Source organism: Nipponia nippon, unplaced genomic scaffold (assembly GCF_047370975.1).
Source record: "Nipponia nippon isolate SJK-2023a ecotype South Korea unplaced genomic scaffold, ASM4737097v1 scaffold_56, whole genome shotgun sequence".
NCBI lineage: Eukaryota > Metazoa > Chordata > Aves > Pelecaniformes > Threskiornithidae > Nipponia > Nipponia nippon.
The window spans coordinates 9,758-79,564 of NW_028262376.1; the positions used below are offsets into that span (position 1 = coordinate 9,758).

At 52.7% G+C, this 69,807-nt stretch overlaps 3 protein-coding genes and 2 pseudogenes across 4 annotated transcripts; 3 read left to right on the forward strand and 2 right to left on the reverse strand.

Moving 5' to 3' along the window:
• Positions 1-16,619: 16,619 nt before the first annotated feature.
• Positions 16,620-28,235, forward strand: LOC148051694 (olfactory receptor 14C36-like). Of its 2 annotated transcripts, XM_087735422.1 has the most exons (2): positions 16,620-17,536; positions 28,217-28,235. In XM_087735422.1, exons 1-2 carry the CDS (start codon positions 16,620-16,622, stop codon positions 28,233-28,235), a joined length of 936 nt encoding a protein of 311 aa, XP_087591548.1. The 2 variants fall into 2 exon arrangements, with proteins under 2 accessions (XP_087591548.1, XP_087591549.1); XM_087735423.1 differs by lacking the exon at positions 28,217-28,235 and having other exon boundaries at positions 16,620-17,549.
• A 3,562-nt stretch (positions 28,236-31,797) lies between these two features.
• LOC148051695 (olfactory receptor 14A16-like) lies at positions 31,798-32,845 on the reverse strand (annotated as a pseudogene).
• A 12,073-nt stretch (positions 32,846-44,918) lies between these two features.
• On the forward strand, positions 44,919-45,962 carry LOC148051696 (olfactory receptor 14C36-like). The gene has a single exon (XM_087735429.1). The coding sequence runs from the start codon at positions 44,919-44,921 to the stop codon at positions 45,960-45,962; it is 1,044 nt and encodes a 347-aa protein (XP_087591555.1).
• A 7,664-nt stretch (positions 45,963-53,626) lies between these two features.
• LOC148051697 (olfactory receptor 14J1-like) lies at positions 53,627-54,644 on the forward strand (annotated as a pseudogene).
• A 3,157-nt stretch (positions 54,645-57,801) lies between these two features.
• On the reverse strand, positions 57,802-58,701 carry LOC148051698 (olfactory receptor 14A16-like). The gene has a single exon (XM_087735403.1). The coding sequence runs from the start codon at positions 58,699-58,701 to the stop codon at positions 57,802-57,804; it is 900 nt and encodes a 299-aa protein (XP_087591529.1).
• Positions 58,702-69,807: the final 11,106 nt, after the last annotated feature.

Sequence of the window (69,807 nt, forward strand, 5' to 3'; positions counted from 1 at the left end):
CACAAGATCAGTGTGTGACTCTGCAGCTAAAAATTCCCATCCCCGGAGAGTCTGGCAGCAAGAAGATAACAATAGCAATAACACAGACCAGTGGAGAAACAAGGCAAAACACAGTGAGGGTGTGGCTGAGAGAGGCCAGGGCAGAGGCATTGGGGCACTCAGACAGCGTTCCCCTTCCCCAGCTGTGCACGCCACCTCCCAGACACCACCATTGCCGGGCAGCTGCTCTCAGCCCCTGTGCTCTGCAGAGGGAACTGGGCCCGTGGCTGCAGAGCTGCACCACGGCTCTGCTGGAGCTCTGGCTGCAGAGGAGGTGGTTCACGCCTTGGAGCCCCCAGCCCTGAGGGCAGAGGCTTTGGTGGGTGGGAGAGGAGGCAAGGGGGCTTGCTCAGAGGAAGGCATCTGCATTGGAGGGGATCATACGGAGATTTCTGAATTCTCTCTCCCACAACATTTCTGGGTTTACTTTCCTCTCATTCCCTCATCATCTCCCTGCTGCCTGGTGATTCTCACCATGGGAGGTGTTTCCCTGTCCCATGGCTTTTCCCTGTTCAGCCATCACAGACCCCATCCCAACCTCTGTGCACTCACCTTGGCCCTCCAGAAACCTGCCTGTTTGCAGGGCAGCGGCTGGGTGCATGTTCCTGTTTGCAGGTGGAAAAGGGCAGGTCAGAAGAACCCTGATGGGTCCAGCAGAGGTGATGCTGGTGCTGTCCTTTGGCAGAGCAGTGGCTGAGGGTAATTTAGGAGGCTCCTATCAGGAGTTACTGATCACTCAGTCAGGAGCCTCTGTGACTTTTTTAAAGTTGACCGGTCCTTTTCCATTTATCCCTTTTCCACGATCCTCCTCACTCCATGTAGGAAATTGAAAACACAAATTCAGGAACTCTTCATTGTCTTTATGGCAATCCCTGCCAGGACCTTCTCCTTGAAACATCCCTGAGGAAATATTCTGGGGGAACTGGAGCTGTGAGCAGCCCTGACCCATGCAGCACCCTCTCGAGAGCAGAAGGACCCTGCCCTACCAGGGGTCCCTTCTTCCACCCACAGATTCTCCCCACAGCGCTGCTGGGAGCTCCCCGGGCAGGCTGAGCACTGACCATGGCACACAGACCGCTGGGGCACAGGGACCCTGCTCTGAAGGACAGCCCTGGGCATCCCTGGCTGTGCACCCGGCTTAACAGCCTTGCAGTCATCCGCAGAGGAAGGCAGCCATCATGCCCTGTCCCTCTGATAGTGCAGCAGGGAAAACCTGCTCTGGAACATGTCTTCCTACTCTACATTTGAGAAGCCATAAGATTCATCCTTAAAGATCCCACAGGCTATGGGATGTAGCAGCTTTTGGAGATCCCTCCCGCAGCTGCAGCTTCACTGCCCTGCTTCCAGGGGCTTACCGTGTCAAGGGCTTTTTAGATTTTCCCACAATGGGCTCTCAGTGTCCTCGCACCACAGACTGCCTTCAACCTCTCTCTGCCTTGCTACTCTCCCCTCTGTGCCTGTAGACAGTGCCCTCAGCCCTGCTGCCCTTTGCAGAGGAGCTGCTCCTGGGCAGAGCTGTCTTTCTGCAGCACTGCCCACTTGCCAGCAGCTCCCTCCATGCCAGGAGCCCAGCCCAGCTCAGCAGCAGAGGCCCAGCCCACGGCACCACTTTCTCTGCCCCTCTGGGCTCCCTCCAGGTGTCCCTGGGGCTCCAGGGGAACCTGCTGGGAAACAGGCTGAAGAAAACACTTCTTTTCCATCCCTCAGCTGGGGAGACACAATTATTCCCAGCAGTGTCATTTCTCCTATCAGGAAAACATTTGGGCATGAGAATCACCTTTCCTTGTCCCATCATGAGACAGGACAAGCAGACAGGGACTAGGAGGGATCTGCGTTACCCCTGCTGAGGGAAGGGATGCAGATGAGTCAATAGATGCTTCTCATTTGTGGTTTTGCAGTCCTGGGGCTAGAAGGGGACTTAGCTCCCTCCCATGCACAACACAAACCAACAGGACGTGGGATTCCTCTTGCACCAGGTGTGCAGGTGGGCACAGAATAGGCACTTGCATGGGAGCTCCTTGTCACAGTTCCCATGCCTGTTAATGGGGATGGAGGGCAGGACTGGGCAGTTCAGACACAAAGCCTGGTGATATTGAAGGTGTCAGGAGTGGTCAAAGACCTGTGGAGGTAACTGCAAGCTCTAATGGAGCCATTCGTAGAGACAGGCCAACATCTGGGGGAATCCTCTTAGAGGCTGCTGGGCATTTTCTTTGGCCAACTGAAATGACAGCTGATGCTCCAATGAGGGCACCTGAACCTGCCCCCACTCATTATGTTCAGGACAGCCTTGAGAGTTATTCATCTGAACCACTGGAGCCGTGTGCCACAGGGAGAGCTCAGGCTCTCTCTTTCTCTTCTCCATCGGCTGTATTTACTAGGTCTCCACTCACTCTACTGGCAGTTGCCTCATGTTCATCCCCACAGTGCCTTACAGAGATCCGGGTGTCTACTCAATTTAATTTTTATATCCAGGCCCACAGAGCTCCATGAGATACCAAGGCTTGCAGAGACAGCCCAGGACCAGTGACGAGTGGCGTTCCTCAGGGGTCAGTCTTGGGACTGGGCTGTTTAACACCTTTGTCGGTGACTTGGACAGTGGGATTGGGTGCACCCTCAGCAAGTTTGCCGAAGACAGCAAGCTGTGGGGTGCAGTCGACACGCTGGTGCGAAGGGATGCCATCCAGAGGGACCTTGACAGGCTGGAGAGTTGGGCCCATGCGAACGTCATGAAGTTCAACAAGGCCAAGTGCAAGGTCCTGTACGTGGGTCGGGGCAATCCCAAGCACAAATACAGGCTGTGCAGAGAATGGATTGAGAGCAGCCCTGAGGAGAAGGACTTGCGGGTGTTGGTTAATCAGAAACTCAACATGACCTGGCAATGTGCGCTTGCAGCCCAGAAGGACAGCCGTATCCTGGGCTGCATCAAAAGAAGCATGACCAGCAGGTCGAGGGAGGGGATTCTGCCCCTCTACTTCACTCTCATGAGACCCCACCCGGAGTGCGGCGTTCAGGTCTGGAGCTCCCAATAGAAGACGGACATGGACCTGTTGGAGTGAGTCCAGAGGAGGGCCATGAAGGTGATCAGAGGGCTGGAGCAGCTCTCCTATGAAGACAGGCTGAGAGAGTTGGGGTTGTTCAGCTTGGAGAAGAGAAGGCCGCACGGAGACTTTCCAGTACCTGAAGGGGGCCTGGAAGAAAGCTGGAGAGGGACTTTTTATAAGGGTATGTAGTGATAGGACAAGGGGTAATGGCTTTAAACTGAAAGAGGGTAGGTTTGGATTAGATACAAGGAAGAAATTCTTTTGTATGAGGGTGCTGAGGCACTGGAAGAGGTTGCCCAGGGAAGCTGTGGATGCCCCCTCCCTGGCAGTGTTCAAGGACAGCTTGGATGGGGCTTTGAGCAACATGGTCTAGTGGAAGGGGTCCCTGCCCATGGCAGGGGGGTTGGAACCAGATCATCTTTAAGTGATTTCCAACTCAAACCATTCTTGTATTCTATGATGGTTCTATTTACTAACAGGAAAGCAATTCCCACTCAGGGTGGGTGTGTGACAGACACCCCAGAAGGCATTGCAAGCAGTGCGATTTCGTGCCTGTGTGCCATCAGTCAGAGGCATCAGTCATCAGATGCCATCAGAGAGGCAAGGTCCCTTCTCTTCCCAAGGGCTGCAGGCATTGCCGGAACACAAAGCACATCACACTGGGGTCTTTAATCACTCCCTTGATGATACAGCCAAGGAACAGACGAACCATTTTCACCGTGTGCCTGGAGACATCTTGTCTTCAAAGAAAGTATCCCCCAAGCACAGCAATGGGTCCTAACAAAACGCAACTGAAACTGAAAAGGGCATGCAAGGGCGCCCAGATGAGCTGTTTCTACTTCAGGAACAGCTACAGAAGAATCAGAAATACTGTGGGAACACTGCTAAAGGTAGTAAGAGTAGGTGTAGGTAGACTGAGATACTCTACGTCCTCTTTGTCTCAGTTGCTACCAGCAAGGTCTCCCAGACCTTTGTGCTCTGAGGCAGAACTCTGGAGAAGAGCAACCAGCAGTGGATGAGGATCAAGGCAGGGGTTACTTGAGCAAACTACACCCTTACCAGTCTATGGGACCGGAGGGGCTGCACCCAAGGGTGCTGAGAGAGTGTTTTTCACCAGGAGGCACTGGTGAAATTCCATTCTAATTCCAGTAAGAAAGGCACTCGGACGCTGTGAGGGATCTTGTAAAATGCTGTTCATTAGCATTAACGCTGTAAGGAGAGTGTACAGTGCCCCTGTATTCAGCACTGGTGAGGCCGCACCTTGAGTACTGTGCTCAGCTTTGGGCCCCTCACTACAAGAAGGACATCGAGCTGCTGGAGTGTGTCCAAAGAAAGGCAACAAAGCTGGTGAAGGGTCTGGAGCACAAGTCTTATGAGGAGCGGCTGAGGGAGCTAGGGTTGTTTAGTTTGGAGAAGAGGAGACTGAGAGGAGGCCTTATTGCTCTCTACAACTACCTGAAAGGAGGTTGTAGCGAGGTGGGGGTCAGTCTCTTCTCCCAAGTAACAAGTGATAGGATGAGAAAAAATGGCCTCAAGCTGCGGCAGGGGAAGTTTAGGTTGGATATTAGGAAAAACTTCTTCACTGAAAGAGTAGTCAGGCACTGGAACAGGCTGCCCAGGGAAGTGGTTCAGTCTCCATCCCTGGAGGTACTTAAATGATGGGTAGACGTGGTGCTTGAGGACATGGTTTAGTGGTTGACTTGGCAGTCATAGGTTAATGGTTGGATTCAATGACCTTAAGGGTCTTTTCCAACCTCAACGATTCTATGATTCTATGAGAGAATCATGCAGATCATCTTAGGTGCCTTTAGATGGTGGGAACCCCAAGTGGTGTAGCATTGAAGAGGCCTCTGACCCCCACACAGCATGCCATGCAGACCCCGCCCATAGAAGACAGTCTCCTGGTTTGGTCATCCAAGCTCCTCGTAGATTTTCTTACATGAAACCACCTCTTTTCCTCATCTCTACAGTCAAAGAGAAAGGATGTTCTCATGAGAACTCCTTGCTGCACTGTTAGGTACAGACAAGGCCACGCAGGAGGCGTAAGGGCTGGTACTGAGTGGGAGCTGCCTGCAGGCCCCTTGGGACATGAGCTGCTGAGGTTGTCCTGCGGCCAAGGGATCTGTGCAGCACAGCACAGGCGTGAAGGCCAGGCTGTACGTGCAGCGCAGCACCGCTGGCTGTACCGTGGTCTTCTGGTCAGGATCACTGCTCAGGTTTCCCTGGGAGAAGTCTGCGCTCCACCCTGGTGCCACAGCTGAGCAGCTGCGGCCAAACCGTGCACAGCCAGGAGGAGGTGGGTCGCAGGCAGGAGGAGCTGGACCCCCGTGGCTTGTCACACAGCTGTGATGGTTTGGGATGAAATGAGATGTGGTGGGACAGCTTGCTCACATGGGGTTCTGCAATGGAAAAAACCAGGCTCTACTGTAGAGACAGGCAGAGAGGATGAGTCTGGGGGATGCCCCCTGTGTTGAGGGGATGTCCCCTGTGTTGAGGGGATGCCCCTGGTGTTCTCCTCCTGTGGAGGATGACAACCAGCAGTGGATGGGGATTGACTCAAGGACTCCTTGAGCAAACTCAAGCACCATTACAGAAATGGAGAGGGGTCATTTGAGCAGATCCCTGAACACAAGTATTGGTATGCCCTGACCCCTGAGATTCCACTTTTTGGTCCAGAGGAATATGATGCCCCTTGAGAAATCCTGGAATATCTCCTGACCCATGTGGTGGTTTAGCCTCTGAGGAGAATCCAAACAGCACCTCTGACTGGAGTAATTTCACCTTCAATGCTGATGTACAGGGCAGATGGAGGGACATCAGACCTTCCAGGCACTCTGTGGAAGGGTTAGGTCTTCAGAGATGCAAAATGGAGGTAATGGTGTTGTGTCAGTGTCCATCACATAAAAATGTGGCCCGCCTTGTGCTTTTCACCAGTTTAGGATCTGTCCCGTGACAATTTTTTGTAAAACAATGAACTCCTCGCACAGACACACACACACACTTGAAATAAGAATGAAAGGTAGATAGCAGAAATGAATTAGGGGCAACATTGTCTGAGAGATGGTACTGTGAAATGGTAAGAAAGGGTTAGCAATGAGAGAAAAAGCACAGTTCTAAAAACTTCATGCCAAAATCTAAATACTCTTATGTTACAACTGTCTTGTCAATTAAGAAGGAATGAGAGGAATAAATTTAAAGAAATTAAATATATAATCAAGAAGAAGAAGAAATTTTAGAGCAAGGTACTGTTACTGCTTTTAATTTAAAGAGAAATAAGTCCATAACATGGCTGCTAAGACCCCACCCAGGCGCTTGCTCACTCTCCTCTCCTGAGGGATGGGGAGAGAATCAGAATGGCAAAGTGAGGAACTCATGGATCAAGAAGAGGACACCTGAATAGGTAAAACCAAAGCAAAATCAGGAATACGTTCGCTGCTTCCCATTGGCAGGCAGGTGTTTAGTCCTTTCCAGCCAAGCAGGGCTCCATCATGAGTAAGGATTACTTGGGAAGAGGAATGCCATAGTCCCAAATGTCTTCCTCCTTCCTCCCCCAGCTTTTATTGCTGAGCATGATGTTGTATGAGATATCCCTTTGGTCAGTTGGGGTCAGCTGTCCCGGCTGATTCCCCTCCCAGCTTCTTGCCCACACTCAGCCTGCTCGTTGGTTGGGCAGCAGGAGAAACAGCAAAAGCCTTCGCACTGTGCAGCTGCTGTTCAGCAACAGCTAAAACATCAGTGTTTTATCAACACTGGTCTGGTCACAACCCCAAAACATAGCACCGTAGGGGCTGCTATGGAGAAAATTAACTCCACTCCAGCCCCACCCAGGACACCAAGTGTCCCCTCCCACGGCAGTCCTGACACCAGTTCTGTTCCATTCCTGGTCCGTTGCAGACCAGCCATCTGCAATACAAATGTGGGCACCAGATACACTCCTCCCGAGGCCTTGCACAAGCATTTAGACCTCAGAGAGTACAGGGAGGCCTCAGGGAGGCCCTCCTCTCACACATCTTGGTGTGCTTCCTCAACGGATGTTTGAAGGATCCATGAATGGTGACTGGAGAAACACGGCCATCCCCAGAGAACGAGATGGAAAGCCTTGAGAGCTTCTTAACTTTCCAGTTGGCAATTAGGCAGTGACTGGCAGTGTGTAGGGATGGGAGGGAGGGTGGAGGGATGTCAGTGAGAAGCAAGGTGATGGTTCAGGGCTTTAGCAAATCCTTCCAACCATGTCTGAGCCCAGAAATGGAAAGCCATTGATGTCTGCGGGTGGAAGAGGAGTGGATTTGCCCTGGAAGTGTGACTGAAGGTCCCTGCACAAAGCAGGGCTTATATGAGGACTTTCCATCATGGGAGCATGCCTCAACCTGGCAGATGGGGAGTGCTCGTTGCTGGGGGTAGATGAACACTGCTCATCATGCCCCACGAGCCGACTTTTCTGTCTTCCGCTCCTTCACTACCCAAACTTGCCTGGAATTCAGGAAACATCCATGAGCCTGGAGAATGCATGAACCTCCTGGAGTGAGGTCCCATTACTGCAGGGGAGGTGGGAAGCCTTTGTGAGAGAAATGGGACTGGAGGGAGAGAGTGGTGTGTGCATAGAAGAAAGTGTGTTATGGGCCAGAAGAAGAGCTGAAAGAGCAAGGGGAAGTCATGCTAAAGTGGAATCATTCAGTGTTTGATTTGAGGCTAGGAGAATAAGGAGGTTGTGCAGTACAGTGCTGGGATTGAGGAGGCAAGCAAGTCTGGGACAGGGACAGCTTAGGTGATTGAGGGCCATTAGCAGGCCTATGAAGCCAGATGGTTTTTGTGGAATTCACATGCGTTGGCACATCCCCAGAAAACCACACCTTTGTCATTAAAGGAACAGAATCTAACACCAATCTAACACCAACCTGCCTCCTGCCTCCTGCCCCAGACACAGCCCCCCACTCACACTGACCCTAGGCAGAGTCCTGAGCAAGGCATGAAGGACCTCCTTTATCAGGTCCTGGGGCAGGGCTTGGCCACTCTGATAATAAACACCAAGGGCTTACATGGCATCAGAGCCACCAGCACACGGCCTTTGCCACCTGCAACCAGTGGCTCCCAGTTTTTGCCTGATGAGCCCCCAGGGACCGACACGTTGACTGCTCATTGCCTTCATGGCCTTGTCAGCGCTGGCCCTCAGTGGGGCCCCCAACGCCCTCAGAAACTTGGTGCTTGCTTGTGCCTTGCACTTCTTTAGAGGCTTGTTCATTCTTTCAGTCTTTGCAGTTCAGGAACTTGGCACCAGAGAGCTCATTAACATGCAAAACACCCTAACAAGCCATGTCTCTCTGCATCATTTTCCCGAATTCTTCGTGTCTTCTGTGGCTACTTTGAAAACTTTCAGGAGAGTAGCCAAGGAGAGAAGATTTAAATAAGAAGGAACAATAAATCAGTTTTTCTTCTTTTTTCCAGTTTTCTTTATTTTTCTGTTTACACAACAAGTAAGACCAGCCTTCTCCAATTCAGATTGACCCAGAGCATCTCCTGATGAAGCCTGCAGATGTAGGAAAGTTAAGATCATTTCTGTCAGACACTGTACAGCCCATCTTTGTCCTGTGTCCCATCGTCATCCTTGGTCCCCCTGCCCCCTCCCCCACCGGTCATTTCTCTCAGTGGCCGCCTGGGACTTGCATCAGGGTTTCTCAACTCTAAGCTCTTTCCACTAAAGACTGTAGCTCAATGCTTCAGCTCATTTGCACACATTCTCACCTGCTTTCTTTGGAGAATCAGCTGTACACAGTCACAGAATAATGTTTCTTACCTCCCAATTTAAAAAAAAAAAAAAAGAAGAAGAAAAGAAAAAAGAAAAAGAAAAGAATAGCTCAGTAAAAAATAATAGATGTAGTCCAAGTTTCCTCCACTGAAGTCCACTTCCCACTGTCGGTAACCTTAGCAGAACACTTTCAGTGAGATACATGGGAAAACAGGTAGAAACACAAGTGAGGACATGGCTCAAGGGACCATCAGGCAGCCTGCTGAAAGACAAGGCAAGCTTCAAACTGCCTGAAGCTCAGGGCAGCACCTGAGGAGCTGAGAGGTGTGGGAATGGGTAGAGAGCAATGGGAGGAGGAAAGCTGGATGGACACTGGGAAATGCGTACGCCCAGGCAGCCTGCTGAAAAGATGCCTTGAGAAGTGGTCAGTTCAAGCAGGGCGTGTGGAAAGATGTGAAAGAGTGCTGAGAGTCAATACACAGTGCACTGGGCAGAGCAGGGTCAGGGGTGTAACAGGGGAGATGAGTGTTTCTTCTCCCAGGCATAGTTGTGGTTTAACCCCAGCCAGCAACTAGGAACCACACAGCCGCTCACTCACTCCCCCCCATTGGGGTGGGGGAGAGAATTGGAAGGGTGAAAGTCAGACAACTCCTGGTTGAGATAAGAACAGTTTAATAACTGAAGTAAAATAAAATAGAATTATAGTAGTAGTAGTAATAATAATAATAATATAATACAATAATAATGTACAAAGCAAGTGATACACGACACAATTGCTCACCACCCCCTGACTGATGCCCAGCCTGTTCCCGAGCAGCAATCCCTTCCCCCCCGGCCAACTCGCCCCAGTTATATACTGAGCATGACGTCATACGGTGTGGAATAGCCCTGTGGCCAGTCTGGGTCAGCCCCCTGGCTGTGCCCCCTCCCAGCTTCTTGTGCACCAGGCAGAGCATGGGAAGCTGAAAAGTCCTTGACTGGTGTAAGCACTACTTAGCAACAACTAAAACATCAGTGTGTTATCAACATTATTCGCATACTAAATCCAAAACACAGCACTATACCAGCTACTAAGAAGAAAATTAACTCTATCCCAGCTGAAACCAGGATAGTGGGCTGGAAACGTCCATGTTGGCATCACGGGAAAGCATTGTCTATGGGTGAAAACTGTTCAAGGCATTTCAGCTGAAGCAAAATGTGCTCATAGTTTCTTCAAATGTTGATGATCATTCCTCATCTGTCTAGGCAGTGGTGCTCAGAGGGTGCTCTGCAATAGAAATATCGGCACCAAAGGAGCTCCACCTCGAGCCTTGCACAAGCCCATGGACCTCAAGGACAGATGTGCCTCAGGGAGGTCTTCCTCTCAACAAAATGCGCTTTCCCAACTGGTAGGTAGGGGTCCATGAATGTTGGAGGGACATGGTCATTTCTGGAAGGGGAAATGGAAAGCCCTGCTGAGAAACCTGGCTGCTGTGTGGTGCAGGTCCAGAGAATCAGCTGCCAGGGAAAATGTCTGAACTTGGTTCCTTACCCGCAGAGCATGGGGTAGCTTTCACCCAGACCCAGCCTTCCTTTTGGCTCTTTCCAGCAAGCTCTTGATTCAAAACTTTGGCTTTCCTCATTGCTCTCCAGTACTGTTTAATTTTCTTCATTGACAGCACCAGCCAGCCCTCCAGATGCTTCATTTAGGTGGCCTTACTCATCCTGTGTCGTGTGGATCTATGACATCCATAGCAGCATGCAGGTGCCTCAGTCTCCTTATGTTGATTTGAAGGTTTGCACTCCTTAGTTAATAATCTTCATAAGTAAAATTAACCTCTGCTCCACAGATGTCTGTAGGACAGCTGTTTATGTTGGATGATGCCTTTCTAGACTCTCTGTCCCTTAAGACAAGCACACAGTATCTGAACACTTTCAAAAAATCCTGCTTGGTAGCAACGTTAACCTGAACTAAACTTTTGATTGATAGTAGGACAAAATTCAGCTGTGTGTGTGGACTGCAAAGGCAGTGAGGAACCCTTTCTTCCTTTCTCCCCATCACTTGCTCAGGTCTTGGAAGGAGAAGAAATTAAGAAAGGTGACATTCCTGGCTGCCAGTGATGGAATTCTGCTCCCATGAGTGCCTGACATCGAGACCCTCAGCTTCAGCTGAATCTCTTCTCTTTGGGAACACTGCAAGGCAGTGGCTCCGATGTCATGCTATGTGTGCAGATGCCCGACACTCTGACAAGATAACACCGCGAGCAATTGCAGGACACTACAGGTAATGTAAGGGGTGACCTGTTTCATGGATCTGCTGCCCAAGGTAGAAAGTGGCACAGCAACCATCTCAGAAACACCACAGGAGGATGTAAAAGAAGACAAGCATGGCCAATGTGGAAAGGATTAACAAGTGTGGTGGGTTGACCCCAGCCAGTAACTAATGAGCCATCCAGTCACTTGCTCACTGCCCCACCAGCAGCCTGGGGAAGAGAATTGGAAAGGTAAAAGTGAGAAAAGCTCTTGGGTTGGAATTAAGAATGGTTCATAAGTGAAGCAAAGCTGCATTCACAAGCAAAGTGAAAACAAATTCTTTCCCTCCATGCCATTGGCAGGGAAATGTTCATCCATTTCCAGGCAAGCTTCCAGGCCTTCATCACGACTAACAGTGACTTGGGAAGGCAAATGTCATAACCACAAATGTCCCCCCTTCCTGTTCCTTTTCCTGGGCATTTATTCCTGAGCGTGATACCCTCTGGAATGGAATATCCCTTTGGTCATTTGGGGTCAGCTGTCCTGGCTGCATCCCATCCCAACTTCTTGCCCAACACCAGGCCACTCATTGGAAGGGCAGTGTGAGAGACAGAGAAGGCTTTCCTGTTGTTTAAGCACTCTTCAGCAATAGCTAAAAGAGTTTTGGTCAGAAATCCAAAACATGGAACCCTACGGGCTGCTATGAAGACAATGCACTCCACCCCAGCCAGCCAGGGCAGGCTGGCCTTTTTGGAAGGTGTGAGAATGTGAACAGTGAAGAATTTGAGAGGGGGAAAAGGGAAGCAGTAAATTAAAGATGAGGCCAGGGATGGCATTGGGACTGTTTGGGGTGGCTGTGCTGCTGCCTTCTACCTGATGTGAATTATTTCCACAGTCAGAGGGAACCTGAGGGCTTTCCCTCATGTTGAGGACACGGAGAGGTGAGGAATGAGAGTGTCATTCAGGCTGGAAGGGACCTGGCTAGATATCTGTAGAAAACATCCTGCTCAAAGCAGGGTCACACAAGGTTGCTCATGGGTTTATCCAGATGAGTGTGAGAAACTTCCAGGGATGGAGAGAGCACAGTCTCTGGGAAATGGATTCCCATGTCTGGCTGTCCTCATGTTGCAAAAGTTTCTTCCTATATTGAGCCTGACCCCCTCGTGTTCCAGCTCATAGCCTCCTGTGCTCCTGCCTTGCACCACAGTGTCTTCTTGGGAACCTCACCGTAGGCAATGCAAGTCTCTTCCATCCTCCCCGCAAAGCCCTCCAATCTCCAGGGTGAATAAGCCCAGCTCCCTCAGCCTCTCCTAACAGGACCAGTGCTCCAACCTGGGCCATCTCTGTGGCCCTCCACTGAAATTTGCGGATCCTCCAGCTTGCCAATGTCTCTCTGGCATTGCGGGGAACCAAAACCTGGGCAAGTATTCTGGATGTGGTGTCACAAGTGCTGAGCAGAGGGAGAGAATCACTTGCGCTGGCTGTGCTCCTGCTCACACAGCCCAGGCTGTTGTTGGCCATCTTTGCTGGTGGCTCCTCTTTTGCCTAATGGAACCCAAAGACCAGCAGACCCTTTCCTGCAGAGCTGCTACCCGCCTAGGCAGTCCCTGTCATAGGACATTTCAGAGCCATCATCCACTTTAAGAGCAGGACTTTGGTGGAATCTTTACTGGATATCATGAGGTTTCTATGTCCTTTGGGATGGCAGACCTGCCCTCCAGCCCTGCCCTGCTCTCCTCAATGGGATATCTTCTACAAAGGTATATGAAAAAGTACTGTCTCCTATCCTCCAGGTCATTGAAAAGATGTGAAACAGGGCAGGTTGCAAGCTAGACCCCTGCAGGACCCTACTAGCTAGATGCCTCCAGACAGAGCACCACGCATGTACCACACTCCTCGAAGCCCAACTGCTTTCCAGCAGGTTTTTTACTCAACGACTTATCCACCCGTGCAGCCCATACTGTCCTAATATGGACACAAGAAATTTTTGGAGGGATGATGCTGAAAGCCTTGATGACTTCCAGGTAAAAGACCATCTCTGCTCTCTCTGCATCCAGCAATCCTGTCCTTTCATCACAGAAAGCAAAGAAGATGGCCAGGAACAAGCTCCCCTGGGTAAACCTAGTTGCCTTCTCTTTCAGACACCCAGAAATGGGATTCAAGTGGACACGCTCTGGGGCACAGCCTTTCATTCCCCTGCTCATCATTGGGGCATTCTGGAAAGGTGTATGCATTGTAGAGGTGCTGCCAGTGATCAGCTAGTCCCCAGAGTCTCCGTGACGTTTGAAAGATGATGGAGAGTGGCCTTGCTGTGCCATTGGCCTGCTCACTCAGCTCCCTGGGATGCTGCCCCTCCTGTCCCAGAGACTGGTAAAAGATGGTTTGCTCAAGTGATCCCTGACTTGGTCCCCATCCACCGCTGGCTTTTTACCTCCAGAGTCCCACCTTGAGGCACAAAGGCCTGGGAGACCTTGCTGGGGAAGTTTGAGGCAAAGAGGACACACACAATCTCTCATCTATCTACACCTGCTCTTACTTCAGCAGTGGCCACACAGGATCTTTGTTTCTTCTTTAACTGTTCCTGAAGCAGTAAACTCTCCTTATGGTGCCCTTCAACTGCCTTTCAAGTTTAGACTGAGTTTCAATCAAGTTTCCCCCTTGCGGAGCTTGGAGGATGCTGTCCTTGAAGAGCAGCTGTCCTGAGCTCTGCCACCATGGCACAGCTCTGTCTGCTCAGGAACAGCTCCAGCTCCTCCTGCCTGTGCCCCTGGCTGAGGGCACTGCTGCACGTTTGGGCTGAAGCACTGGAGCTGTGCAACCAGGCAAGCTCTGACTTGCTGTAAGGTACCCTGGTACCAAGGGTCCAAGACCCCGTGGGTGCAAATGCAGAGACATAGTATGGGCAAAAGGGAGCTACGTGTCTTCCTAGGCCCAGGTCTAAAGACCCAGCATGAAATGCCTATTTCATTGAACTGAGGATAAGTCCCCATCTTGAAGAAATTAGATCTTTCTTTGTCACCTTCCTGGGTGTCCTGCCTAATGATGGGACCAAAAAAGGGGATTCTCATGCCCAAGTCCTTTCCTGATAGGAGAAATGACATTGCTGGAAGTAAGTGTCTCTCTCCCCAGGTGAGGGAGGGAACATCAGTGATGCCTTCAGCCTGTTTCACAGCAGGTTCCCCTGGCGCCCCAGGGACACCTGGAGGGAGCCCAGAGGGGCAGAGAAAGTGGTGCCTTGGGCTGGGCCTCTGCTGCTGAGCTGGGCTGGGCTCCTAGCATGGAGGGAGCTGCTGGCAAGTGGGCAGCACTGCAGAGAGACAGCTCTGCCCAGGAGCAGCTCCTCTGCAAAGGGCAGCAGGGCTGAGGGCACTGCCTGCAAGTGCTGAGAGGAGAGGAGTGAGGCAGAGAGACTGTGAAGGCAGTGTGGAGTGGGAGGATGCTGAGAGCTCACTGCATGGGACAGATCTTCACAGCCCTCCACATGGTAAGTCCCTGGTTGCAGGACAATGTAACTGGTGTTCCTGGAGGGATATACAAAAGCTGCTACATCCCACAGCCTATGGGATTTTCAGGAGGACTTTCACAGTTTCTGTAATGTAGAGTAGGAGGATGTGCTGCAGAGGAGGACTTCCCTGCTGCACGTTCAGAAGGAAAAGGCAATACAGCTGCCACCTTCTGGGGTTTTGAAGATCGGTGTGCACCTGTGGGTGCCCAGGGCTGTCCTTCAGAGCTGGGTCACTGCACCTCAGTGGGCTGTGCACCAGGGCATGGAGTTTGCCGTCTGCCCGGGTCAGCACTCAGCCTGCCTAGGGAGCACCCTTCAAAGCTGTGGGGAGAACCTGTGGGTGGACGCAGGGCAGGATCCCTCTGCTGTCCAGAGGGTGCAGCGTGGGTCAGGGCTGCTCAGACTTCTACATCACCTGGAGGACATTTGCAGAGGGTCGTTTTAAAGATAGATGTCAAGGTAGGGGATTACCTGAAAACACAGAGATCTGTGCTTTGAGTTTTTCCACTCTTGGTTGGCTGAGTGGGCAGTGGGAGATGGGCATTTATTTCTCTGCTCTGGAGTAGGCAATGAGACCCCAGTTCTCATCAGGACTTGCCTGAGCTGCTCCTTAGCCCCTGCACACCCAGAGATGTCCCTGGGCAGTGTCCTGCTGCCAGGAGGTGTCTGCAGGGCAGAGCTGAGCACGCAGCAGGTGGGATGGGCTCTGTGAGCATGGAGAGGGCAGAGATGTGGGGATCAGGCATCTTCCTGCCATCCCCTGCAGGGCAGATACTTTCCCGGGAGCAACCCCTGGTCTCCTTACTACTCACAAAGCAGAGTCTCAGCCCTTAATGGCATGGAGACTTGGCCATGAGTTGCCTTCCCAAGCACCCTGACCACCAAAGAGAGTTAAAACTCAAGGGTCTGTCTCTGTCTCCCTCTCCTGCCTCCCTTGGCAGGGCTCCTTTGGCGTGTTCTCCTCTTCTCCCTACTGCCCTTCTTCTCACTGTTACACTCACTGGTATGGGGGGTGAGGATTTAAGTACAGCTCAGACACCAACGCTGCGTGTGCTGTCACGCACATATGGCCATGGAGGAAAAGCATCCAGCTCGCACCCTGTTCACCTGTGGGGCTCTGGGTACTGCAGTGTGTGCGGCTGGCACTGATCTCACCCTCCCTTCAGGACATAACAAATGCAGGACAGTTGACTCTGTCCTTGGGAGGTCCTGCTGGGCTGCAGGCTGCCCTCCCGTAGGGCACAGCTCTCCCAGGGCATCTCTGTGTTTTGCAGGAGCCCCATGGAGAAGACACCTTGGTGCTAAGGCCATTGAAATGCTGCTGGGTGGCTGCATGTGGGCAGCTGTCATGAGCCCTCTGTGTCCCTGGCTGGGAGGGCAGAGCTGAGATCCTCCTCAGGTGCGATGAGATGGGGTGAGGGGTTTGGAGATCTGCACTGGGAAACTGGATTCCTCTGCTCCCAGCACTGGCCTCTTTCTTTTGGGGGGAACACCCGAGTGCGATAGTCCTCCAGCTGGAAGAGCTGCCAGCCCAGGGCAGCTGAGAGCAGGGCTGATGGACAGAGCGGCTGTCCTCACTCTGCACTAAGGGGCAGTCGCTGTGCCCAAGCTCAGCACCCACAAGGTTTCCCTTGCAGTGCAGCAGAAAAGCCAGGCATTGCTGCATTCCAACCACTGCTCAGCTGTGCTGGGGCAACTAGAGCAGAAGGCACAACCCAAACTGCCCACAGCTCTGCTCTGCAGTCAGGTGAATTGGGAGTGACAATGCTGAAAAGCTCTTTGATATCACGACTGGATTTAATCTGAGATCACCCCGAGTTCCTAATTACCTACTTGTGTAGGGCAGGACAGAGTCCTGCAGAGCCCCCAGCAGAGCCTGCTGCTCCCTGGGGCACCCTCAGCCAGCACCAAGCAGAGCTCACCAAAGCTCTTCCCGAAAAGTGAAAGGCTCTTTGGGGGCTTCATATAAGAATGTGAATAGATTTTTCTCAAAGCAGTCAGCCCTAACTTCTCCCTTCCTTTACCTCCTTGAACAGATCCCTATTCTCAGAGGGACACAATGTCCAACAGCAGCTCCATCACTCACTTCCTCCTCCTGGCCTTTGCAGACACACGGGAGCTGCAGCTCTTGCGCTTCTGGCTCTTCCTGGCCATCTACCTGGCTGCCCTCCTGGGCAACGGCCTCATCATTACCGCCGTAGCCTGCGACTACCGCCTCCACACTCCCATGTACTTCTTCCTCCTCAACCTCTCCCTCCTCGACCTGGGATCCGTCTCCACCACTCTCCCCAAATCCATGGACAATTCCCTCCGGGACACCAGGGACATCTCCTACATGGGATGTGCTGTCCAGATCTTTCTGGTTGTCTTTTTAATTTCAGCAGAGTATTGGCTTCTCACCATCATGGCCTATGACAGCTACGTTGCCATCTGCAAACCCCTGCACTACGGGACCCTCCTGGGCAGCAGAGCTTGTGTCCACATGGCAGCAGCTGCCTGGGGCACTGGGTTCCTCTATGCTCTCCTGCACACTGCCAATACATTTTCACTGCCCCTCTGCCAAGGCAATGCTGTGGACCAGTTCTTCTGTGAAATCCCCCACATCCTCAAGCTCTCCTGTTCACAATACTACCTCTGGGAGGTTGGGCTTATTGTGGTTGGTGTCTTTGCGGACTTCGGGTGTTTTGTTTTCATTGTGCTGTCCTATGTGCAGATCTTCAGGGCCGTGCTGAGGATCCCCTCCGAGCAGGGACGGCACAAGGCCTTTTCCACGTGCCTCCCTCACCTGGCCGTGGTTTCCCTTTTTCTCAGCACTGCCATGTTTGCCTACCTAAAGCCCCCCTCCATCTCCTCCCCATCCCTGGACCTGGTGGTGGCAGTGCTGTACTCGGTGGTGCCTCCAGCAGTGAACCCCCTCATCTACAGCATGAGGAACCAGGAAATCAAGGATGCCTTGTGGAAAGTGATCCAATGGGTGCTGTTTCACTGAGAATAACCCTCCTCCCCTCCTCTGCATGTTTCCCAGAGTTTATCTTATGCCACAATTCTGCTTTTTTCTCTCGTGATAATTCTACTTAGAGATAATTTGCTGGGTTTATATTCCTGCTGTGGGGGTTTGATCCTGTTGTGTCTGACCCTTGCACAACACTGTGTTACATGTGTCCCATCACATTTTAGCTCTTCAATAAAAGGGAGCCTTCTGGCTGCAGTGCCTGAAGGCTGGGCTCTTCTTCCAAAGTTCCTTCCAGGAAAACGTCCAAGGAATTGGTCTTCTGAAGTTTCCCGTCTCCTTGTGTTCTGAGTGGTTTTGGGGTTAAGCGCATGGTAACCTTGGGTTCCACTGGACCAAGTGTTCTGGTTTTAAAGGCTCTCTTCTTGGTGTCTAATGGCCGTGGAGATGGTCTATCAGCTCCCCATTCTTTCTCCAGGTTGCTTCTTGTATGATAGGATGCATGGCATGTACCAGACTCTCTAGAAAATACTTTGGAGAAGTCAGGAGAGCAGAGGATGGGGACTCCCCACATGCCCTGGGGTTGGAATGAATGGAGACTCAGAAGGTGAAACACCCTCAAAGGTGAAGTCCCCCAGAAGTAAAGGCTAAATTGTGATATCTATGAAAAAGGCCTCTGCAATGCCATGGGAGTCAGTGGAAACCCAGAAGGCACAGGGAAGGGAGAGTGGAGAGCTGCAGGAGCTGCCTGAGGACCCCCAGGGCCAGGACTCTGGTGCTGTCCTGGGGAGTGGGGCTGGTGGCAGCAGAGGATGGGGAAAATTCAGTCAGGGTTGGGGCTCACCTACATTATGGATTCAGGAGAGGCAGAGAGTGCCTAGCCTCTGTTTCCTCATGGCCTTGTGTCCAGCACCAGCCGTGGGGCTGATGGGGAGCCTGAACCCCGCTGTCTGCCCCCCAGCAGCTGCTGTGGCCTTCAGAGGGGCTGGGGCTGTGGGGTGAGTGCCCAGAGCTCTGCAGCAGCCTGCGCTGGGCAGTGCCATGGAGCCAGCCCAGGCTGGGCTGCTCTGCTGGGCTGGGGAGAGGGCAGGGGAGGTGGGGAGAGGTGGGGAGGGTCTGGGCTGGGCTGGAAAGAGCCCGGGAGAGAAAACCACCAGTGCAGAGCTAAGGTGTGTGAGTGTGCAGGGTAGGGGCAGCCAGCACTCCCAGTGCAGAGCCAGGTGTCGTGGTGAAGGAAGCAAGGCATCCAAGGTGCAGAAGAGAGGGTCATGGTCTGTGCCATGTTTCCAGGACACCCTGGGAAAACTGCCCCAGGAAATATGTCCCAGACCAGTCCCACCCACTGGCCATACACCCCAGGCCTGAGGAGGATACTTTGCTGCATGGTCACCCCCATCCTCCTCTGGGGCTCAGTGACACCCAACTCCACTGCCATTAGTAATCAAAAGGGAACCAGTTTCCTACTGGCAGCCATTACACACCAAATCCCACAGCTCTTGCCACAGCTGGACTCTCAGCCAAGCCTCTTCTCAGACATCTCCAGCTCAGTCAGGTGCTTGTCTCGACAAATTCTGAAAATCTCCATTGACTGAGATCTCCCCTGCTGGCCTGGGTCCTTGCTCTGGTGTTTGGCTCTGAGGGACTTCTTATAAACCCAGCTCTCTCAGCCTCTCCTTGTCCATTATCTGCTCCAGGCCCCAACCATCCTTCTGACCTCTGCAGGACTTGCTTCAGTCTGTCAGGATCTTCCTTGTGCTGCTGAGCCCCAGGCTGCACACAGCAGTCCTGCTGTGGTGGTCCTGTAGTGGGTTCGCCTTGGCCAGCAGCCAGACACCCACCCAGCTGCTCACTCGCACCGTCAGCTCAAAAGGACAAAGGAAGAAAATAAGGTGGACTAGCTCATGCGTCAAGATAAAGACAGGGAGATCACCTACTCATTACTGTTATGGGCAAAGAAGAGTTGACTTGGGGAAGATCAAGTGAATTTATTGCCAATTAGAAAAGATTCGGATAGAGAGAAATCATAGCAAAAATATTCAGGACCATTTCCCCACCCCACTCCTTCTTCCCAGGCTCAAATTACTCCATTGCTCCCAATTCTTCTACCCACCCCAACCCCAAGAGGAGCTGCGGGTATGGTGAATGGGGCTTACGGTCAGCACAGACCATCTCTGCCACTCCTTCCTCCTCACACTGCTCCCCTGCTCCAGCGTGGGCCCTCCCCACAGGATCCCACTGTGTTTGCCATCAAGGCTGTGTGTTGTTCATTTCTTTCTGTCTTACTTTTCTCCTTCACACTCACAGAACGACAGAGATGTTGAGATTGGAAGGGACCTCTGGAGTTCATCAAGTGCAACTCCCCAGCTGAGACACGGTCAGCTAGAGCAGGTTGCTCAGGACCTTGTTTAGGTGGGTCTGGAATACCTCCATGGATGGAGGCTCCTCAGCCTCTCTGGGCAAGCTGTTCCAGTGTTTGACCACCCTGACAGTGAAAAAGTGTTTTGTTGGGTTCAGAGGGAATGTCATGTGTTTTTATCTGTGTCCATCACCCTTTGTCTTGTCAGTGGGAACTACTGAGAAGACTTTGGCTCCCTTGTCTTCATTCCTTCCCTTCAGGTATTTATGCACATTCATAATATCCCCCAAGCAATGTTTTCTCCTGGGAAATTAGTGAAAAAAGTATACTTTTCCTAATTTTTCTCTGGAGTACTCCATACAGGAAAGACATGGACCTGTTGGAGCTGGTCTAGGGAAGGCCACAAAAGTGATCAGAGGGATGGAACCCCTCTGCTGTGAGTAAAGGCTGAGAGATTTGGGGTTGCTCAGCCTGGGCAAGAGAGGCTCTGGGAAGGCCTTCTTGGTGCCTTTCAGTAATTAAAGGGGCCTTAGAAGCAAGATGGGGACAAACTTTTTAGCAGGGCCTGTAGTGATAGGACAAGGTAATGGTTTCAAACTAAAGGAGGGGAGATTGAGACTAGATATAAGGAAGAACTTTTTTACGATGAGGGCAGTGAAACACCGGCATAGGTTGCCCAGAGAGGTGGTAGATGCCCCATCCCTGAAACCATTCAAGGTCAGGTTGGACAGGGCTCTGAGCAACCTGATCTAATTGAAGATGGCCCTGCTCACTGCAGGAGGCTTGGACTAGATAACCTTTAACAGTCCCGTCCAACTCAAATCTTTCTATGATTCTTTCTATGATTCTATGATAACTAAGTACGGTGCTGGGATATCTTAGGTGACTGAGGAGCATTAGCTTTGAAAGCAGCTGGATGAGTTGCTTGGGGATTCACAGCTTTGGCAAATCCCTGCAAAACCACAGCTTTGTGCTAGAAGCAAAAGGCAGGGAGGACAAAAAGACATTTGTAAAGCCTAGGTACACAGTGAGGTGGGGAATCTGGGGGGTGGCCAAAGTCTGCAGGAGAACTGCTGCAGGCATGGGACAGCATGGGAGAGCCCGTGGTGGAGATGACTGAGGGCCTTGGTGGGGCTGGGACTTCCCCAACACAACCAAGATCTCTCTCCTCTCAGCTATCAATATTGTCACTGCCACCAAGAGCCATGAGGGGACACCATTTCCTTACAGCCCCATGGCCTTCTTCCGTCCTCATCCCCCCACAGAGTCCAGGCGTTCCTAGGGTTGTCCTGCACTCGTCATCACCCACCCCCACATCACACTGCTCCATCAAGAGCCCTGAGCAACGCATGAGGAAAAGGATCTCCCTTCCCAGGTGCCAGGGATCAGAGCTTGCCCGTCCTTCTGGATGAAACCCATCAAGGGCTGACGTGGCAGCAGAGCCACCTGCCCATTGCCTTTGTCACCTGGAAGCAGTGCTGACCTCTTGCCAGTTTAAGGCAGCCCCCAGGGAGGGGTACCTCCACCCGTGCTTCCCTTCATGGCTTCAGCTGTGATGGCCCTCAGGGGGCCCACTGACACCCTCAGAGTCCTGGAGATTTTAATCAGATTTTGAAGGCTTCTTCAGCGGCTTGTTCAATCTCCTTTCGGTAGCTGCAGTTCAGGAACTTAGCAGCAGAGGGCTCATGGAAATGCAGATACCCTAACATGCCATGGCGCTCTGCAGCTTTCTTTAATGCCTCCCTTCTTGTGTGGTTCATTAGGGAGAGTTCAGGAGTAGAGTCTAAATGAGAAGATGTCAAAAAGAAATAACATTTTAAAAAGATTTGTGCATTTTCATTATTTTTCTGCTTACAGAATAAACAATATAGACAATCTCCAAGTCATATAGATCCAGAAGGTCTCATGATGAAGTATGAACATGTGGGAAAAGCCAGACCCTTTCTGTCAGACACTCTAGAGACACTCTTCATCCCACCCACCCCACCCCAACCTGCCATTTCTCTCACCGGTCACCTGAAACTCACATCACTCATGTTAAAATCAAAGCTTTTCCCACTCAGGCTGGAGCTGAATGTCTCAGCATCAGTTTTCCTCTGCTTTCCTTGGAGAAGTGGCTGCACAGAGACACAGCATTTCTCTTAGTTAACAAGAACAAAAACAAAAAAAGGAAGAGTGGTTCAGTGAAGAATAAAAACCATTCGTCAGGTGTCCATGAAGTCCAAGTTGCCTCCACTAAATCCCATTTGTTCTTTGGAGGGGAAAATGTGCAGTGAGATTAGTAGGAAAGGACAGAGAGAAAGGCAATGAAGGAGTTGGCTACAGAGACAGTCAGGAGACAGGAGCAGCAAGCTTTCAACTGCCTGAAGCTCCAAGCAGCACCTGGGTACTTGGGAGGGGTCTGAGGGAATGGAGAGTAATGGGAGGAGGAAAACCAGATGGACACTCAAAAAGGCATCTGTGCAGACAGTCTACTGGAGAAGATGACTTGAGAAAGGGTCAGTTGAATCAGGACATGTGGGAATAGCTAGAAGATTAGTGAGATTCAGTACACTCCATACTGGACAGAGCAGTGGTCAAGCAAGTGCCAGGGAGATCAAGGTTTCTTGTCCTGAGAGCAGTACACATCCTGGAGAGTTTCATGATGGCAGCACAGGAAAACATTCTCTCTCTATGAAAAGTATTCAAACATTTCAGCTGATGAAAATGTTCCCGTACTACATAAATGTTGAGAAAGTTGCCTCATCTTTGCAGGCCAAACTCAGTTCCTGACCAGAAGCCTCCAGTGCCACTTCAGGAGGTCCTGGTGTGCCTGATACACTCACCTGGGACTGGGAGTGACCACAAGGGGCCATGGGAAACCTGGACCCTCCAATGGAAACTGCAGATGAAGGGTGACACAAGGCATCTGTGCTCCTGTAACTCAACCCACCCTGGTTTCCAAAATTGTTCTTAAAAAAAAAAAAAAAAAAAAAGCCACTCCTATTTCTAAATTCCTCCTTCTGAAGTGAGTCTCTGCACCCTCCTCCTCTCTGCTTCCATTACCTGTTGAGTTTCCTCATGAGTTCCCTCTTCACCCAAGCTGGTCTTGTCAGCTGTGTACTCACTGCTGCTCTTTGTGGGTGATTCTCTCGTTAAAGACAAGCTGTACAGAGTTGTGCTGCCCTTTACTGCTTCCCACGGGATCCCCACTAAAAGCCCCCTGAACAGGCCAAAGTCTTCCCCTCTGAGGTCTGACTCCTGCCCTCTGCTCCTCTCCCTCCTCAGGCTGCTCAAGAGCTGCACCCCCTTTTTCATGGTCACTACAGTCAAGGATGACCCTGGTTTTCAGGTCCCTGACAACTCTTCATGGTTTGCAAGGACCTGATCCAGGTGAGCATCATCTCTGTTGGTCCAGCTGGTGGCTTTGCAAAGAAATTGCTCCAACACCCTCCAGAAACCTATTGGTCTGTTTTCACAGTGCTGTGTTCTCCTCCAATGAATGTCAGGGTCATTAAGGTCCCCAGAAAGAGCCCCATGTCACTGACCTGGAGACCTCCTGGAGTTGCTTAAGTAAGTGCCTGTCCACCTCCTCCCCTTGATCACCAGTTCTTTATCTCCCATCACGATGTTGCCCTAACTGACCTCTCCTCCAATCCTCACCCACAAGGGCTCACCCAACCTGTTGACTTTCCCAGCAAGGAGCTCCATACATCCAAGCAACTCCTTCACACAGAAAGTATTCCTCTTCTGATGCTCCCAGCCTGTGCCTCGTGAAGAACCTTTATCCATCCATTGCAGCACACCAGCTGTGGGAGGTGTCCCACTGTGCCTCAGAAGTCACAGCTTGTGACAGACCTCGGGGCTCCAGCTCCTCCTGCCTGTTCCCAGTCAGAGGAGAGTGTTGCACATCTGGGCTGCAGCCGCGGAGTTGTGGCTCCAGGCCAACCTCAGCCTTGTCATGGTGAACAGGGACACCAAGCACCCAAGAGCCCATGTACACAAAAGCTTTGCTGTATGGCAGAGACATGCTGGAGCGGATGGCAGACAGCATTGTAAGAAAGACTTGAGGTGCCCTAAAAGAGAGCAATGCCTGCTGTCCCCAAGGTCCGAGAGAAACAGGGCTGGGCTGGGCAGCCCTGGCAGGAGAGGGCATTGCTGTCTGCGGTGTCTCTGCAGCCCTGCAGGGCCTTTGGTGGAGAGAGGCACTGATCTCCTGGAAGGACAAGGTGCTGCTGAAAGCGTCCTTGGGTGTGGACTTCCTGTGGTCTATGCCTACTCGAAATTCACTGGGCTCTTTGAAGACTGTATCGTCAAGAGGGTGAGTAAAGGATGGGGCAGAGGAGAACTAGAAGAAGCTGAGAACATAGGCCCACAAGTGGAGAGCGCAGTGCAATGTGCTGCTTATTCATGCGGTGCCTTGCATCTGCTGGACAGAGATGGGACAGGGCTGGCCTCACTGCAGGGGTGGCAATCAGTCACTTGCACACAAGCACCGAAGGAATCTGAGATGGCACCTGGGGTGTCTGTCACGCACCCGCTCGGAGGGGACACGGCTTTCCTGCAGGTCCTGTGCTGTCCCTGCCAGCCACAGGCAGTTTTGGTGGAGAGCCTTGGCGTCTCACAGAGCCCTACAGGCCTGTGTTTGGCCATTCAATGAGCAGCTGCCCTGAATTAGGTTAGGCTCCGTGGGGCTGTGTAAGACAACTCTTGTTACAGGCAACGGACAGCTAGTCAATACAGCTAAAGGAGGGGAGAAAGAGAAAGACTTCCCTCTCCCTCTGGCACAGAACAACATTTGGTCAGCTGGACACCTCTCTAGGCGGCCCTGAACAGCGTGAGTAGGGACAGGGGGTGATGTCCTAAATGTGGGCATCTGGCGTCATTTCAGCTGGCATCCTCACCAGGCTGCAGGATGATGCCCCCAGATGTTTCCTAATCTCTCAGTACTGCTCCATTATCGTGGACAACATCTGGCACCTCAGACGTCACCAGGTGTTTGTGTGTGAACTCCTGGTCTCCATCTCCATCAGTGACAATGGGAATACAGACCCTATTTGTAGCAGACACCATGACTGAAGCAAGAGGAATCTCATGTCCTGTGGGTTTGTGGCAGGCATGGGAGGGAGCTGAGGTCCCTTCCACCGCAGGACTACAACTCCAGGAGGAGATGCCTCCACTGACTCAGCTGATTGCCTTCTCTCAGCATGGGTAAAGGAGATGCCTCCCACCAGTGTCCAGGTGTCCTGTCTCACGATGGGCCAAGGAAGGGGGATTCTCAGACCTAACTGTGTCTCGGAGAGGAGAAAGGGCACTGCTGCAAAGAAACGTCTCTGCGGAGGTGAGACAGGCAACATTGGTGATTCCTTCAGTCTCTTCCCAAGGAGGTTCCTGGAGAGCCCCAGGGACACCTGGAGGGAGCACAGAGTGGGGTGGGGGGCAGAGCAAGTGACGTCTTGGGCAGGTCCTCTCCTCCGGGGCTGAGAGAGGCTCCTGGGATGGAGGGAGCTCCTGGGAAGCAGGCAGCAGTGCAGAGAGACAGCTCGGCCAGGGAGCAACTCCTCTGCCAAGCGCAGCAGGGCTCTGGGAAAAGGAGTAGGGCAGAGAGAGATTAAAGGCAGCCTGGAGTGGGGGGAGAGAGGCGAGCTGCAAGGGAAGAAACCTTTCCAGCCCTTGTCACGGTAAGTCTCTTGGTGCAGGGCAATGCAGCTGCTGTTCCTGGAAGGATCTCCTAAAGCTATCATAGCCTACAGCCTACGGGCTCTGTCAGGAGGCCTCCCAGCCCAGGGGCTCATGTTAGACAGATATGAAGGGGTGAAGGCAGGGTGTGCAGCCAGAGCTGCCCAGGGCATTTCAGAGGGGACTTTTGCAGAGGAAGAGCAAGGCAGGGGATCCCCTGAAGGTAAAGACCTTTCCTGAGACTGTGCTTTCCGTTTCCTGCTGTTTCTGGAAAAAGGGGAAAGACGCTGCTGCATTTGGAGAGGGAGACTGAGAGTCCTGAGCCGCTACACTGAGAGATCAGGAGGTCTGGTGGGAAGCAAGTCAACTGCTTCCATCCCCTCCTCTACCTCCAGAGCAAGACCCCTGCTCTCGTCTCCCACCCAGCACAGCCTCTGCCCTCAAGGCTGTGTGGTCCAGGGCAGGAGGTGCCTCCTCTGCAGCCAGAGCTCTGGCACAGCAGAGGGGCATCTCCCCTGACATGGGGCCGCTTCCCTCTGCAGGGCAAAGGGGCTGAGAGCGACTGCCCTGGGCTTTTGCTAACCGGGAGGTGCTGTGCCCTGCTGGGTGAGGAGAAGGCTTTCCTGAGTGCCCGGCCGCCTCTCCTCTCCTTGCTTCCCTTAGGAGGAGAGTCACAGCGTTCTTCTTTGTTCCTCCACCTGCTTGTGCTGCTCTTCTTCCTGCTCTTGGGCTCCCTGGCAGTAACAGTGGTGGTGTGGGGCAAGGGGTGGGGGTGCTGAGTGCCTGCTCTGGCCCTGACCTGGAGGGCGCTGCCCTGGAGGTGTTTCCATGGGACCAAGGTGCCCAAGCCCTCTCTTCATTTTCCAGGCTTGAGACACTGCAGTGAGTGCTTGGGCAATGAGACACTGCTTCCCTTAGCAGACATCACCTTCAGACACCTGATCAGGCTGGACAGGGCGTCCTGCGGGGCTGTGAGCATCACTCCAGAAGGGCACAGCTCTCCTGTAGGACATTGGTGATGTCTGAGAGTGCCTGATCTGCCCACGCCACTCAGCATCCTTGTCCTGTCCTCTCCATCATACTCTGCAGAGCTGTGCTGGAAAGGAGAGGTGTTTTGAAATCTGCACCTTCAACAGGACCCCTCTGCTCCCAGGGCAGTCCAGTGGCTTTTTCAGAGCAACTTCTGTGTGCAGCCCTCCTCCAGCTGGGAGCAGTGCAAGCACAGAGCAGCTGGGCACCAGGCTGATGGACAGAGCAGCCCTCCTGGATGGGAGCACTGACGCAGGTTTACACTGAGAGCAAGGGGGCAACGGGGGAATTTTACCCTTTCCAGAGTATTTCCCAAGTGGGATGGGGGTGTCTGAATACTAAAACACAGTGTAATGAGACACATTTGCTGCACCTCATCTCCCACCTTCCTCTGTGGAAGAAAGCGTCCTTCGGAGCTTGCACCCTGCGCTCTAGTGCAGCACAGGGAACTCCTCCCCAGGAACCCTCCCTCCAAACACCCTGGGCTGTTGCTGCCTTCATGGGTCATTGCTGTAAAGCAGGGCTGACCCTCAAGGAGCCCCTGGGGAGAGGGCACAGCTCAGCACAGCACACTCAGCCAGCACAAACCAGAGCTGAAGCCTCGGAGCTGCATAACGGTACCCCCGGAAAGAAAAGCTCCCTTAAGTATTTCACAATGAAGGAATCAAATCTTGCTCTAAGAAGTTTCTCTGAATTTTTCTGGTTTATCTCCTTTGGCAGTTTCCATGCCCAGAAGCAGCAGATGTCCAATGGCAGCTCCATGAACGAGTTCCTTCTCCTAGCATTCACAGACACATGGGAGCTGGAGCTCTTGCACTTCTGGCTCTTCCTGGGCATCTACCTGGCTGCCCTCTTGGGAAACGGCCTCATCATCACCGCCGTAGCCTGCGACCACTGCCTCCACACCCCCATGTACTTCTTCCTCCTCATCCTCTCTGTTCTTGACCTGGGCTGCATCTCAACCACTGTCCCCAAAGCCATGGCCAATTCCCTCTGGGACACCAGGGCCATCTCCTATGCAGGATGTGCTGCCCAGGTCTTCTTTGTATTCTTCTTGTTTGGTGCAGAGTATTCTCGTCTCACCATCATGGCCTATGACCGTTTTGCTGCCATCTGCAAACCCCTGCACTACGGGACCCTCCTGGGCAGCAGAGCTTGTGTCCACATGGCAGCAGCTGCCTGGGGCACTGGGTTTCTCAATTCTCTCCTACACACGGCCAATACATTTTCACTCCCCCTCTGCCAAGGCAATGCTGTGGACCAGTTCTTCTGTGAAATCCCCCACATCCTCAAGCTTTCTTGCTCTGATGCCTACCTCAGGGAAATTTGGGCTTCTTGTGGTTAGTGTCTTTGTGGGCTTTTTCGCTTGTTTTGTTTTAATTGTGCTGTCCTATGTGCAGATCTTTAGGACCATGCTAAGCATCCCCTCTGAGCAGGGACGCCACAAAGCCTTTTCCACGTGCCTCCCTCACCTGGCCGTGGTCTCCCTGTTTGTCAGCACTGGCATGCTTGCCTACCTGAAGTCCTCCTCCATCTCCTCCCCATCCCTGGATCTGGTGGTGTCAGTTCTGTACTCAGTGGTGCCTCCAGCAGTGAACCCCCTCATCTACAGCATGAGGAACACAGACATCAAAGAGGCACTGAGGAAACTGTTTGAACACAGACTACTGCAGCATCAGTAAGGTGCCCATCATCCTCTGGAAAAGCTCACATGCTCTTTTGATCATATGTGTCTTGGTTTTCTCTTTGTTTATTTTACGTCATATATTACTTCCACTTAAATAGTATTGTTATTATTCCCCTGCCAGTGTTTTCTGACGCAAAACTCCTCACACAGATATGGAGCCAGGCTCCCTGTCTAGGGAAACACAATGAAGAATCCAGCAGAAAATTCTTTGACTCTGCTCCCATCTCATACAACTCCACTGGAGCTGGGAGTGCAGCCCCAGCATACAGGAGGGGTCAAGGAGCCACAGGCCCAGCTGCCGCATGGAGAAGCAGGCACTCGTGGACCTCGGGGCTGTCCCTCACTGCCTCAGTGGGCAGATCCTTTCTGCCACCTTCATGTTGGGGCTGCTGCTTCCCTGGAGCCATGGCTGTGGACACCAGCAGGACCTGGTCTCTTCAGAGCAGTACTGCCAGCTCAGGGGCCTGTGGAGAGCACGGGGTGAACCAAGACAAGTGGGCCAGGGGAAAGGAGTGGCCAGGTAAAAGAGCAAGGGAGCATTTCTGTGCCTGCAGGGAGGAATCCATCAGAAAGAGAAACAGCTGAGCTGTGTGACCAGTACGTGGAGAACTGTCTCCCATGGGTGGGACCCCGCGCTGGAGCAGGGGAAGAGTGTGAGGAGTCCTCCCCCTGAGGACGAAGGAGCAGCAGAGACAATGTGTGATGAACTGACCACAACCCCCATTCCCTGTCCCCCTGTGCTGCTCGCAGGGGAGGAGGTAGAGAAAATTGGGAGGGAAACTGAGCCCAGGAAGAAGGAAGGGGTGGGGGGAAGGTGTTTCAAGATTGTTCTTATGTCTCATTACTCTGACTTTTGATTGGCAATAAATGAAATTAATTTCCTCAAGTTGAGTCTGTTTTGCCCATGACAGGAATTGATGCTGATCTCCCTGTCCTTATCTCGGCCCACGAGGCTTTTGTCATATTTTTCTCCCCCTGTCCCCTGGGGGAGTGATAGAGTGGCTTGGTGGGCACCTGGCATCCAACCAGCATCAACGCACCACAGAAGTAGAACATTTCCTTCCCTTTAAATTGTTTCCTTAATTTCTTCGTTGCTTCTTTTTATTTTTTGACATTTTCTGAATTGTTCTGTCGTAATCAGGCCTATAACATTAAAAACAGTATGGTTGTGTCTCACATGGAGTTCAGTGCCCTAAAACACTCCCTGCCCAGGTCTGTCCTTGCCACTGCTTGCCCTTTCACACAGCCGGTCACACTCTGAGGGGCTGAGCTCTCTCAACCGTTCCAGAGAAGAAGGGTGACCGTCTTCAGGGAAACGCTCTGTTTCTGCATGGCCAACATCTTTGTGTTACCAGCACTTCTGGAAGGAGTCCCTAAATCAGCAAGACACACTCTCTTCACATTCCCTCCGCGGTGCATGAGTTGTCATTCTATTTTAGGTGCAGAAAGGGACAAGATTGTCCTGACCCAGCACCAAACTCCTCAACGCAGCTGTCTACCTCTAATCGAGTTGTCTAGGCTTCCCTTTGCAGTAAATGGAGAGACAGAAGATGTCTCAACCGAGATGCCTGGAGGTTTCCAGGTGACCAACTAATGCTCCAGAAGGGAGCCCTGGGTCACATTTCCAAGCACCTTATGGGTACATCCGTAACCCCAGGGCAGCTCAGACAGCAACAGCCTCTGCATGTGGGCAAATGAATCCAGACCTGAATGTAGGTCTTAGTCTTGAGTTGAAACCTACTTAAAACTGATTCTAGGCAACAACTCAAAACAATCTTCATTTGCAGAATCTCAGGTATTTTGGCTGAGTGCTAATACTGTTTTCCTCTTTTTATTTTTGTATTTGGGAGGAACACACGAGCACAGTACATTACTTCCCCTCTGCCAACATATTTATATGCAGCTGTTCATCAAAATACATTTCCTACCAGTGCTCTCAGTGGAGAAATTTTCTTCTGAAAAACTACTCTATCTATAGTGACCTATTTCCCAGCTCTTCTTCAGCCTCTCTGCCCTTTCTCCTTCCTCTACCTAGTTTGTCTTTACAGAGAACTCCAGCTAAAGATTGATTGAGTAATTCAATGGGGGAGATATTTCTGGGCATCGTCCAGTTCCCCTCCCTGCCCCCGACTCAATGGAGGGCTCCCCCCAGTTATGTGTCGTCCACAAACACGTCGAGGGTGAACTCTGTCCCATTGTCCAGGCCACCACTACAGATGTCAGACAGCATTGGCCCCAGCACTTCTCCAGGAGGGACGCCTCTAGAAACTGGCCATCGGTTGGACTTTCTAACAAGGACCCTTATGTTCCCCCCAGCTGCCATGACATTTCAAAGCCAAAGGGCAGCAGCCTTGCAATGACAGCAGCCATTTCCCTCAGCCCCCTTGGGTGCATCCCCTCTGCTCCCAGGCACTTGCCTGTGTCCAGCTGGCACTAGTGCTCCCCAGCTGCAGCTTGCTTTCACATGGCTGAAGCTTTGCTACCCCAGAGGCTGCTGGGGGACTCAAGGACCAGGGAGACTTGGGGGCAGACCTTACCAGGCAAGGGGTGGGGAAATGAGGCAATGAGATCCTCAGCCTCTTCCATGCCTGTGCAAGGCCTTTTTGGACAGCACTGGAGGTCAAAGTAATTGAATCTTGCTGGGATTTATCTGTCCCTCACTGTCAGGAGAGTACCTCAGGCCAAATTAGCCTCAGATCCACATTTGGGACTTCATCTTGGAGGGGTTTCACTTGGGAAGAAGAGCCCAGGAGTGAGGAGCTCAGTCTCATGGTGAAAAAAAATTTCCTTATCTCCAGGCTGAATGCTCATTGTTTTTTCCTCCCAACCATCACTAAGAACACAATCATTAAGAGCCTGGCTCTGTATTCTCCATGACCTCCTCGTAGGGACTGGCAGGCTGGGATGACGTCCCCCTCAGCCTTCCCTTCTCAAGGCTGGACAAGCCCAGCTCCCTCAGCGTCTCCTCACTGGCAAAGTGCTCCAGTCCCTAGCTGTCCTGAGGGGCCTTTGCTAAACCCAATCCAGCTTGCCAATATCGTCCCAGAATTAGGTATCTGAAGTCTGGATGGAATATTCCAGAGAATTCCTTCCCTCCGTCTCCTGGCCATGCTCCTGGTTGTACAGCCCAGGATGCTGGTGGCCTGCCTTGCTGCCAGGGCACACGGCTGCCTCCTGTCCAGCTCGCTGACCACCAAGACCAGTCCCATTCCCAAACACATTGCCCCATGCCCTCCTCCCCTCAGCCCATGGAGAACACCAGCACAGCAGCACGGCCTTGTGGGGGGACAACATCTTCAGCCTGTTCCTGACCTCAGCTTTGGAAGAAGAGCCCGACCTCCAGACACCGGCACTGGGGAAATCCCCTTTTATTACAGAGACGTGACATGGGAGGCCAGCTGCACCATTGGGCCAGGCACATGTGCAAAGACCTTTGGGTCAGACAGACTGGGTTCATGCCTCTGGAGAAGCAAACTGCATGTAGACATTCCTGGAGAAACACAGTGATCACAGATTAAATGCCCAAAGCACAGGAGATTCCCCAGATACATTGGAAATCACTTGTGAAGAGACATGGGCAGCTTATTGCTGCTGAAAGACTGCTGATTGAATGAGCTTCTTCAGTGCGTCTTTGAGCTCCTGGTTCCTCATGCTGTAGATGAGGGGGTTCACTGCTGGAGGCACCACCGAGTACAGCACTGCCACCACCAGGTCCAGGGATGGGGAGGAGATGGAGGGGGGCTTCAGGTAGGCAAACATGCCAGTGCTGACTAACAGGGAGACCACGGCCAGGTGAGGGAGGCACGTGGAAAAGGCTTTGTGGCGTCCCTGCTCAGAGGGGATCCTCAGCACGGCCCTGAAGATCTGCACATAGGACAGCACAATGAAAACAAAACAACCAAATGCTACTAAGAGACTAACCACAAGAAGACCGGCTTCCCTGAGGTAGGAGTGTGAGCAGGAGAGCTTGAGGATGTGGGGGATTTCACAGAAGAACTGGTCCACAGCATTGCCTTGGCAGAGTGGTAGTGAAAATGTATTGGCAGTGTGCAGGAGAGCATTGAGAAACCCAGTGCCCCAGGCAGCTGCTGCCATGTGGACACAAGCTGTGCTGCCCAGGAGGGTCCCGTAGTGTAGGGGTTTGCAGATGGCAACGTAACGGTCGTAGGCCATGACGGTGAGAAGACAATACTCTGCAGTAAACAAGAAAAATACACAGAAGACTTGGGCAGCACATCCTGCGTAGGAGATGACCCTGGTGTCCCAGAAGGAATTAGCCATGGCTTTGGGAACAGTGGTAGAGATGCAGCCCAGGTCAAGAACAGAGAGGTTGAATAGGAAGAAGTACATGGGGGTGTGGAGGTGGTGGTCACAGTCAATGGCAGTGATGATGAGGCCGTTGCCCAGCAGGGCAGCCAGGTAGATGGCCAGGAAGAGCCAGAAGTGCAAGAGCTGCAGCTCCCGTGTGTCTGCAAATGCCAGGAGGAGGAACTGGGTGATGGAGCTGCTGTTGGACATTTGCTGCCTCTGAGCATGGGACACTGTCAGAGAAGGAAAAGAGAGTGTCAAGTCAGGGGAGACTTCTGCCAGCAAAATCAAAGCCATTTCTCATACACCGTCAACCTACTACAGACAGACACCATTTTCCTTTTCAAGGAGACCTTACTTCAGCTCTGTGGCTGGAGCCCTGGTTGGTGTTGGCTGAATGTGCCATGAGGAGCAGGGCCTCTGCCCGCTGGTTGCCGAGAGGTCAGCCCTGCTCTGCAGCAGTGGGTTCATGGGAAGAGTGGGGGCAGGGGCCAGTCCTGGTGGTCGACCTTGTCTCATGAAACTGCTCCTAGTGCAGAAGGGGCTGTCAGCATCTGCACTGCCAGTGATAAGGAACTGAGGTGGCAGAAGGCAGGTTGAGAGGTTTGGGGTTTTTTACATCTCCTCCTCCCATCCCACCCAGGGGAGTGTTCTTGCATGTCAGGAAGCCCCAGCATTTGTGCTGCACTCAGGGAGAACAGAGGGAGTCCTGCGAGGCAAGAGGAGTGCCTGTGGCTTAGTGCAGAGGGAGGGGAGCTGGTCTGTCCCTCCGTCTGGCTCCCAGCTGCCCTGGGCTTGCCCCTTTGTGACGTGGAGGGTGATCACACTCCCATATTACCCTGAAAAGCCACCAAGCACTGCTGTGAGTAGAGATGTCCGTCTTTGACCACTAAACGTCTAACCCTTTCTCAAGGTCTCAACACTCAACTTGTAGTCCCGGACACACAAGGCTCATTTCATAAACCCATCACCATTTTCCCCGTCATAGCATCTCTGCGCTTCTCCATGGGGCTGAAGATAACATAAAGTTGTTAAGGGCAGGTTTGCATCCTGGAGGGAAGCTCACAACTTGGAAGGAATCTTCAAGGAGATAGCCAAGTATGCTAATGATGGCATTTGAGTAAGGGAGATTCAGCTCATTCCCCAGCCCCACAGGCTTCAATGTCCACAGCATCAAAGCTGGGACATGTGTGCCCATGGACACACCTGCATGAAAGGACCCACAGAATCAGCGTGTGACTCCACAGCTGAAACTCCACCTCCCCAGAGGGTCTGGCAGCAAGACCAAGATAACAATAGCAATAACACAGATCAGTGGCGGAACAAGGCAAAACACAGTGAGGCTGTGGCTGAGAGAGGCCAGGGCAGAGGCATTGGGGCACTCAGACAGCGTTCCCCTTCCCCAGCTGTGCACGCCACCTCCCAGACACCACCATTGCCGGGCAGCTGCTCTCAGCCCCTGTGCTCTGCAGAGGGAACTGGGCCCGTGGCTGCAGAGCTGCACCACAGCTCTGCTGGAGCTCTGGCTGCAGAGGAGGTGGTTCACGCCTTGGAGCCCCCAGCCCTGAGGGCAGAGGCTTTGGTGGGTGGGAGAGGAGGCAAGGGGGCTTGCTCAGAGGAAGGCATCTGCATTGGAGGGGATCACATGGAGTCTTCTGAATTCTCTCTCCCACAACATTTCTGGGTTTACTTTCCTCTCATTCCCAGATCATATCCCTGCTGCCTGGAGATTTTCCTGCTGGGAGGTGTTTCCCTGTCCCATATCTTTTCCCTGTCAGCGCTCACAGACCCCATCCCAACCTCTGTGCACTCACCTTGGCCCTCCAGAAACCTGCCTGTGTGCAGGGCACTGGCTGGGTGCATGTTCCTGTTTGCAGGTGGAAAAGGGCAGGTCAGAAGAACCCTGATGGGTCCAACAGAGGTGATGCTGGTGCTGTGCATAGGCAGAGGAGAGGCTGAGGGCAGTTTAGGAGGCTTCTGACAGATGTACTGATCACTCAAAATTACAGTTCAGAAGTCTCAGTGACTTATTAGAACTTCAGAGCTCCTTTTCCATTTATCCTTTTCTCTCCCCCTCCCAACCCCCCTGGAACAGGAAACTGTAAAGACTCAGGAAAGCTCCTTATCTTTCTAGTAATCCCTGCCTTAACCTTCTCCTTGACACATCCCCTTGGAAATATTCTTGGGATGATCTGGACCTGTGAGCCGCCCTGACCCATGCAGCACCCTCTCAACAGCAGAAGGACCCTGCCTTGCTGGGGGCTGCTTCTTCCACCCACAGCTTCTCCCTGCAGCACCGTGGTCAACTCCCCAGACAGGCTGAGCGCTGACCCTGGCAGGTGCAGAGTCCCTGCCCCAGCACACAGTCCTCTGGGGCACAGGGACCCTGCTTGGAAGGACAGGCCTCTGCACCCACACATGCAAATCCACGTTTACATCCCTACAGCTGCTAGGAGAAGGCAGCCGTCATGTGCTGTCCTTCTCATGGTGCAATGGAATGTCCCTGATTTGCAGCACATTCTCCTCCTCTGCACTAGAGAAACTCTGAGAGTTGTACTAAGAGATACCATAAGCTCTGGGATGTGCCAGCTTTAGGAGATCCCTCCCAGAACTGAACATGCATTGCCCTGCAGCCAGAGACTTACCATATAGAGGGCTGTGAATGATTCTCCCCCAGTGAGCTCTCAGCATCCTCCAAGCCCAGGCTGCCTTTAAACTCTCTCTGCCTTGCTCATCTCCTCTCACTGCCTGCAGGCAGTGCCCTCAGTCCTGCTGAGCTTTGCAGAGGAGCTGCTCCTGGGCAGAGCTGTCTCTCTGCAGTGCTGCCCACTTGCCAGCAGCTCCCTCCATGCCAGGAGCCCAGCCCAGCTCAGCAGCAGAGGCCCAGCCCAAGGCACCACTTTCTCTGCCCCTCTGGGCTCCCTCCAGGTGTCCCTGGGGCTGCAGGGGAACCTGCTGGGAAACAGGCTGAAGGCATCTCTGATGTTCCCTCCCTCAGCTGCAGAGAGACACTTCTTTCCTGCAATGTCATTTCTCCTATCAGAAAAAAGATTTGGGTATGAGAACCCCCTTATTCTTGTCCAATCATTAGGCAGGACACCCAGGAAGGTGACAAGGAAAGATCTAATTTCTTCAAGCTGGGGAATTATCCTCAGGTCAATGAAACAGGCATTTCTTTCTGCGTCTTTAGACCTGGGGCTAGAAAGACATGCAGCTCTCTCTTGTCCATGCCATGGCTCTGTTCTGCCTTTGCACACACAGGGTCTTGGATACTTTGTACCAGGATTCCTTACAGCAAGTCAGAGCTTGCCTGGTTGCACATTGCAGTGCTTCAGCCCAAACGTGCAGCAGTGCCCTCAGCCAGGGGCACAGGCAGGAGGAGCTGGAGCTGTTCCTGAGCAGACAGAGCTGTGCCATGGTGGCAGAGCTCAGGACAGCTGCTCTTCAAGGACAGCATCCTCCAAGCTCCACAAGGGTCCAGATCGAAACTCAGTCTAAACTTGAAAGGCAGTTGAAGGGCACCATAAGGAGGGTTTACTGCTTCAGGAACAGTTAAAGAAGAAACAAAGATCCTGTGTGGCCACTGCTGAATTTAGTAAGAGTAAGAGTAGGTGTAGACAGATCTGAGATTCTGTGTGTCCTATTTGCCTCAGATGTAGGCCCTGAAATGTCCTAGGACAGGGACTGCCTAGGCGGGTAGCAGCTCTGCAGGAAAGGGTCTGCTGGTCTTTGGGTTCCATTAGGCAAAAGAGGAGCCATCAGCAAAGATGGCCAACAACAGCCTGGGCTGTGTGAGCAGGAGCACAGCCAGCGCAAGTGATTCTCTCCCTCTGCTCAGCACTTGTGACACCACATCCAGAATACTTGCTCTGGATTTGGTTCCCCACAATGCCAGAGAGACATTGGCAAGCTGGAGGATCCGCAAATTTCAGTGGAGGGCCACAGAGATGGTCAAGGTTGGAGCACAGGTCCTGTTAGAAGAGGCTGAGGGAGCTGGGCTTGTTCACCCTGGAGAATGGAGGGCTTTGTGGGGAGGATGGAAGAGACTCGCATTGCCTACGGTGAGGTTCCCAAGAAGACACTGTGGTGCAAGGCAGGAGCACAGGAGGCTATGAGCTGGAACACGAGGGGGTCAGGCTCAATATAGGGAGAAGCTTTTGCAACATGACGATGGTCAGTCATGGGAAGCCATTTCCCAGAGCGTGTGTGCTGCCTCCATCCCTGGAAGTTTCTCAGACCCATCTGGATAAAACCGTGACCAACCTGGTGTGATCCTACTTTGAGGAGGATGTTTTCTACAGGTATCTAGCCAGGTCCCTTCCAGCCTGAATGACACTCTCATTCCTCACCTCTCCGTGTCCTCAACATGAGGGAAAGCCCTCAGGTTCCCTCTGACTGTGGAAGTAATTTTCTGGCTGGGATGGAGTTCATTGTCTTCATAGCAATCTGTAGGGATCCAAGTTTCGGATTTCTTACCAAAACTCTTTTAGCTATTGCTGAAGAGTGCTTAAACAACAGGAAGGCCTTCTCATGCTGTTTCTCACACTGCCCTCTCAATGAGTGGGCTGGGGTTGGGCAAGAAGTTAGGAGGGGATGCAGCAAGAACAGCTGACCCCAAATGACCAAAGGGATATTCCATCTCATAGGATGTCATGCCCAGCAAGAAAAGCCCAGGGAAAGAAAGAGGAAGGGGTGACATTTGTGGTTATGACATTTGCCTTCCCAAGTCATCATTACGTGTGATGAAGGCCTGGAAGGTTTCCTGGAAATGGCTGAACATTTCCCTGCCAATGGCACGAATTCCTTTTTTGCTTTGCTTCTGAATGCAGCTTTGCTTCACTTAAGAACCATTCTTAATTCCAACCCAAGAGATGTTCTCACTTTTGCCTTTCCAATTCTCTTCCCCAGGCTGCTGCTGGGGCAGTGAGCAAGTGACTGGGTGGCTGATTAGTTACTGGCTGGGGTCAACCCACCACACTTGTTAATCCTTTCCACATTGGCCATGCTTGTCTTCTTTTACATCCTCCTGTGGTGTTTCTGAGATGGTTGCTGTGCCACTTTCTACCTTGGGCAGCAGATCCATGAAACAGGTCACCCCTTACATTACCTGTAGTGTCCTGCAATTGCTCGCGGTGTTATCTTGTCAAAGTGTCGGGCATCTGCACACATAGCATGACATCGGAGCCACTGCCTTGCAGTGTTCCCAAAGAGAAGAGATTCAGCTGAAGCTGAGGGTCTCGACATCAGGCACTCATGGGAGCAGAATTCCATCACTGGCAGCCAGGAATGTCACCTTTCTTAATTTCTTCTCCTTCCAAGACCTGAGCAAGTGATGGGGAGAAAGGAAGAAAGGAGAGGGTTCATCATTGCTTTTGCATTCTGCACACAGCTGAATTTTGTCCTACTATCAATCAAAAGTTTAGTTCAGGTTAATGTTGCTACCAAGCAGGATTCTTTGAAAGTGTTCAGATACTGTGTGCTTGTCTTAAGGGACAGAGAGTCTAGAAAGGCATCATCCAACATAAACAGCTGTCCTATAGACATGTGTAGAGAAGAGGTGAATTTTACTCATGAAGATTATTAACTAAGGAGTTCAAACCCTCAAATCATCATAAGGGGACTGAGGCACCTATATGCTGTTACGGATGTCATAGATCCACATGACACAGGATGAGTAAGACCACCTAAAGGAGGCATCTGGAGGGCTGGCTGGTGCTGTCAATGAAGAAAATTAAACAGTACTGGAGAGCATTAAGGAAAGCCAATGTTCTGAATCAAGAGCTTGCTGGAAAGAGCCAAAAGGAAGGCTGGGTCTGGGTGAAAGCTACCCCATGCTCTGCGGGTAAGGAACCAAATTCGGACATCTTCCCTGGTGGCTGATTCTCTGGACCTGAACCACGCAGCAGCCAGGTTTCTCAGCAGGGCTTTGCATTTCCCCTTCCAGAAATGACCATGTCTCTCCATTCAACCATTCATGGACCCCTACCTACCAGTTGGGAAAGCACATTTTGTTGAGAGGAAGACCTCCCTGAGGCACATCTGTCCTTGAGGTCCATGGGCTTGTGCAAGGCTCGAGGTGGAGCTCCTTTGGTGCCGATATTTCTATTGCAGAGCACCCTCTGAGCACCACTGCCTAGACAGATGAGGAATGATCATCAACATTTGAAGAAACTATGAGCACATTTTGCTTCAGCTGAAATGCCTTGAACAGTTTTCACCCATAGACAATGCTTTCCCGTGATGCCAACATGGACATTTCCAGCCCACGTACTACACTCAGGAGAAGAAATACTCATCTCCCCTGTTACGCCCCTGACCCTGCTCTGCCCAGTGCACTGTGTATTGACTCTCAGCACGCTTTCACATCTTTCCACACGTCCTCCTTGAACTGACCACTTCTAAAGGCATCTTTTCAGCAGGCTGCCTGGGCGTACGCATGTCCCAGTGTCCATCCAGCTTTCCTCCTCCCATTGCTCTCTACCCATTCCCACACCTCTCAGCTCCCCAGGTGCTGCCCTGAGCTTCAGGCAGTTTGAAGCTTGCCTTGTCTTTCAGCAGGCTGCCTGATGGCCTCTTGAGCCATCTCCTCACTTGTGTTTCTACCTGTTTTCCCATGTATCTCACTGAAAGTGTTCCACTAAGGTTACCGACAGTGGGAATTGGACTTCAGTGGAGGAAACTTGGACTACATCTACTATTTTTTACTGAGATATTCCTTTCTTTTTCTTTTATTTTTCTTTTTTCTTTTTTTTTTTTAAATTGGGAGGTAAGAAACATTCTTCTGTGAGTGTGTGCAGCTGGTTCTCCAAAGAAAGCGGGTGAGAATGTGTGCAAATGAGCTGAAGCATTGAGCTACAGTCTTTAGTGGAAAGAGCTTAGAGTTGAGAAATCCTGATGCAAGTCCCAGGTGGCCACTGAGAAAAATGACCAGTGGAGGGGGGCGCAGGGGGGCCAAGGATGATGTTGGGACATGGGACAAAGATGGCCTGTACAGTGAATGACCAAACCAGGAGACTCTCTTCTATGGGCGGGGTCTGCATGGCATGCTGTGTGGGGGTCAGAGGCTTGTTCAGTGCTACGCCACTTGGGGTTCCCACCATCTAAAGGCACCTAAGATAATATGCATGATTCTCTCCTTACAGGGTTAATGCTAATGAACAGCATTTTAAAAGATCCCTCACAGCGTCCGAGTGCCTTTCTTACTGGAATTAGAATGGACCAGTGCCTCCTGGTGAAAAACACTCTCTCAGCACCCCTGGGTGCAGCCCCTCCTGTCCCATGGACTGGTAAGGGTGTAGTTTGCTCAAGTAACCCCTGCCTTGGTCCTCATCCACTGCTGGTTGCTCTCCTCCAGAGTTCTGCCTCAGAACAAAAAGGTCTGGGAGACCTTGCTGGTGGCAACTGAGGCAAAGAGCGCGTAGAGTTTCTCAGTCTACCTACACCTACTCTAACATTTAGCAGTGTTCCCACAGTATTTCTGATTCTTCTGTAGCTGTTCCTGAAGTAGAAACAGCTCATCTGGGTGCCCTTGCATGCCCTTTTCAGTTTCAGTTGCGTTTTGTTAGGACCCATTGCTGTGCTTGGGGGATACTTTCTTTGAAGACAAGATGTCTCCAGGCACACGGTGAAAATGGTTCGTCTGTTCCTTGGCTGTATCATCAAGGGAGTGATTAAAGACCCCAGTGTGATGTGCTTTGTGTTCCGGCAATGCCTGCAGCCCTTGGGAAGAGAAGGGACCTTGCCTCTCTGATGGCATCTGATGACTGATGCCTCTGACTGATGGCACACAGGCACGAAATCGCACTGCTTGCAATGCCTTCTGGGGTGTCTGTCACACACCCACCCTGAGTGGGAATTGCTTTCCTGTTAGTAAATAGAACCATCATAGAATACAAGAATGGTTTGAGTTGGAAATCACTTAAAGATGATCTGGTTCCAACCCCACTGCCATGGGCAGGGACCCCTTCCACTAGACCAGGTTGCTCAAAGCCCCATCCAAGCTGTCCTTGAACACTGCCAGGGAGGGGGCATCCACAGCTTCCCTGGGCAACCTCTTCCAGTGCCTCAGCACCCTCATACAAAAGAATTTCTTCCTTGTATCTAATCTAAACCTACCCTCTTTCAGTTTAAAGCCATTACCCCTTGTCCTATCACTACATACCCTTATAAAAAGTCCCTCTCCAGCTTTCTTCCAGGCCCCCTTCAGGTACTGGAAAGTCTCCGTGCGGCCTTCTCTTCTCCAAGCTGAACAACCCCAACTCTCTCAGCCTGTCTTCATAGGAGAGCTGCTCCAGCCCTCTGATCACCTTCATGGCCCTCCTCTGGACTCACTCCAACAGGTCCATGTCCGTCTTCTATTGGGAGCTCCAGACCTGAACGCCGCACTCCGGGTGGGGTCTCATGAGAGTGAAGTAGAGGGGGAGAATCCCCTCCCTCGACCTGCTGGTCACGCTTCTTTTGATGCAGCCCAGGATACGGTTGGCCTTCTGGGCTGCGAGCGCACATTGCCAGGTCATGTTGAGTTTCTGATTAACCAACACCCGCAAGCCCTTCTCCTCAGGGCTGCTCTCAATCCATTCTCTGCACAGCCTGTATTTGTGCTTGGGATTGCCCCGACCCACGTACAGGACCTTGCACTTGGCCTTGTTGAACTTCATGAGGTTCGCATGGGCCCAACTCTCCAGCCTGTCAAGGTCCCTCTGGATGGCATCCCTTCGCACCAGCGTGTCGACTGCACCCCACAGCTTGCTGTCTTCGGCAAACTTGCTGAGGGTGCACCCAATCCCACTGTCCAAGTCACCGACAAAGGTGTTAAACAGCCCAGTCCCAAGACTGACCCCTGAGGAACACCACTCGTCACTGGTCCTGTGCTGTCTCTGCAAGGCTTGCAATCTCATGGAGCTCTGTGGGCCTGGGTTTAAACATTAAATTGAGTAGACACCCGGATCTCTGTAAGGCACTGTGGGGATGAACATGAGGCAACTGCCAGTAGAATGAGTGGAGACCTAGTGAATACAGCTGATGGAGAAGAGAGAGAGCCTGAGCTCTCCCTGTGGCACATGGCTCCAGTTGTTCAGATGAATAGCTCTCAAGGCTGCCCTGAACATAACGGGTGGGGGCAGGTTCAGGTGCCCTCACTTGGGCATCAGCTGTCATTTCAGTTGGCCAAAGAAAATGCCCAGCAGCCTCTAAGAGGATTCCCCCAGATGGTGGCCTGTCTCTACAAACGGCTCCATTAGAGCTTGCAGTTGCCTTCACAGATCTTTCACCACTCCTGACAACTTAAATATCACCAGGGGTTGTGTCTGAACAGCCCGGTCCTGCCCTCCATCCCCATTAACAAGCATGGGAACTGAGGAAAGGAGCTCACATGCAGGTGCCTATTCTGTGCCCACCTGCACACCTGGTGCAAGAGGAATCCCACATCCTGTTGGTTTGTGTTGTGCATGGGAGGGAGCTAAGTCCCCTTCTAGCCCCAGGACTGCAAAACCACAAATGAGAAGTGTCTATTGACTCATCTGCATCCCTTCCCTCAGCAGGGGTAACGCAGATCCCTCCTTGTCCCTGTCTGCTTGTCCTGTCTCATGATGGGACAAGGAAAGGTGATTCTCATGCCCAAATCATTTCCTGATAGGAGAAATGACAGTGCTAGGAATAATTGTGTCTCCCCAGCTGAGGGAGGGAAAAGAAGTGTTTTCTTCAGCCTGTTTCCCAGCAGGTTCCCCTGGAGCCCCAGGGACACCTGGAGGGAGCCCAGAGGGGCAGAGAAAGTGGTGCCTTGGGCTGGGCCTCTGCTGCTGAGCTGGGCTGGGCTCCTGGCATGGAGGGAGCTGCTGGCAAGTGGGCAGCACTGCAGAGAGACAGCTCTGCCCAGGAGCAGCTCCTCTGCAAAGCTCAGCAGGACTGAGGGCACTGCCTGCAGGCAGCGAGGGGAGAGGAGCGAGGCAGAGAGAGGTGAAAGGCAGCCTGGAGTGGGAGGATGCTGAGAGCTCACTGGGGGAGAATCATTCACAGCCCTCTATATGGTAAGTCTCTGGCTGCAGGGCAATGCATGTTCAGTTCTGGGAGGGATCTCCTAAAGCTGGCACATCCCAGAGCTTATGGTATCTCTTAGTACAACTCTCAGAGTTTCTCTAGTGCAGAGGAGGAGAATGTGCTGCAAATCAGGGACATTCCATTGCACCATGAGAAGGACAGCACATGACGGCTGCCTTCTCCTAACAGCTGTAGGGATGTAAACGTGGATTTGCATGTGTGGGTGCAGAGGGCTGTCCTTCCAAGCAGGGTCCCTGTGCCCCAGAGGACTGTGTGCTGGGGAAGGGACTCTGCACCTGCCAGGGTCAGCGCTCAGCCTGTCTGGGGAGTTGACCACGGTGCTGCAGGGAGAAGCTGTGGGTGGAAGAAGCAGCCCCCAGCAAGGCAGGGTCCTTCTGCTGTTGAGAGGGTGCTGCATGGGTCAGGGCGGCTCACAGGTCCAGATCATCCCAAGAATATTTCCAAGGGGATGTGTCAAGGAGAAGGTTAAGGCAGGGATTACTAGAAAGATAAGGAGCTTTCCTGAGTCTTTACAGTTTCCTGTTCCAGGGGGGTTGGGAGGGGGAGAGAAAAGGATAAATGGAAAAGGAGCTCTGAAGTTCTAATAAGTCACTGAGACTTCTGAACTGTAATTTTGAGTGATCAGTACATCTGTCAGAAGCCTCCTAAACTGCCCTCAGCCTCTCCTCTGCCTATGCACAGCACCAGCATCACCTCTGTTGGACCCATCAGGGTTCTTCTGACCTGCCCTTTTCCACCTGCAAACAGGAACATGCACCCAGCCAGTGCCCTGCACACAGGCAGGTTTCTGTCGGTCCAAGGCGAGTGCACAGAGGTTGGGATGGGGTCTGTGAGCGCTGACAGGGAAAAGATATGGGACAGGGAAACACCTCCCAGCAGGAAAATCTCCAGGCAGCAGGGATATGATCTGGGAATGAGAGGAAAGTAAACCCAGAAATGTTGTGGGAGAGAGAATTCAGAAGACTCCATGTGATCCCCTCCAATGCAGATGCCTTCCTCTGAGCAAGCCCCCTTGCCTCCTCTCCCACCCACCAAAGCCTCTGCCCTCAGGGCTGGGGGCTCCAAGGCGTGAACCACCTCCTCTGCAGCCAGAGCTCCAGCAGAGCTGTGGTGCAGCTCTGCAGCCACGGGCCCAGTTCCCTCTGCAGAGCACAGGGGCTGAGAGCAGCTGCCCGGCAATGGTGGTGTCTGGGAGGTGGCGTGCACAGCTGGGGAAGGGGAACGCTGTCTGAGTGCCCCAATGCCTCTGCCCTGGCCTCTCTCAGCCACAGCCTCACTGTGTTTTGCCTTGTTCCGCCACTGATCTGTGTTATTGCTATTGTTATCTTGGTCTTGCTGCCAGACCCTCTGGGGAGGTGGAGTTTCAGCTGTGGAGTCACACGCTGATTCTGTGGGTCCTTTCATGCAGGTGTGTCCATGGGCACACATGTCCCAGCTTTGATGCTGTGGACATTGAAGCCTGTGGGGCTGGGGAATGAGCTGAATCTCCCTTACTCAAATGCCATCATTAGCATACTTGGCTATCTCCTTGAAGATTCCTTCCAAGTTGTGAGCTTCCCTCCAGGATGCAAACCTGCCCTTAACAACTTTATGTTATCTTCAGCCCCATGGAGAAGCGCAGAGATGCTATGACGGGGAAAATGGTGATGGGTTTATGAAATGAGCCTTGTGTGTCCGGGACTACAAGTTGAGTGTTGAGACCTTGAGAAAGGGTTAGACGTTTAGTGGTCAAAGACGGACATCTCTACTCACAGCAGTGCTTGGTGGCTTTTCAGGGTAATATGGGAGTGTGATCACCCTCCACGTCACAAAGGGGCAAGCCCAGGGCAGCTGGGAGCCAGACGGAGGGACAGACCAGCTCCCCTCCCTCTGCACTAAGCCACAGGCACTCCTCTTGCCTCGCAGGACTCCCTCTGTTCTCCCTGAGTGCAGCACAAATGCTGAGCCTTTCTGACATGCAAGAACACTCCCCTGGGTGGGATGGGAGGAGGAGATGTAAAAAACCCCAAACCTCTCAACCTGCCTTCTGCCACCTCAGTTCCTTATCACTGGCAGTGCAGATGCTGACAGCCCCTTCTGCACTAGGAGCAGTTTCATGAGACAAGGTCGACCACCAGGACTGGCCCCTGCCCCCACTCTTCCCATGAACCCACTGCTGCAGAGCAGGGCTGATCTCTTGGCAGCCAGCGGGCAGAAGCCCTGCTCCTCACAGCACATTCAGCCAGCACCAACCAGGGCTCCAGCCACAGAGCTGAAGGAAGGTCTGCTAGAAAAGGAAAATGTCTGCATGTAGCAGGGTGAGGGTGTATGAGAAATGGCTTTGATTTTGCTGAGAGAAGTCTTTCCTAACTTGTTACTGTCTTTTCCTCCTCTCAAAGTGCCCTATGCCCAAAGTCGGCAAATGTCCAACAGCAGCTCCATCACCCAGTTCCTCCTCCTGGCATTCGCAGACACACGGGAGCTGCAGCTCTTGCACTTCTGGCTCTTCCTGGCCATCTACCTGGCTGCCCTGCTGGGCAACGGCCTCATCATCACTGCCATTGACTGTGACCACCACCTCCACACCCCCATGTACTTCTTCCTATTCAACCTCTCTGTTCTTGACCTGGGATCCATCTCCACCACTCTCCCCAAAGCCATGGCCAATTCCCTCTGGGACACCAGGGCCATCTCCTACGCAGGATGTGCTGCCCAGCTCTTTCTGTTTGTCTTTTTGATGTCAGCAGAGTATTCTCTCCTCACCATAATGGCTTATGACCGCTACATGGCCATCTGCAAACCCCTGCACTACTGGACCCTCCTGGGCAGCAGAGCTTGTGTCCACATGGCAGCAGCTGCCTGGGGCACTGGGTTTCTCAATGGTCTCTTGCAGACTGTGAATACATTTTCACTCCCCCTCTGCCACGGCAATGCTGTGGACCAGTTCTTCTGTGAAATCCCCCACATCCTTAAGCTCTCTTGCTCACAATCCTACCTCAGGGAAATTTGGCTTCTTGTGGTTAGTGTCTTTGTGGGCTTTGGGTGTTTTGTTTTCATTGTGGTGTCCTATGTGCAGATCTTCAGGGCCGTGCTGAGGATCCCCTCTGAGCAGGGACGCCACAAAGCCTTTTCCACGTGCCTCCCTCACCTGGCCGTGGTCTCCCTGTTAGTCAGCACTGGCATGTTTGCCTACCTGAAGCCCCCCTCCATCTCCTCCCCATCCCTGGACCTGGTGGTGGCAGTTCTATACTCAGTGGTGCCTCCAGCAGTAAACCCCCTCATCTACAACGTGAGGAACCAGCAGCTCAAGCATGCAGTGTGGAAAATGATGACTGCATGTTTTTTTGAAGCAATAAACTGCCCATCATCTTCTCCGTAGTAGTTAATGTAACTCATTGCAGGACCAGCCTGACTTCTGAATTTTTTGTTGTTGGTGGTGGTTTTTCACTTGGGATAATGTTGTCATCTCCTTTATAATTCTCTGTCTGCTTTTTTTTTCAGACCGAATGGCTGTGTAAATGAGGAGCTGTGCTCCCTGTGTGTTTAAACAAAATAAATGGCCTTTCTGTGACATTCTTTTTTGCTGTGATCCTTCCTGAAAGACCTTTTTGGAGCTGCAGGGACATCTCCTGGGTGCATGGGTGGAGCAGAAAAAAGTCCCGTCATGGCAGCACTGCCAGGGAGCACCAGCGCTTGGTCTTCCAGGGTTGTTCTCTTTCCACTTCCACACTCTCTTTCTGATTCCTTGTGTTGGTGTCAGCCCTGAGTGCTCTGGCAGCTTGGGCACAGTCGTGCTGTGTGGTTGTCCTGTGACCACAGGCAGGGACAGGCAATGGCCACTTCTGTGACAGAGCTGGCCTCCATAACAGCATTTCCATGAAGAAAGCTGATCTCCTCAGGGCAGTGCCTGAAGGCTTAGGTCTTCTTACAAAGATTCTCTCAAGAACATGCCCAAGAAAGCAGCCAGCAGATGAAAACACCAATATGCAGCTAAACAATGTGAATGTGCAGGGTTGGGGCCCGCAGAAGCATCCTCGCACAGCCAGGCCTCCTATGAGAGACCTGAAGGACCAGCAGAGCTGGGTCTGGCCTGTGCCTGTGTTTGCTGGACACCCCAAGGCAATCATCCTGGACTAAACCCTCACAATCACCACTGCCAGCACTGGCCTCTCACCCCGGCCTGAAGAGGTTCTTTGTCCCTCCATGGAAGGACACCGAATGACTAAGTCAGAAGTCCATGTTTGCATTGTACAGAGGAGATGTAAGCATGCACATTACATACATGAGCTGAGATGAACCTGAGTGAGCACAAATGCCATCAGCTCTTCCTTGGGGTTCCATGAAGGCCTGTGGGACAGACAGTGCCTCGAGGTCACTTCACGTTGGGAGTAACATCCCCTGAGAAACCACCTGAATGCAGCACTGGGATGTGCTTCCTTGAGCCGAGGTCCCTGTGTCCATTCCTCATGACGAGGGGCATCTCAGGTGAGTGCAGAGCAGGGCGATACACCGCAGGGCTGAGGTGCCTCCCAGCCTCTGGAAGTGGCAGCAGGAGGCCTGAGAGACACTATGACTCCTGCAGTGCCCTGCCTCTGTGTGTAAGAGGGAAGGACTGGGTCTCTGAACACTGCTGGGTGCATAAGGAGTCCACGAGGCCAGCTCAGATGTGGACGCCTGACAGAACCCTGCTCTTTCTATGTGTGACTCCAGGAACAAACCCCCCTGGCCCAGGGAGATTCATCTCAGCTGCCTGGGACAGGCTCCTTGCAAGGGCTCCTGTCTGCTAAGTCACCCTTGCCCGTGATTCTGGATTGTGCTCTCAAAAGTGCCAGAGCAATCAGAGACGTTCTGGGGTCCCTGGAAAGGCAGCCATCAATCCCATCTTGAAGAAGGACGGGAATGGGAACTGGGAGAATTACAGGCTGGTCAGCCTGCCTCTGTCCCTGGGAAGGGGATGGGACATGTCATCCTGCAGCCATTTCCAGGTACTTGAAGGACAAGAAAGGGATTGCTGAACCAAAAAGGGCAGGGGAAAGAAAGGCGTGTTGTGTACATGGAATTTTGCAAGGCCTTGGTCTCCTGTGGTGTCCTTACAGCCAGATTAGTGCTACCTGGGCTGAAGAAGTGGACATTCGGTAGGAAGTTGGCTGGACGATCAGGCCCAAATGTCACCAGTGGTACAAAGTCCTCTGGGCAGCCAGCTGCTGATGGCATCCCTCACTGACCAGCACTTAGGACAATAATGTGCGACGTCTTTATTATCCGCCTGTATGATGTGATGGAGCGCACTTTCAGCTCCTTTCTGGATGATGCAAAGCTGGGCGGAGGCCTTGAACAACCTCACCTGGTTCACCCTGCCTTGAGCAGGAGAGTGAGGCAAGATGATGTTCAGGGCTCTCTTCAGACACAATTTATTCTATGGCTCAGTGAATCTTTCCCTTGGAGAGGTTTTTGAAGAGAGAATAGGTGGAGGTCTGTGATGATCGCCCTGGGGCAGCTTGCTCGCGGTGTGCAGGGACTATGGCACAGACCAGGTCCTGCTCTGCTGGCCCTTCAGGTCTCTGCCAGGCCTGGCTGTGTGAGGACACTGCTGCGTGCCCCCACCCTCCACACTCACACAGCTGAGCTGTATGCTGGTGTTTTCGTTTCCTGGGAACTTTCCAGCCCAGCCCCTCCCCAGCTCTCCCCACCTCCTCTGCCCTCTCCCCATCCCTTCCCATCCCAGGAGAGCAGCCCAGTCTGGGCTGGCCCCATGGCAATGCCAGCCACAGGCTGCTGCAGAGCTCTGGGCACTCACCCCACAGCCCCAGCCCCTCTGAAGGGCAAAGCAGCTTTTACAGGGCAGAGAGGTGTCTCAGCCTCCCCAGCAGCCCCAGGCCTGGAGGCTGGCCATGACAGCAGGAAACAGAGGGCTGTGACAGTGTCCCTCCTGCCGTCATGCTCAGGAGATCCCCACCGCCAGCAGCCTGCTTCCCCCCTGTGCCAGTCCTGCTCCCCAGGACAGCGCGAGGGTCCTGGCCCTGGGGCTCCTCTGGTAGCTCCTGCTGCCCCAGCAGCACAGCAGCCTGCCCCAGCTGGACACACAGGAACGGGGTGCTCTTTTTATTTCTCCCCTCCACAGCCACGGTGCCCTGCTCTTCTCCCTGGACACCCCTTCTCCCCAGAGACCCTTTCCCCAGGTGAGTGTGTCCATGCTGGCCTGGCCGGCCGTTCCTGCACCCCTGGCCACGCTCCCCACAGGGCCCTGAGCTGGCGGTGCTGCTCTGCAGAGCGAGGGGACTGTGGTGCCCTGGGGCCATGGGGTGGCCCTGCACTGGCCATGCTGGTCAGGGTGAGAAGCAGACCCAGCCAGGCAGGGATCACTGCTGCTCAGCCCCTTTCCCTTTTCTACTTCCCAGCTGGCCTGTGACCAAGGAAGGTGCTCAGTAGGACCCTGACACATTTCCATATGCCTCTGTGTTTGGCTGCTGCACTAAACCTGACACGGGGTGTTTCAGCTAGGGTGTCATGGATCACTCTCCAGTGTCATGTCCCTTGGCCTTCTGCTTGCTAACAGCCCATCCGGGGACTGCAGAGAAAGAGCGCCCTTGGATGCAGCCCATCCGCTCCGTAGACTCCGAAGGGGTGAGTTTGCTTAAGGAGCCCCTGACCTGATCCTCATCCACTGCTGGTTGTTTTCTTCCTCCTTGAGTCCTGCCTGAGGGCACAAAGACCTGGGAGAGCTTGCTGGTGAAGACAGAGGAAAAGAAGACATTGTGTACTTCAGAGTGAGCTGCATCTACTCTTCCGAAATTCAGCAGTGGCCCACTTCACCTTTCTGTGGTTTTGTCATGGTTAAGGAAGATGGAGCAGCTTTCCTTGTTGCCCTCTGACATCCCTTGCAAGCTTGACCTTTTGGGGAGCTTTGACTCGCCTAACACAACCCTTATTTCTCCAGACAACGTTTCTAAACTCCTCCTTTGGAGCTTCTCCCTGCTTCCACCTCCTGCGTGCTGCCTTTGGCACTGGAGCTCAGCCATGAGGTTCCTGTTCAGCTCAGTGGGTTTCCTGAGGTGAAGGGTTGTTTCCCTGCATATCAGGACAGACCCTTCCTGTGCCTGGAGGAAGATGTCCTTAAAGGCCTCTCAGCTTTTGTAGGTTTTTCCCTTTCAGATCTTCCTCTCCATGGGATCTCCTACTACCAGGGCTCTGAGCAGGACAATGTCTGCTTCTCTGAGAGAGAGATCCCAAAACCTGCGCTCTGCTGGTCTCCTGCCTTACATCCCTTGGGAACAGGGATGCAACTATTTCATGGTCACCACAGCCAAGGCTGACACTTCAACATCCCTGACCGGCCCCGACTCACCCTTTCGGCCAGCTTGGAACTTGGGAAAAGAAGTTAACCCCGAGATTCTCCAGGACCCCATGGGACTGTTTGCACCCAAGCACTTTGCCCGTCCAGTGAGTGCAAGGGTCACTGATCTGGAGACTTCCTTGGGCTGCCTCAGAAGCCTTTGTCCACTTCCTCACCCTGACTGAGTGGTTCTAACTCCCGCCTTCATGTCACCTTCACTGGTTTCTCCTCTGTTCCTCACCCACAAACACTCATGCAACCTGTCTTCTGCCCCACCATACATTCCATCTGCCCCATCCTTCATAGAGGGCATGCCCCGGTCTCATTCTCCCACCTTCCCCAACCACTCCCAGTGTCCCCTAAAGAGCCTGTATCTAGCCATGACAGTACCCAACGCTGTGCAACCTGTCCCACCATGTCACTGCAGTGGTTCCCTCAGAAGCTCCGTGATGGAATAAGGGGCTCCAGATGCTCCTGCCTGTGTCCCAGGCTGAGGGCATGGGTGCACACTCCGGTTGCAGCAGCTCAGCAAAGGCTTCTCATGGAGAAAACTGGAACCAAGCACCCAGGACCCCGCGTAAGCAAAGGCTTTGCTTCAGAGCAAAGATGTGCTGGGAAGGATGGCAGGTGGCAATGTAATGATGAAATGAGGTGCTCATGAAGACAACAAACCCTGCAGTCCCCGAGGCAGAGAAACACAGGCCTGGGCCATGATGGCCTTGCAAGAGAGGAGTTTGCTGCCTGAGCTGACTCAGCAGCACCTTGTGCCAGTCTCCAGGAACACAAGGTACCCCTGAGAAAGTCCCTAGGTGAGGTAAGCCTGCACTCCAGCCAGCCTGTGGACATCAGTGGCATGGGGTTTCTTCATATCATCAGGTAGGCGGGTAGAGGAGAGGGGAGAAGAAAACTGTCAGGGGTTGAGTGTCCAGGGACATGAGTGGAGACCCTGGTGTGATGTGCCTCCCAATCTTGCAGCACATGTGGGTGTAGATGAGATGGACCTTGCCTCCTTGCCGGGGTGCTGGCATTCAGGTGCTGGCACAAGGGCATCGGACTCCTTTGGGAGGCCCTGCTGTGTCTGCCCAGCCCCCACTCCAGTGGGACATGGCTTTCCTGGAGGTCCTGTGCCACATTTGCCAGCCACAGGCAGTTTCACTGGGCACCCCAGCCTCCCCTGGCATGGCACTAGAGGCCTTTCTGATGCCATGTAAAACAGAGCCTTGAACCAAGGTAGGTGCCTTCACTGCAGGGATGTGCACGTGCCTGAACTTTGCAGTGAGCTGAGCTCTAAGGAGTGCAGTGGATGGTGCTGCAAGACAGGTCTGACCCTCCTTCTCGTGCACTCCTCCTCTTGGTCAGCTGAAAGTCCAGTAGCTGCCATGGAAATGTGGGTCTGACAGATGTTCAGATGCCCTGAACACTGGGTGTAATGTGAGGTGGCCAAGGCACCCTCCCCACCAGCCCCACAGCTGATGCTCAGGCAGGTGTGGGTGTCCCAGGTATGCTCCATCAGAGCTTGCAGACACATCCACAAGTCTTGGACCACCCCTGGCACCTCAAATGCCACCAGAGTTTGTGTGAGAGCAGCTGACTGCCACCCCCATCCCCACGCATCCCAGTGGGGGCTCAGGGCAGGGGCTGGTCTGCAGGGACCTGTTTTGTGCACCCTGAGCTGAAGCAAGAGGAATCCCAGCGGCTGTGGGCCTGTGGGGTGCATGGGGGAGAGCCGAACCCCACTGCAGTCTCTGGCCTCCTCACCAGAGAAGAGACACCTTATGGGCTGAGGTGAATCGCTGCCCTACGCAGGGGGGGAAATGCCTGTCGCTGACGAGGTGTCCCGCCTGGCAATGTGATGGGGAGAGGGCTAAAGGGACAGGAGCATTTACACCTCTCGTAGACCACTACGCCATTTTTGGGAAAAATACCACTTCTAAAATCCATCTCTCCAGCATTCAGAGAGGGACAGCAATGACATCAGTCTGTGTCAATCCCCGCTCCCCAGGAGAGACCCTGCTGCCTCTCAGTCGCTGTCAGCCCTTAGAGCCCCAGGGACACCTGGAGGGAGCCCAGAGGGGCAGAGAAAGTGGTGCCTTGGGCTGGGCCTCTGCTGCTGAGCTGGGCTGGGCTCCTGGCATGGAGGGAGCTGCTGGCAAGTGGGCAGCACTGCAGAGAGACAGCTCTGCCCAGGAGCAGCTCCTCTGCAAAGGGCAGCAGGGCTGAGGGCACTGCCTGCAGGCAGCGAGGGGAGAGGAGCGAGGCAGAGAGAGGTTAAAGGCAGCCCGGAGTGGGAGAACGCTGAGAGCTCATTATGGGAAAAATCTTCACAGCCCTTGACAGGGTAAGTCCCTGGAAGCAGGGCAGTGAAGCTGCAGTTGCGGGAGGGATCTCCAAAAGCTGCTACATGCCACAGCCTGTGGGATCTTTAAGGAGGATTCTCACAGTTTCTCTAGTGCAGAGGAGGAAGGCACATTCCAGAGCAGGTTTTCCCTGCTGCACCATCAGAGGAACAGGGCATGATGGCTGCCTTCCTCCGGGGATGACTGCAAGGATGTTAAGCTGAGTGAACAGCCACGGATGCCCAGGGCTGTCCTTCAGAGCAGGGTCCCTGTGCCCCAGCGGTCTATGTGCCAGGGTCAGCCTGCCCGGGGAGCTCCCAACGGCGCTGTGGGGAGAATCTGTGGGTGGAAGAAGGGACCCCTGGTAGGGCAGGGTCCTTCTGCTCTCGAGAGGGTGCTGCATGGGTCAGGGCTGCTCACAGCTCCAGTTCCCCCCCAGAATATTTCCTGAGATGTTTCAAGGAGAAGGTTCTGGCAGGGATTAGCATAAAGATAATGAAGATTTCCTCAATTTGTTTTCAATTTCCTACATGGAGTGGGGAGGATAGGGGAAAAGGGATAAATGGAAAAGGACCTGTCAACTTTGAAGAAGTCCCTGAGACTGCTGAGCGAGTGATCACTAAGTCTGATGGGACTTGTTCTTGCTGCCAGGCTCTCCGGCAATGGGAATTTTTAGCTGCAAAGTCACAGGAGGATCTTGTGGGTCCTTTCATGCATTTGTGACCATGGGAACACATGTCTCAGCTTTCCTCTAACCTGTGTGGCTGTGGGCAATGCAGTCTTTGGGGCTGGGGTATGAAGTGAATCATACTTAATCAGATGCCATCATTACGACACTTGGCCATCTCCTTGAGGATTCCTTCCAAGCTGTGAGCTTCCCTCCAGGATGAAAACCTGGCCTATAGCACCTTTGTGATATCTGAAGGCACCATGGAGAAGATCAGAGATGCTACGACAGAGAAGATGCTGATGGGTTTGTGAAATGAGCCATGTGTGTCCTGGGCTAGAAGTGGGGTGCTGAGACCTTAGGAGAGGGTGAGACATTTAGTGGTCTGAGGTGGATCCCTCTGCTCACAGCAGTGCATGGTGGCTTTTCAGGGTAATATGGGAGTGTGATCACCCTCCACCTCAGAAAGGTGCAGGCCCAGGGCAGCTGGGAGCCAGACGGAGGGACAGACCAGCTCCCCTCCCTCTGCACTAAGCCACAGGCACTCCTCTTGCCTCGCAGGACTCCCTCTGTTCTCCCTGAGTGCAGCACAAATGCTGGGGCTTTCTGACATGCAAGAACACTCCCCTGGGTGCGAGGGGAGGAGGAGCTGTAAAAGAACCAAACCTGTCAAAGGGTTTGTGCAGGAGGTGGAGGTTGTATGAGAAATGGCTTTGATTTTGCTCAGAGAAGTCCCCCTAACTTGTCAGTCTTTTCCTCCTTGGACAGTGTCCCATGCCCAGAGGCAGCAGGTGTCCAATGACAGCTCCATCACACAGTTTCTTCTCCTGGCATTCACAGACACACAGGAGCTGCAGCTCTTGCACTTCTGGCTCTTCCTGGGCATCTACCTGGCTGCCCTCCTGGGCAACGGCCTCATCATCACTGCAGTAGCCTGCAACTACAACGTCCACACTCCCATGTACTTCTTCCTCCTCAAACTTTCTGTTCTTGACCTGGGCTCCATCGCCATCACTGTCCCCAAAGCCATGGCTAATTCCTTCTGGGACACCAGGGTCATCTCCTACGCAGGTTGTGCTGCCCAGGTTTTCTTTGTATTCTTCTTGATTGCCTCAGAGTATTCTCTCCTCACCGTCATGGCCTATGACCACTATGTTGCCATCTGCAAACCCCTGCACTACGGGACCCTCCTGGGCAGCAGAGCTTGTCCACATGGCAGCAGCTGCCTGGGGCACTGGGTTCCTCAATGCTCTCCTTCACATGGCCAATACATTTTCACTCCCCGTCTGCCATGGCAATGTTGTGGACCAGTTCTTCTGTGAAATCCCCCACATCCTTAAGCTCTCTTGCTCACAATCCTACCTCAGGGAAATTTGGCTTCTTGTGGTTAGTGTCTTAGTAGCATTTGGGTGTTTTGTTTTCATTGTGCTGTCCTATGTGCAGATCTTCAGGGCCGTGCTGAGGATCCCCTCACAGCAGGGACGCCACAAAGCCTTTTCCACGTGCCTCCCTCACCTGGCCGTGGTCTCCCTGTTAGTCAGCACTGGCATGTTTGCCTACCTGAAGCCCCCCTCCATCTCCTCCCCATCTCTGGCCCTGGTGATGGCAGTTCTGTACTCGGTGGTGCCTCCAGCAGTGAACCCCCTCATCTACAGCATGAGGAACCAGGAGCTCAAAGACGCACTGAAGAAGCTCATTCAATCAGCAGTCTTTCAGCAGCAATAAGCTGCCCATGTCTCTTCACAAGTGATTTCCAATGTATCTGGGGAATCTCCTGTGCTTTGGGCATTTAATCTGTGATCACTGTGTTTCTCCAGGAATGTCTACATGCAGTTCGCTTCTCCAGAGGCATGAAGCCAGTCTGTCTGACCCAAAGGTCTTTGCACATGTGCCTGGCTCAATGGTACAGTGGCCTCCCATGTCACACCTCTGTAATAAATGGGGGTTTCCTCAGTCCTGGTGTCTGGAGGTTGGGCTCTTTTTCCAAAGCTGAGGTCTGGAACAGGCTGAAGGGATTGCCCCCAAAAGGCCGTGCTGCTGTGCTTTGATTCTCTATGGGCTGAGGGCAGTAGAGCTCAGGGCAATGTGTTAGGGAATGGGACTGGAGGGAGCTTTCAGTGGTGCCCGCCCTATTCGGCCACTTCCAGCACTGGCCACTCTCCACAGGTTTATGGGTGAGTTTTGCTGCATAGCCTTTTTTGCCTCCTCCTGTTGGGCTCAGGGCCTGCACTGGGGGAATGGCCATCCCTGTTCGACCTCTCTCCTTGTCCAGACCCTGGCAGACCCCAGAGCAGGGATGTCTGTGAAACTCCACATGGGATGCAGATAGGGCTGGGTAGGTTCCAGGACCTGGAGGAAGCTGTCTCAGTTAGGAGGAACAGAAGGGGGACAGGGCACAAGCGATGTTGTCCTGGTTTCAGCTGGGATAGAGTTAATTTTCTTCTTAAAAGCTGGTATAGTGCTGTGTTTTGGGTTCAGGATGAGAACAATGTCAATAACACACTGATGTTTTGGTTCGGGCTAAGTAGTCCTAAGTTGTTGCTAAGTAGTGCTCACACTGGTCAAGGCACACCAGATGCAAGAAGCTGGGAGGGGGCACAGCCAGGACAGCTGACCCAGACTGGCCAAAGGGCTGTTCCATACCCCATGACTTCATGCTCAGTATAGAAGCTGGGGAAGAAGGAGGAAGGGGGGGACGTTCTGTGTGATGGCGTTTGTCTTCCCAAGTAACCGCTACACGTGATGGAGCCCTGCTTTCCTGGGGATGGCTGAACACCTGCCTGCCCATGGGAAGGAGTCAATGAATTCCTTGCTTTGCTCTGCTTGTGCGCGCGGCTTTGGCTTCACCTATTAAACTGTTCTGTTTTATTGTACTTCAGTTATTAAACTGTTCTTATCTCAACCCATGAGTTTTCTCACTTTTCCTCTTCTGATTCTGTCCCCCATCCCATTGTGGGGGAGTGAGTGAGCGGCTGTGTGGTGCTGAGTTGCTGGCTGGGGTTAAACCACGACACCGCCACAGGCTGCTGCAGAGCTCTGGGCACTCACCCCACAGCCCCAGCCCCTCTGAAGGGCACAGCAGCTCCTGTCTCAGCCTCCCCATCAGCCCCAGGGCTGCAGGCTCACCATGGCATGAGCAAATGGAGGTTAGGGAAACTGCAGGAAGCATGGTCTCTGGTCCAGGAGACGCCCACCACAGACTGACTCTGTTCCATCATTGTCAGCCCCTGTCCCCACGCCAGCACAAGAGTCCTGGCCAGGGGACAGAGCAGCCTGCCTCGAGTGGGTGCCTGCAGAAAGAGGTTTCTCTTTCTCATGGATTCCTCCCTGCAGGCACAGAAATGCTCCCTTGCTCTTCTCCACAGTCATCCCTGCTCTCCAGAGAGGCTTTCCCCAGGTCAGCATGTCTGTGCCGGCCTGGCCAGACATTCCTGGTTCCTGCAAGGTCCCATGCTGGCATTGCTGCTCTGCAGAGGGAGGGAGCTGTGGTGCCCTGGGGCCATGGGGTGACCCTGCACTGGCCATGCTGGTCAGGGTCAGAAGCAGACCCAGCTGGAGCAGGAGCACTGCTGCTGAGCCCTTTTCCATCATCCCTGATTGCTCAGGAGCCAAGGACAGGGCTGGGCAGGACCACGGGGTGTCTCTAATGGCACACAGGGCAGGGGATGGCTGCACTGGATCCAGCCCATGGGGTTTGCAAGAGGTTGCCCTGAAACACTCTCCAGTCTTATGGCCCTTTGCCTGCTGTCTCCTCACAGCCTCTCCTGGCATTGCAGGGCCCTTGTTAGCCTGTGAGCTCCTCACATTCACCTTTTCCTCTGGGACACTCTTCCTTGGATGGTCACTCATTTTATGAGATGCCACTCACTGCCCACCCAGACTCACACACTGTCTCTGGAGATCCCCTGAGCTCTCCTGGCAGCTCTCAGTTCCTCTTCAGGATGGCATCTGCCATCAGCCCCACTGCAGGTGGGACAGCACCAGGCAGATATGTCAAAGACCGGTTGCTCTTTCAGGGGACATATGCAACCAAGAAGGGAGGTCTTCATCCATGCCTTGGTCCCTAACACATCACCGTGGGACTCTCAGATTGTCACCCTGAATCCATCAGAAGCCCAGAAGAGCAAAAGTCCTTTTGAAGGGAGAACCCTATTGGGTGTATTCCTGACAGCAGCTTTGGAAGAGGCGCCCAGCCTTCTGGCCCTGTCCTGAGGAGCCCCTTTGGTTATGAGGGTGCTTGCATGGAGACCAGCTCTGATAGAGTGGTTCACGTGGCCTGCTCCTGCCCTCAGCCACAGGGATGCCACCATACAGATAACAGGACTGTCACAAGTTGCACGAGACCTTAGGGGCAGCAGAAATAAAAGGGCACAGCAGAACAGTGTGGAATTGAGGAGAGACCAGCACTGAAAAGGCAATGTCCTGCTGCTGTCCTTGGCCATGGCTCCAGGAAAGCAGCAGCCCCAACGCGCAGGCGGCAGAGGGATAGTGCCCACCAGGGCTGCTCCTCCGTGAGGTAGCTGGGCATTTGCCTCCTGAAGCCCTCCTGCCGGTTGGGGCTGTTCCCCCAGCTCCAGAGGAGATGTGAAGAGATGGGAGCTGAGACAAATGATTTTCTACTTGTTTCTTTATTGACTTCATCTAAATGGGGAGCTTGGATCCATATGTACATGAGGACTTTGGGTCAAGAAAAGGCAGGTAGGAGGCCAAGAATAATATTATCACAGGTATGAACAAAAAAACAACACCCCAAATATCCCACAAAGGAAAAATAAAGACACGTATGAAGAAAAGTTAGTCCAGGCTATTCCTCTGATACTGTGGGAGCCCGAGTGGGACAATGGGCACGTTCTTAATATGAAGTAGCTTGTAATCAAATACTTCACACTGCATCCTTCATTTCCTTGTTCCTCATGCTGTAGATGAGGGGGTTCACTGCTGGAGGCACCACCGCGTACAGAACTGCCACCACCAGATCCAGGGATGGGGAGGAGATGGAGGGGGGCTTCAGGTAGGCAAACGTGCCAGAAGTGACATACAGAGAGACCACGGCCAGGTGAGGGAGGCACGTGGAAAAGGCTTTGTGGCGTCCCTGCTCAGAGGGGATCCTTAGTACGGCCCTGAAGATCTGCACATAGGACAGCACAATGAACACAAAACACCCAAATGCTAACAAAGAACTTAAAATAAGGAGCCCGGCTTCCCTGAGGTAGGCGTCTGAGCAGGAGAGCTTGAGGATCTGTGGAGGTTCACAGAAGAACTGGTCCACAGCATTGCCTTGGCAGAGTGGTAGTGAAAATGTATTGACAGTGTGAAGGAGAGCATTGAGAAAAGCACTGCCCCAGGCAGCTGCTGCCATGTGGACACAAGCTCTGCTGCCCAGGAGGGTCCCGTAGTGCAGGGGTTTGCAGATGGCAGCAAAACGGCCATAGGCCATGACAGTGAGAAGGGCACACGCTGCTCCAAGGAAGAAGAAAAGCAGAAAGAGCTGGACAGCACATCCCAAGTACGAGATGTCCCTGGTGTCCCAGAGGGAATTGGCCATGGCTTTGGGGACAGTGGTGGAGATGCAGCCCATGTCAAGGAGGGAGAGGTTGAGGAGGAAGAAGTACATGGGGGTGTGGAGGTGGTGGTCACAGGCTACAGCAGTGATGATGAGGCCGTTGCCCAGGAGGGCAGCCAGGTAGATGCCCAGGAAGAGCCAGAAGTGCAAGAGCTGCAGCTCCCGTGTGTCTGCGAATGCCAGGAGAAGGAAGTGGGTGACAGAGCTGCTGTTGGACATTTGCTGTTTCTTGACATGGGGGCACTACTCCAAAAATGAAAGGACAGGTTAAAATCAAGACAGACTCCTCTGAGCAAAACCACTCCATTTTTCATCGCAATACCCCCCAAGTGAAGTGCATTTCCTTTCTCTGGTCTGCGCTGGCTGAGTGTGGTGTACCGAGCAGGACCTCTGCTCATGTGCTGCTGAGGAGTCAGCTTTGCTCTGCTGCAGTGGCTACATGGGAGCTGGTTTGTGACAGCTCCATTGCTCTCAAGGGATGTCAGACGTAATCCGCCTTTAACAGAAAAGTTCAATATCTGCACTCATGACTCTGAAGAGTGTGGGCTGCAGAAAAGAGGCTTAGCAAGTCTTTATAATAATTTTGTTTGTGGTTTTTATTTTCCACCATCACAACCGGTGGGTATCCCATTTAGGGATAGAAATCCTCATTTTTATGACTGAAAATGTAAGTGTCTTGAGAAAGGACATACAAAAGGGCTCAGATATTTGTAGCTTAGTGCAGAGTCAGGAGAGCTGCAGTGTTACAGAATCATGGAATCATAGAATCATTTAAGTTGCAAAAGATCTTTAAGATCATCGAGTCCAACCGTTAATGTAGCACTGCCAAGTCCACCACTAAGCCATGTTCCTAAGCACCACGTCCACGTGTCGTTTAAATACTTCCAGGGATGGGGACTCAACCACTTCCCTGGGCAGCCTGTTCCACTGCTTGACAACCCTTTTGGTGAAGAAATCTTTCCTAATAGCCAATCTAAACCATTTCCTCTTGTCCTATCGCTTGTTACTTGGGAGAAGAGACCAACTCCCACCTCACTACAGCCTCCTTTCAGGTGGTTGCAGAGAGCAATAAGGTCTCCCCTCAGCCTCCTCTTCTCCAGGCTGAGCACCCCCAGCTCCCTCAGCCACTCCTCATAAGACTTGTGCTCCAGCCCCTTCACCAGCTTTGTTGCCCTTCTCTGGCCACGCTCCAGCACCTCGATGTCCTTCTTGTAGTGAGGGACCCAACACTGAACACAGGATTTGAGGTGCAGCCTCACCAGTGCCCAGTACAGGGGAACCATCATTTCCCTAGTCCTGCTGGCCACACTATTCCTGATACAAGCCAAGATGCCATTGGCCCTCTTGGCCACCTGGGCACACTGCCAGCTCATATTCACCCGGCTGTCAGCCAACACCCCCAGGTCCTTTTCAGCCAGGCAGCTCTCCAGCCACTCTTCCCCCAGCCTGTAGCGTTGCATGGGGTTGTTGTGACCCAAGGCACTGAGCCTTGTTGAACCTCCTACAGTTGGCCTCGGCCCATCGATCCAGCCTGTCCAGATCGCTCTGTGGGGCCTTCCTGCCCTCTAGCAGATTGACACTCCTGCCCAACTTGGTGTCATCTGCAAACTTACTGAGGGTGCACTCGATCCCCTCATCCAGATTATTGATAAAGATACTAAGCAGAAGTAGGCCCAATACTGAGCCCTGGGGAACACCGCTTGTGACCGGCCACCAACTGGATTGAACTCCATTCACCACCGCTCTTGGACCTCATCATCCAGCCAGTTTTTTACACAGCAAAGAGTACTTGGGCCCAAGCCATGAGCCGCTAGTTTCTCCAGGAGAATGCTGTGGGAAAAAGTGTCAAAGTCTTTACTGAAGTCCAAGTAGACAACATCCACAGCCTTTCCCTCATGCACTAAGCAGGTCATCTTGTCATAGAAGGAGATCAGGTTGGTCAAGCAGGACCTGCCTTTCATAAACCCATGCTGACTGGGCCCGATCCCCTGGTTGTCCTATACGTGCCGCATGATGGCACTCAGGATGATCTGGTCCATAACCTTCCCTGGCCCCGCTGTCAGACTGACAGGCCTGTAGTTCCCCAGATCCTCCTTCTGGCCCTTCTTGAAGATGGGCATCATATTTGCTAACCTCCAGTCGACTGGCACCTCCCCACTTAGCCAGGACTGCTCATAAATGATTGGAAGTGGCTTTGTGAGCACTTCTGCCAGCTCCCTCCGTACCCTCGCGTGGATCCCATCTGGCCCCATAGACTCTGTGTGTGTCTACATGGTGTAGCAGGCCGCTGACAATTTCCCCTTCCATTATGGAGGCTTCATTCTGCTCCCCATCCCTGTCTTCCAGCTCAGGGGGCTGGGTACCCCGAGAACAACTGGTCTGACTATTAAAGACTGAGGCAAAGAAGGCATTGAGTACCTCAGTCTTTTCCTCATCCTTTGTCACTATCCAATTAAGGATGGAGATTCTCCTTAGCCCCTTTTTTGTTGCTAATGTATTTATAGGAACATTTTTTTGCTGCCTTTTACGGCAGTAGCCAGATTAAGTTCTAGTTGGGCTTTGGCCCTTCTAATTTTCTCCCTGTGTAACCTCACAACATCCTTGTAGTCCTCCTGAGTTGCCTGCCCCTTCTTCCACAGATCATAACTCTCCTTTTATTCCTGAGTGCCAGCCAAATCTCTCTGAGCTCTGAGCTCTCTCTGCCCACCAGTCTTTTTTCCCATCTGTGCTGCCCTTTCACTTGTGCTGCCTTGAAGATGACTTCACACACAAATTTCTCTTTAAAAACCCCAAGCAACTGAACTTGGATGGCAGCAGGGGAGCACTGGTTCAATGGGCAGATCTGCAATCTCTGTCCCAGCCCAGAGATGGAGTTGCGATGAAGAGAGCAGGACAGGACCCCTCACAGAGAGGAGCAAAGGACCCTGAGAGGAGAGCGCCAAGCCCCAAGGAAAGGCTCAGCACTCCCTAGGATCCTACAGGAGAGCTGTGCCTTTCTGGGGGCAGCTCACAAGCCCAGCAGGACAGGCAAAGCAGAGAGTCAGGGGTCCCGAAGATGACATGTGCTAAAGAGAGAGCCCGAGCACCACCCAGCAGACAATGCCCAGAAGACATCTACAGTGAAAGACAAGAGAGCTGCCGGAGAGCACCTTCCCCCACTGCTTGTTTGCAGTTTCCCCCACCCCTTGCCCCTGTCTCTGCTGCCTGGAGCTGTCCCTGCCAGGAGCTGTTTCTCTGGCCCCAAGCCTCCTCCCTGCCAGTGCTCACAGAGTCCATCCCACCCGCTGTGTGCTCAGCTCTGCTCTGCAGACACCTCCCAGCAGCAGAGCACTGCCCAGGGGCCTCTCTGTTTGTGCAGGCTCTGATGGGAACCTCAGATCAAACCTGATGAGGCTGGAAAAGTGATACTGATGCTGTCTGTAAGCCACGGTATGTTGACTTCTGATACTGCCTGGTTTATTTACTTTGAAGAGTAAAAGAGTTGCAATTTCAGTACCTCCTCCAGAACTGAGAGATGAATTTCTGTGCCCCATTGCCCACCCAGACAACCCAGAGTAGAAGATTGAAAGAACAGGATCCTTCCCTTTTGGGTAGCCCCTGTCTTGCTCTGCTTCTTGGAAAGTCTTCTCCTGGGAATGCCCTGTAGTGATCTGCTGCTGTGAGCAGCCCTGACCTACGCAGCGCCCACTCGAGAGCAGGACCCTGCCCTGCCAGGGGTCACTCCTTCCACCCACAGCTTCTCCCCGCATCGCTGTGGGGAGCTCCCTGGGCAGGCTGAGTGCTGACCGTGGCAGGCGGCAGAGTCCCTGCCCCAGCACACAGCCCCTGGGGTGCAGGGACCCTGCTCTGAAGGACGGCCCTGGGCACCCCTGGCTGAACACCCATATGCACACCTCCACAACCATCCCCGGGAGAAGGCAGCTGTCATGTTCTGTCCCTCTGATGGTGCAGCAGGGAAGCTGCGCTCTGCAGCACATCCTTCTCCTCTGCATTAGAGAAACTAAGAGAGTAATACTGACAGATCCCATAAGCTGTGGGATGTGCCAGCTTTTGATGGTCCCTCCAGGAACTGAAGCTGCATTGCCCTACACCCAGAGACTTACCACATAGAGGGCTGTGAAGATTTCTCCTCCGGTGAGCTCTCCTCCCACTCCCAACTGCCTTTAAGCACTCTCAGCCTCACAGATCTCCTCTCGGTCCCTGCAGGCAGTGCCCTCAGCCCTCCTGCCCTTTGCAGAGGAGCTACTCCTGGGCAGAGCTGTCTCTCTGCAGTGCTGCCCACTTGCCAGCAGCTCCCTCCATGCCAGGAGCCCAGCCCAGCTCAGCAGCAGAGGCCCAGCCCAAGGCAGCACTTTCTCTGCCCCTCTGGGCTCCCTCCAGGTGTCCCTGGGGCTCCAGGGGAACCTGCTGGGAAACAGGCTGAAGGCATCTCTGATGTTCCCTCCCTCAGCTGGGAACTGACACTGCTTTCCACCAGTGTCATTTCTCCCATCTGAAGAAGAGTTAGGTCCAAGAATCACCTTATCATTGTCCCACCTTTAGGCAGGACACCAAGGCAAGGACAGGGAATGATCTCATTTACCATTGCTGAGGGAAGGGATTCAGCCTCCATTCATGTCTGTAGTCCTCAGTTTCCCCCATGCACAGCAGAAACCCACAGGAGGTGGGATTCCTCTTGCCTCAGTTCAGGTGCGCACACAATAGGCATCTGCATGTGAGCTCCTTGGCTCAGCTCCCATGCTCATGAATGGAGATGGAGGCCAGGACTGAGGTGTTCAGATGCAAAGACCTGGTGACCCCTGAAGTTACAGAGGTGCTCCAAGGTACGTGGAGCCAGCTGCAAGCCCTCGTGGAGCAATGCTGAGAGACAGGGCAGCATCTGGGGACATCTTCTTGGAGGCTGGTGGGGAATCTTTGGCCAAATGAAATGACATCAGATGCCCCCTTTCAGGACGATAGAACCTGTCTCTATTTGTTACCTTCTGGGCAGCCTATGCAGGGATTCTTCTGCTGAAATGGCATCATGTACCATAGGCAGAGCTAAGTTTCCCTCTGTCTTTTCATCAGCCACGTTTACTGGATCTCCATTGACTCTAACGGTGGTGGTGTCAAGAACATTCTCACATTGCCTGATCAAATTCAGGGCAGTTATTCCGTGTAATGCCAATTCCAGGCCCATAATGTCATGTGAGGTGCCAAGGCTCTGACACGCAGCCACAGGCATTTGGCAGGGACAGCGATGGTCCTGTACAGGAAAGCCATCCCCATTCAGAGTGAGCGTGTGTCAGAGACGCGGCAGCATCGCAGGCAGATTCAGTGCCTTGGTGCAAGGAACTGATTGCAAGCTCTGCAGTGGGGCAAGGCCTGTCCCTTCTCTATCCAGTGGATGTAGGGCAGTCCATGGTTAGGAGAAACATCACTTTGAGGGTCTCCATGCATGTGCCTACCCTTTCAAACTTCTTTTTTTACTCTCCATCAACCTTTACTCACCCCCCAGGAAAACACAGTCAAGGAACAGACAAACCATTTTCACGGTGGGCCTGTCAGTAGCACCTTGTCATTCCTGGAGACCAGCTTCACCTCCACCAAAGGTCCTAAGGGGCAGCACAGACACCACTGACAAATAACCCGCTTCCTGCCAGGGCTGCCCTTCCCAGCCCTGGTTCTCTCTGTCCTTGCAGTCTGCTCACTCTCTTAGCATTCAGTTTCAGCTTTGTTTCCATCTGCCAACCCCTCTGGCATGTCTCTGCTCTGAAGCCAAGCCTTTGCCCACATGGGGTCCTGGACACTTGGTGCCAGGTTTCCCTAAGACAAGTCAGAGCTTGGCCTGGTGCTACAGCTGAGTGCTACAGCCCAAACGGGCACCGATGCCCTCAGCCAGGGGCATAGGCAGGACGAGCTGGAGCCTGTGCTTTTTGACATCGATGGACTAACTGCCAAGGCATGGTGGGACAAGTCACGCAGCTTGGGGTGCTGTGATGGATGGCTCCAGACTTTTCAGGACAGACAGCCTGGAAGGATCAGGAGTTGGGTTTCCTCAAAGTGAAGAAGCTGCTTGGATGTCTGGAGCTCCTTACTGGGGCAAGTGAAAAACTGGCTGAGCCCTGGTGAGTGAGGGTCAGAGGAGGCGCCAGTGAAGTTGTGACATTGTGGTGGGAGACAAGGAACCCTCAGTCAGGGTGAGAAAGTGGGCATAGTCATAGACTCATAGAATCATAGAAACATTTAGATTGGAAAAAGCCTGTAAGATCATCGAATCTGACCATCAACTTAACGCTGCCAAGTCCACTGCTAAACCACGTCCCTAAGCACTGCATGTCTTTTAAATATCTCCATGGATTAGGACTCAGCAGCTTCCCTGGGCAGCCTGTTCCAATGCCTGACAACTCTTTTGGTGTAGAAATTTTACCTAATATCCAATCTAAATCTCCCCTGGTGCAACTTGAGGCCACTTCTTCTTGTCCTATCGCTTGCTACTTGGGAGAAGAGACCGATAGGCACCGCAAGGAAGTCTCTGGATGTAGAAGCCTGGGCCTCACTGGGGTCTTTAATGACGTTGGCATTTCCTGGAAGAGGAACACAGCAGCATGCAAACATCCCAGGAGGTCTCTGGATGTTCTTGGGAGAACTTGTTAGCACAGTTGCTAACACACTTGAAACTTGAAAGTCAATTCAAGACCATCGTAATAAGCTGTTACTACTTCAGGGACAGCTAAAGAAGGAGCAAAGCTAATATGGGACCACTGCTAAAGAGCAGGTAGAGAAAGATCTGAGATATTTTGTGTGCTCTTTGTCTCCGTTATCACCAGCAAGATCTCCCAGGCCTTTGTGCCTCAAGGCAGGACTCTAGAGGAAAACAGCCAAGAGTGGAGAGGAAGCAAATCAGGGGCTACTGGAGCAAACTCAAATGTTACCGGTGAAAAGGGACTGGACGTATAAACTTGTATTTACAGAGAGGGAGAGAAAGCGTCACCAGCTTGCTGGTCCATGTCCATGGCCCATGAAACAAGAATGAGAATTTACAGACCAGCGTCCAAGTTATGAAAATGAAGACTTCTTACACACTCAGTACACCGAGGTCTTTCCTGCATATGTTTCAACTTCTGCCTAACATCTCCCTCCAGGGGTTGATGCAGTTGCCCACACAGAGGCGTCCACTGCCTCCAAGATCCCCGGGTGTAGCTGAGGCCCCCACCTGGGACTGGGCAATGTGACCCAGAGCTGACAGGAGCCTTTCTGGAGCAGGAGCTGGTGGTCAGGCAGGGTGGGCCAGAGCATCTCAGTGAGACAACTGATTTCTCTCCTTTGAGTAGACAGGGAAGCCTGGAGAATTGCACGCAAGCTGTCCAGCGCTGGAGGAGAATGAGAAATGAGTGGGTCTAGATACTGCAGAGTCTACTTGAAGATGCTCCTGTAACCCAGATATGTTGGGGTTAGTGCAGATTTGACTATTCAAAAAGAGAGCATTTCATTCACTTTGTGTCTTTGCTTCCCTCTGTGAATCGATGGAGCTTGGGACTTCAGTGTGTGGCTCGCTGTGAGCAAATAAGGACAAACAAAATGCAGGGCAAGAAGTGCTTCAGGGGGTTTTAGGATCTGTGCTTGACACAAAAATGTGTTTTCTGTTGACCTAAGGCCATCCGCTGTCAAAAGAGGCCTTCAGGGGAGGTATTGTGGACTTAATTTAAAGCAGAAGAGTGTATTTTCTTTTTTACTGAACCATGTCTTCCTTTGGTTTTGTTTTTTCTTTCAATTAAGAAACATGTTTTGTGTCTGTGTGCAGCTTGTTGTCCAAGTAAAACAGGTGGAAACTGGTGCGAATGGGCTGAAACATGCAGCTACAGACTTGAGTGGAGAAAGCTCAGGTTGGAACAAGGCTGCTGTAAGTCCCGGGTGGTCGATGAGAGAAAGGTGGGGATTGGGGTTCAGGACAAAGACTGCCCATAGAGTGTGTGACAGAAAGGGTCGTGACTTCCCTACATATTCCGCCTCCATTTGGAGATGTTGGGTTTCAATACCATTTGGAGATTGCTGATAACACTTAATGTGTAAGCAGACAAATGAAGAAAAGCGGAAGAAAAAGAAATCCTTTCTTATTGTTTTTGATTGCTGAAATATTTTCACTTCTGAAATCTCTCCAATCAACCCGATAAGAACTGAGGAATTAAGGAAATATGCCCAGAGACTTGGCTTGTTGGGGCGTTTTGCGTGCTCATGAGCCTCTGGTGCTAAGTTCCTCAACTGCAGATACTGAAAGTGGACTGAACTGGCCTCTGCAGAAGCAAAAGTCAGCAGCAAACCTCCAAGTTTCTGAGGGTGCGAGTGGGCCTCACTGAGGGCCATCACTGAAGAGACCATGGAAGGAATGAGCAGACAAAGCTGCCATCCCTTGGGGCTGAAATCAAATGTGAAAATCAAAAGTGGAGGTTGCTGTGAAAGCCTTTGCTGTGTCTCATCAAGCAGGCTGTCCAAGCGCTGAGCCCCATACCCTAGGAATGGGGATCCTTTCCCTCACGGGATGCTCAGGGCTGTTCCTGGGAGCAGTGAGATGGGGGGGTGTGTGCCGCCAAGTGCAGGACAGCAGTAGGACTCCTCCCAGGCTCTAGGGAGGGTGGGTGAGGAGGCAAGAAAGTGCTGGGGCTGTAAGGAGCTGGTGTCTTCTCAGGAACTACAGTGGAAGAGACAGCAACCATAGTCAAAAGGACAAGGATTTCAGTTCTGTTGTGGGGTCTGACCCCCCACAAAGGGGCCATCCCCACCACAGGCTGTCCTACACTGGCCTCTTTCCCTGCAGATTTTAACCACCAGCCCTGCTTCCCCACCTCACTCTGACCCATGATGTCCCAGGCTTTACTGATGACTTTCTGTCCTCACTGATCATGTCTTCAAGCACAAAACCGTAGTTTTCTGAGGTTTGCCAATGGATCTGAGTTCCCCATAACTTGTGCAGCTTCTTCCAAAGCCCTGCTAATGCTCCTCAAGCACCCAAGATGTCCCAGCTCCAAGACTCACTTGAATCCTCTCTTTATCTTCATATCCCAGCACTGAACTGCACATCCTCCTCCTTCTTCTGCCTCAGAGTCAAAACTCAACCTGTTTCACCTCAGCCCAGGAGGGTTTTCCATCCTCCAGGCTCATGGATGTTTCCTGAGGTCCAGAAAAGTATGGGGAGGGAAAGAGGGAAGGAGAGCAAGGTCAGCTCCTGGGGCATGACAGAGCACAGCCACTCCCAGCAGCAGCCATTCCCTGTCTCCTAAGCTGAGCCATGGCTGCAAACATCTGTATCATCCCTGATTTGCACAGGAGGGGCCTTCCTTCCTGCCATCTTCCTGGGACAAACATTCTCCTCGCCTCCTCTGCCAACAGACATCAACTGCTTTCCATTTCTGGGCTCAGACATGGTTTAAGGATTCGCTAAATCCATCAGCCATCACCTTCTTTCTCCCTGACATTCCCTACGCTCTCTACCAGACCCACACACGGCCAATCACTGCTGCTCAGGGCCACTCACACTTCAGAAGAATCCTTGAGCTTCCTGGATCTTCCTGGTGCTTGTTACAATCGTCCTGGTTTCCGCCAGAGCTCACGGTGAGCTTTCTTGTCCATAACAGGGCTTTTATGACCACCTCTTCTGAAACGGGTGGTTTTTTCTGTAGTCACAGAAAAGCACCAGCTACATCCAAAGAGATGCTGAGTGAAGTGCCAGTAAGAACCTGATGAGCAACCCCCATGGCTGTGGCTTCCTGGCAGGGCGTCTGTCCTGAGAAGGGGATCCAGCCTCTGCCACTCTCTGCTGAGGGAAACCAGCAGTGTCCATCTATATCTATTCTATATCTATTCTAGATACTGAAATTCTTAGAGAAATCTCACAGACACCTGAAGGATTATTGAAGGATTCTTGACAGAGGCCATACCAGATTTGCATCTCAGGCCAAGGGAAGGATGGTTTGGGCACTGTCCTGGGATTTTGGAAACTGAAACGTCTCCCCTCTCCCCAGCATCCTGCCCTCCTCAGTGAGCAGTGTGAGAAACTCTGCCAACTAGGTCTGATCTTAGAGTTGTGTGGGTAACTTCTGTCTAACTGCAGGCAACGTTGTCCTGCCAGCTCAGGGTTTGAGTTGAAACCATTTCAGTTCACATGACCTCCATCTTCCCTCTGACACTGGCTGCTGTGTGACACAACTGTCCCGGCTCTCCCGGCAGAATGGGCAAAAGTTTGATGCCCGAACTCGAACATCTCCCCGTGCTGGAAACGTGAATGCAGCAGGCTCAAGCCATGAAACTGAGCTTCCCATAGGACCAAATCATGAGAACATCCCACAGGCTGTGGGACTTTCTCTTTACTGACAGAGAATTTGTGAGTTCGGGCAATACAGCTTCACCTATTTGTACCTCTCTCACAAGACACTGAAAGAGAAGGCACACTTCTCTGGACAAAATGCTGAGGTGTTCCCAGGAATCTCAGGAGGCATGGCACACCGATTCCTGGGTTCAGGGAGCTGGTCCAGTGCCTCATCTCCATTGCTGCAATGGTGGCATCGATGCCTGGCTCATGTGCAGACTGCGTACAGGGATGTTGACATTCATTGAGCAACCTGCTTGGACCTCAGAGCTGGCCCTGCTTGGAACCAAAGGAAGGACTAGAGACCTCCTGCGTACAGAACAATTCCCCCCTGAATTGTCCCAGGAGCCAGTGCTGGGGAGACCCTCACTTCCAGCTGAATCCTTTCTCCTGGGGCACACTGCAAGGCGCAAGTGCGTGGAACAGATGGTGGGAAAAGGGACTACAGGGGTGTCCGGTCCAGGCTCCCACCAAAGGGTGGGGAATCACCAAATGCGGGTCAGGTTGGCTGTGACTTTGCAGAGCTGAAAGCTGAAAACCTCCAAAGATGGAGATCACAGAGAGGCTCTGGGTGTCCTGCTGCAGTGCAGCATCACCCTCCTAGTCAGTTTTTCCCGAGGCCCAGTCTGAAGACCCCGGGAAGAAGCCTGTGGCTGTGGTCTCTGCCATACCATCTGCCATCGCAGAAGAGCTTGGCTCCACCACCTCTCCAGGCAGGTGTCACCTGCTTTTAGGCTGCCCTGTGCCTCCCCGTCAGCAGACTAAAGAGGCCCAGTTGCCTCAGCCTCTCCACACAGCTCATGTGCTTTAGGCTCCGAAGCCCATCGTAACAGACTTCCTCTGGGCCTTCTCCAGTTTCTCCATGCTCTTTTCAAAATGGAAACCCATGGGCTCGTATGGCGTCCATCATAACTCCCATGCCCTTCTCCTCAGAACAATCCTCAGCCAGTCAGGTCCCAGCCTGTCCTGATGCACGAGGTTAT

Coding starts and splice junctions, on each gene's coding strand:
- LOC148051694 (XM_087735422.1), top strand. CDS start 16,620: ATGTCCAACAGCAGCTCCATCACTCACTTCCTCCTCCTGGCCTTTGCA.
- LOC148051696 (XM_087735429.1), top strand. CDS start 44,919: ATGGCTTTGATTTTGCTGAGAGAAGTCTTTCCTAACTTGTTACTGTCT.
- LOC148051698 (XM_087735403.1), bottom strand. CDS start 58,701: ATGTCCAACAGCAGCTCTGTCACCCACTTCCTTCTCCTGGCATTCGCA.